Source organism: Somniosus microcephalus, chromosome 31 (genome assembly GCF_052327205.1).
Source record: "Somniosus microcephalus isolate GS21.2 chromosome 31, FLI_Smic_1.0, whole genome shotgun sequence".
Lineage (NCBI taxonomy): Eukaryota > Metazoa > Chordata > Chondrichthyes > Squaliformes > Somniosidae > Somniosus > Somniosus microcephalus.
Genome location: NC_141017.1, coordinates 42,544,562 through 42,614,815, shown reverse-complemented (window position 1 = coordinate 42,614,815; position 70,254 = coordinate 42,544,562). Strand labels below are relative to the sequence as shown.

The window sequence follows — 70,254 nt, the reverse complement described above, 5'->3', positions numbered from 1 at the left end:
CTCTTCCCCCCCCGTCGCCTCTCTCTCTTCCCTCCCTCGCTTCCTCTCCCCCGTCGCTCTCTCTCTTCCCCCCCGTCGCTCTCTCTCTCTTCCCCCCCGTCGCTCTCTCTCTTCCCCCCCGTCGCTCTCTCTCTTCCCCCCCGTCGCTCTCTCTCTTCCCCCCGTCGCTCTCTCTCTTCCCCCCGTCGCTCTCTCTCTTCCCCCCGTCGCTCTCTCTCTTCCCCCCCGTCGCTCTCTCTCTTCCCCCCCGTCGCTCTCTCTCTTCCCCCCCGTCGCTCTCTCTCTTCCCCCCCGTCGCTCTCTCTCTTCCCCCCCGTCGCTCTCTCTCTTCCCCCCCGTCGCTCTCTCTCTTCCCCCCCGTCGCTCTCTCTCTTCCCCCCCGTCGCTCTCTCTCTTCCCCCCCGTCGCTCTCTCTCTTCCCCCCCGTCGCTCTCTCTCTTCCCCCCCGTCGCTCTCTCTCTTCCCCCCCGTCGCTCTCTCTCTTCCCCCCGTCGCTCTCTCTCTTCCCCCCCGTCGCTCTCTCTCTTCCCCCCCGTCGCTCTCTCTCTTCCCCCCCGTCGCTCTCTCTCTTCCCCCCGTCGCTCTCTCTCTTCCCCCCGTCGCTCTCTCTCTTCCCCCCCGTCGCTCTCTCTCTTCCCCCCGTCGCTCTCTCTCTTCCCCCCCGTCGCTCTCTCTCTTCCCCCCCGTCGCTCTCTCTCTTCCCCCCCGTCGCTCTCTCTCTTCCCCCCCGTCGCTCTCTCTCTTCCCCCCCGTCGCTCTCTCTCTTCCCCCCCGTCGCTCTCTCTCTTCCCCCCCGTCGCTCTCTCTCTTCCCCCCCCGTCGCTCTCTCTCTCTTCCCCCCCGTCGCTCTCTCTCTTCCCCCCCGTCGCTCTCTCTCTTCCCCCCCGTCGCTCTCTCTCTTCCCCCCAGTCGCTCTCTCTCTTCCCCCCCAGTCGCTCTCTCTCTTCCCCCCGTCGCTCTCTCTCTTCCCCCCCGTCGCTCTCTCTCTTCCCCCCCGTCGCTCTCTCTCTTCCCCCCAGTCGCTCTCTCTCTTCCCCCCAGTCGCTCTCTCTCTTCCCCCCAGTCGCTCTCTCTCTTCCCCCCAGTCGCTCTCTCTCTTCCCCCCAGTCGCTCTCTCTCTTCCCCCCAGTCGCTCTCTCTCTTCCCCCCAGTCGCTCTCTCTCTTCCCCCCGTCGCTCTCTCTCTTCCCCCCGTCGCTCTCTCTCTTCCCCCCAGTCGCTCTCTCTCTTCCCCCCAGTCGCTCTCTCTCTTCCCCCCAGTCGCTCTCTCTCTTCCCCCCAGTCGCTCTCTCTCTTCCCCCCAGTCGCTCTCTCTCTTCCCCCCAGTCGCTCTCTCTCTTCCCCCCAGTCGCTCTCTCTCTTCCCCCCAGTCGCTCTCTCTCTTCCCCCCAGTCGCTCTCTCTCTTCCCCCCAGTCGCTCTCTCTCTTCCCCCCAGTCGCTCTCTCTCTTCCCCCCAGTCGCTCTCTCTCTTCCCCCCAGTCGCTCTCTCTCTTCCCCCCAGTCGCTCTCTCTCTTCCCCCCAGTCGCTCTCTCTCTTCCCCCCAGTCGCTCTCTCTCTTCCCCCCAGTCGCTCTCTCTCTTCCCCCCAGTCGCTCTCTCTCTTCCCCCCAGTCGCTCTCTCTCTTCCCCCCAGTCGCTCTCTCTCTTCCCCCCAGTCGCTCTCTCTCTTCCCCCCAGTCGCTCTCTCTCTTCCCCCCAGTCGCTCTCTCTCTTCCCCCCAGTCGCTCTCTCTCTTCCCCCCAGTCGCTCTCTCTCTTCCCCCCAGTCGCTCTCTCTCTTCCCCCCAGTCGCTCTCTCTCTTCCCCCAGTCGCTCTCTCTCTTCCCCCCAGTCGCTCTCTCTCTTCCCCCCAGTCGCTCTCTCTCTTCCCCCCAGTCGCTCTCTCTCTTCCCCCCAGTCGCTCTCTCTCTTCCCCCCAGTCGCTCTCTCTCTTCCCCCAGTCGCTCTCTCTCTTCCCCCCAGTCGTCGCTCTCTCTCTTCCCCCCAGTCGCTCTCTCTCTTCCCCCCAGTCGCTCTCTCTCTTCCCCCCAGTCGCTCTCTCTCTTCCCCCCAGTCGCTCTCTCTCTTCCCCCCAGTCGCTCTCTCTCTTCCCCCCAGTCGCTCTCTCTCTTCCCCCAGTCGCTCTCTCTCTTCCCCCCAGTCGCTCTCTCTCTTCCCCCCAGTCGCTCTCATCTTCCCCCCAGTCGCTCTCTCTCTTCCCCCCAGTCGCTCTCTCTCTTCCCCCCAGTCGCTCTCTCTCTTCCCCCCAGTCGCTCTCTCTCTTCCCCCAGTCGCTCTCTCTCTTCCCCCCAGTCGCTCTCTCTCTTCCCCCCAGTCGCTCTCTCTCTTCCCCCCAGTCGCTCTCTCTCTTCCCCCCAGTCGCTCTCTCTCTTCCCCCCAGTCGCTCTCTCTCTTCCCCCCAGTCGCTCTCTCTCTTCCCCCCAGTCGCTCTCTCTCTTCCCCCCAGTCGCTCTCTCTCTTCCCCCCAGTCGCTCTCTCTCTTCCCCCCAGTCGCTCTCTCTCTTCCCCCCAGTCGCTCTCTCTCTTCCCCCCAGTCGCTCTCTCTCTTCCCCCCAGTCGCTCTCTCTCTTCCCCCCAGTCGCTCTCTCTCTCCCCCAGTCGCTCTCTCTCTTCCCCCAGTCGCTCTCTCTCTTCCCCCCAGTCGCTCTCTCTCTTCCCCCCAGTCGCTCTCTCTCTTCCCCCCAGTCGCTCTCTCTCTTCCCCCCAGTCGCTCTCTCTCTTCCCCCCAGTCGCTCTCTCTCTTCCCCCCAGTCGCTCTCTCTCTTCCCCCCAGTCGCTCTCTCTCTTCCCCCCAGTCGCTCTCTCTCTTCCCCCCAGTCGCTCTCTCTCTTCCCCCCAGTCGCTCTCTCTCTTCCCCCCAGTCGCTCTCTCTCTTCCCCCAGTCGCTCTCTCTCTTCCCCCCAGTCGCTCTCTCTCTTCCCCCCAGTCGCTCTCTCTCTTCCCCCCAGTCGCTCTCTCTCTTCCCCCCAGTCGCTCTCTCTCTTCCCCCCAGTCGCTCTCTCTCTTCCCCCCAGTCGCTCTCTCTCTTCCCCCCAGTCGCTCTCTCTCTTCCCCCCAGTCGCTCTCTCTCTTCCCCCCAGTCGCTCTCTCTCTTCCCCCCAGTCGCTCTCTCTCTTCCCCCCAGTCGCTCTCTCTCTTCCCCCCAGTCGCTCTCTCTCTTCCCCCAGTCGCTCTCTCTCTTCCCCCCAGTCGCTCTCTCTCTTCCCCCCAGTCGCTCTCTCTCTTCCCCCCAGTCGCTCTCTCTCTTCCCCCCAGTCGCTCTCTCTCTTCCCCCCAGTCGCTCTCTCTCTTCCCCCCAGTCGCTCTCTCTCTTCCCCCAGTCGCTCTCTCTCTTCCCCCAGTCGCTCTCTCTCTTCCCCCCAGTCGCTCTCTCTCTTCCCCCCAGTCGCTCTCTCTCTTCCCCCCAGTCGCTCTCTCTCTTCCCCCTCAGTCGCTCTCTCTCTTCCCCCCAGTCGCTCTCTCTCTTCCCCCCAGTCGCTCTCTCTCTTCCCCCCAGTCGCTCTCTCTCTTCCCCCCAGTCGCTCTCTCTCTTCCCCCCAGTCGCTCTCTCTCTTCCCCCCAGTCGCTCTCTCTCTTCCCCCCAGTCGCTCTCTCTCTTCCCCCAGTCGCTCTCTCTCTTCCCCCCAGTCGCTCTCCTCTCTTCCCCCCAGTCGCTCTCTCTCTTCCCCCCAGTCGCTCTCTCTCTTCCCCCCAGTCGCTCTCTCTCTTCCCCCCAGTCGCTCTCTCTCTTCCCCCCAGTCGCGCTCTCTCTTCCCCCCAGTCGCGCTCTCTCTTCCCCCCAGTCGCGCGCTCTCTTCCCCCCAGTCGCGCTCTCTCTTCCCCCCAGTCGCGCTCTCTCTTCCCCCAGTCGCGCTCTCTCTTCCCCCCAGTCGCGCTCTCTCTTCCCCCCAGTCGCGCTCTCTCTCTTCCCCCCAGTCGCGCTCTCTCTTCCCCCCAGTCGCGCTCTCTCTTCCCCCAGTCGCGCTCTCTCTTCCCCCCAGTCGCTCTCTCTCTTCCCCCCAGTCGCTCTCTCTCTTCCCCCCCAGTCGCTCTCTCTCTTCCCCCCAGTCGCTCTCTCTCTTCCCCCCAGTCGCTCTCTCTCTTCCCCCCAGTCGCTCTCTCTCTTCCCCCCAGTCGCTCTCTCTCTTCCCCCCAGTCGCTCTCTCTCTTCCCCCCAGTCGCGCTCTCTCTTCCCCCCAGTCGCGCTCTCTCTTCCCCCCAGTCGCTCTCTCTCTTCCCCCCAGTCGCTCTCTCTCTTCCCCCCAGTCGCTCTCTCTCTTCCCCCCAGTCGCTCTGTCTCTTCCCCCCAGTCGCTCTCTCTCTTCCCCCCAGTCGCTCTCTCTCTTCCCCCCAGTCGCTCTCTCTCTTCCCCCCAGTCGCTCTCTCTCTTCCCCCCAGTCGCTCTCTCTCTTCCCCCCCAGTCGCTCTCTCTCTTCCCCCCCAGTCGCTCTCTCTCTTCCCCCCAGTCGCTCTCTCTCTTCCCCCCAGTCGCTCTCTCTCTTCCCCCCAGTCGCTCTCTCTCTTCCCCCCAGTCGCTCTCTCTCTTCCCCCCAGTCGCTCTCTCTCTTCCCCCCAGTCGCTCTCTCTCTTCCCCCCAGTCGCTCTCTCTCTTCCCCCCAGTCGCTCTCTCTCTTCCCCCCAGTCGCTCTCTCTCTTCCCCCCAGTCGCTCTCTCTCTTCCCCCCAGTCGCTCTCTCTCTTCCCCCCAGTCGCTCTCTCTCTTCCCCCCAGTCGCTCTCTCTCTTCCCCCAGTCGCTCTCTCTCTTCCCCCCAGTCGCTCTCTCTCTTCCCCCCAGTCGCTCTCTCTCTTCCCCCCAGTCGCTCTCTCTCTTCCCCCCAGTCGCTCTCTCTCTTCCCCCCCAGTCGCTCTCTCTCTTCCCCCAGTCTCTCGCTCTCTCTCTTCCCCCCAGTCGCTCTCTTCCCCCAGCCGCTCTCTCTTCCCCCCAGTCTCTCGCTCTCTCTCTTCCCCCCGTCTCTCGCTCTCTCTCTTCCCCCCAGTCTCTCGCTCTCTCTCTTCCCCCCAGTCTCTCGCTCTCTCTCTTCCCCCCAGTCTCTCGCTCTCTCTTCTCCCCCAGTCTCTCGCTCTCTCTCTTCCCCAGTCTCTCGCTCTCTCTCTTCCCCCCAGTCGCTCGCTCTCTTTCCCCCAGTCGCTCTCTTTCCCCCAGTCGCTCTCTCTTTCCCCCAGTCGCTCTCTCTTTCCCCCAGTCGCTCTCTCTCTTTCCCCCAGTCGCTCTCTCTCTTTCCCCCAGTCGCTCGCTCTCTCTTTCCCCCAGTCGCTCTCTGTCTTTCCCCCAGTCGCTCTCTGTCTTTCCCCCAGTCGCTCTCTGTCTTTCCCCAGTCGCTCTCTCTCTTTCCCCCAGTCGCTCTCTCTCTTTCCCCCAGTCGCTCTCTCTCTTTCCCCCAGTCGCTCTCTCTCTTTCCCCCAGTCGCGCGCTCTCTTTCCCCCAGTCGCTCTCTCTCTTTCCCCCAGTCGCTCTCTCTTTCCCCCAGTCGCTCTCTCTCTTTCCCCCAGTCGCTCTCTCTCTTTCCCCCAGTCGCTCTCTCTCTTTCCCCCAGTCGCTCTCTCTCTTTCCCCCAGTCGCTCTCTCTCTTTCCCCCAGTCGCTCTCTCTCTTTCCCCCAGTCGCTCTCTCTCTTTCCCCCAGTCGCTCTCTCTCTTTCCCCCAGTCGCTCTCTCTCTTTCCCCCAGTCGCTCTCTCTCTTCCCCCCCAGTCGCTCTCTCTCTTCCCCCCAGTCGCTCTCTCTCTTCCCCCCAGTCGCTCTCTCTCTTCCCCCCAGTCGCTCTCTCTCTTCCCCCAGTCGCTCTCTCTCTTCCCCCCCAGTCGTGCTCTCTCTCTCTTCCAACAACAGCATGCCCTCAAAATCCCTCGGCACCGCCGGGCACTTCAGCTAGTTAATTTATATTGTGAATAGGGTCCTAGCACCGATCCCTGCGGTACCCCACTAGTCACTGCCTGCCACTCGGAAAAAGATCAGTTTATTCCAACTCTTTGCTTCCTGCCTGCCAACCAGTTCTCTATCCAAGTAAGTACCTTGCCCCCAATCCCTTGTGCTTTAACTTTACACTCTAATCTCTTATGCGGGACCTTATCGAAAGCCTTCTGAAGGTCCAAATACACCACTGGTTCTCCCTTATCTATTCTACCAGTTACATCCTCAAAAAATTCCAGTAGATTAGTCAAGCACGATTTACCTTTTGTAAATCCATGTTGACTTTGTCCAATCCTGTCACTGTTTTCCAAGTGCTCTGCTATTACATCTTTTATAATGGACTCTAGCATTTTCCCCACTACTGATGTCAGGCTGGAATTTTTTGAGGATGTAACTGGTAAAATAGATAAGGGTGAACCAGTGGATGTGGTGTGTTTGGACTTTCAGAAGGCTTTCGATAAGGTCCCGCATAAGAGATTAGCGTGTAAAGTTAAGGCACATGGGATTGGGGGCAAGGTATTGACTTGGATAGAGAACTGGTTGGCAGACAGAAAGCAAAGAGTTGGAATAAACGGGTCTTTTTCCGAGTGGCAGGCAGTGACTAGTGGGGTACCGCAGGGATCGGTCCTTGGACCCCAGCTATTCACAATATATATTAATGACCTAGACAAGGGAACTAGATGTAATATCTCCAAATTTGCAGACAACACAAAGCTGGGTGGGCGTGTGTGCTGTGAGGAGGATGCCGAGAAACTCCAGGATGATTTGGACAGGTTGGGTGATTGGGCAAAAGCATGGCAGATGCAATATAGCGTGGATAAATGTGAGGTTATCCACTTTGGTGGCAAAAACAGGAAGGCAGATTATTATCTGAATGGCAATAGATTGGGAGAAGGGGAAGTGCAACGAGACCTGGGTATCCTTGTGCACCAGTCGCTGAAGGTAAGCATGCAGGTGCAGCAGGCGGTTAAGAAGGCAAATGGTATGTTGGCCTTCGTAGCGAGAGGGTTTGAGTACAGGAACAAGGATGTTTTGCTGCAGTTATACAGGGCTTTGGTGAGACCACATCTCGAGTATTGTGTGCCGTTTTGGTCGCCTTATCTGAGGAAGGATGTTTTTGCCATGGAAGGATTTCAGCGAAGATTCACCAGACTGATACCTGGGATGGCAGGAATGACGTATGAGGAGAGATTGGGTCGATTAGGCTTATATTCGCTGGAGTTTAGAAGAATGAGAGGTGATCTCATTGAAACTTATAAAATTCTGACAGGACTGGACAGACTAGATGCAGGAAGGATGTTCCCGATGGTCGGGGAGTCCAGAACCAGGGGTCACAGTCTAAGGATAAGGGGTAGGCCATTTAGGACAGAAATGAGGAGGAATTTCTTCACCCAGAGAGTGGTGAACCTGTGGAATTCTCTACCACAGAAGGCAGTAGAGGCCAATACATTAAATATATTCAAGGAGTTGGATATATTTCTTAAGGCTAAAGGGATCAAGGGGTATGGGGAGAAAGCAGGGACCGGGTACTGAATTTGGATGATCAGCCATGATCGCATTGAATGGCGGAGCAGGCTCGAGGGGCCGAATGGCCTACTCCTATCTTCTATGTTTCTATGCTTACCGGTCTATAATTCCCTGTTTTCTCTCTACCACCTTTTCTGAATAGTGGGGTAACATTAGCTACCCTCCAATCCATGGGAACTGTTCCAGAGTCTATAGAATTTTGGAAGATGACCAGCAATGCATCTACTATTTCTAGGGCCACTTCCTTAAGTACCCTAGGATGTAGCTTATCAGGCCCTGGGGATTTATCGGCCTTCAATCCCATCAATTTCCCTAACACTATTTCCCTACAAATACTGATTTCATTCAGTTCCTCCCTCTCATTAGACCCTATGTTCTCCGACAGCACGGTGGCATAGTGGTTAGCACTGTTGCCTCACAGCGCCAGGGACCCGGGTTCAAATCCGGCCTCGGGTGACTGTCTGTGTGGAGTTTGCACATTCTCCCCGTGTTTGCGTGGGTTTTCTCCGGGTGCTCCGGTTTCCTCCCACAGTCCAAAGATGTGCGGGTTAGGTTGATTGGCCATGATAAAAATTGGCCCTTAGTGTTAGGGGGGATTAAATACATGGGGTTACAGGGCTTGGCTTGGGTGGGATGGCTGTCGGTGTAGGGACCGGGTGCTAGGGTTTGGATGATCAGCCATGATCTCGTTGAATGGCGGAGCAGGCTCGAAGGGCCGAATGGCCTACTCCTGCTCCTATGTTTCTATGACATCTCTGGGAGGTTATTTGTGTCCTCCTTTGTGAAGACAGAACCAAAGTATGTATTTAATTGGTCTGCCATTTCTTTGTTCCCCATTATAAATTCCCCTGATTCTGACTGCAAGGGACCTACGCTTGACTTCACCAATCTTTTTCTCTTCACATATCTATAGAAGGTTTTACGGTCAGTTTTTATGTTCCCTGCAAGCTTACTCTCATACTCTATTTTCCCCCTCGTAATTAATCCCTTTGTCCTCCTTTGCTGAATCCTAAACTGCTCCCAATCCTCAGGTTTGCTGCTTTTTCTGGCCAATTTATATGTCCTCTCCTTGGATCATATGCTATCCCTAATTTCCCTTGTTAGCCACAGTTGAGTCACCTTTTTTGTTTTATTTTTATGCCAAGCAGGGATGAACAAATTCTGTAGTTCACCATGCGATCTTTAAATGTTTGCCATTGCCTATCCACCGTCAACCCTTTAAGTAACGTTCCCCAATCCATCCTACCCAACTCGCGCCTCATACCATCGTAGTTTCCTTTATTTAAATTCAGGACCCTAGTCTCTGAGTCAAATACTTCACTCTCCATCTTAATGAAGAATTCTATCATATTATGATCGCTCCGCCCCAAGGGACCTCGCACAACAAGATTGCTAATTAATCTTATCCCATTACATAATACCCAGTCTAAGATGGCCTGATCTCTAGTTGGTTCCTCGACATATTGGTCCAGGAAACCATCCCATATACACTCCAGGAATTCCTCCTCCACAGTATTGTTACTAATTTGGTTAGCCCAATCTATATGTAGATTAAAGTCACCCATGATAACTGCTGTGCCCTTATTGCACGCATCTCTAATTTCCCGGTTAATGCCATCCCCAACCTTAGCATTACTGTTTGGGGGTTTGCATACAACTCCCACTAACTAGTGGTCAAGCCAGATCTGGAAATTGACCAGACTGGTCACATATTTGAATGGCAATAGATTGGGAGAAGGGGAAGTGCAAAGAGACCTGGGTGTCCTTGTGCACCAGTCGCTGAAGGTAAGCATGCAGGTGCAGCAGGCGGTTAAGAAGGCAAATGGTATGTTGGCCTTCGTAGCAAGAGGGTTCGAGTACAGGAACAAGGATGTCTTGCTACAGTTGTACAGGGCCTTGGTGAGACCGTACCTTGAGTATTGTGTGCAGTTTTGGTCACCAAACCTGAGGAAGGACGTTCTTGCCATGGAGGGAGAGCAGCGAAGATTCACCAGGCTGATACCTGGGATGGCAGGAATGACGTATGAGGAGAGATTGTGTTGATTGGGCTTATACTCACTGGAGTTTAGAAGATTGAGAGGGGATCTCATCGAGACCTATAAAATTCTGTCAGGTCTGGACAGACTAGATGCAGGAAGGATGTTTCTGATGGCCGGGGAGTCCAGAACCAGGGGTCACAGTCTAAGGATAAGGGGTAAGCCATTTAGGACTGAAATGAGGAGGAATTTCTTCACCCAGAGAGTGGTGAACCTGTGGAATTCTCTGCCACAGAGGGCGGTGGAGGCCAGTTCATTAAATATATTCAAGAAAGAGTTGGATATGTTTCTTGAGGCTGAAGGGATCAAGGGGTATGGGGAGAAAGCAGGGACCGGGTACTGAATTTGGATGATCAGCCATGATGACATTGAATGGCGGAGCAGGCTCGAAGGGCCGAATGGCCTACTCCTGCTCCTATCTTCTATGTTTCTATACCACGTGGTTCTCAGATGTGAGGATGCAGAGGTGGGAACTGTACTGGGAGGTGGCAGAGGGTGGGAAACTGTGAGAGGCAGACGGGATGAGCATGTCAAATGCAGAAATAAGGAAGCATTTGAGTAGGTCAACAGCAGCACCAACATCATCATAGCTGGAAGGCAAGATTTGAAGGAATTGAGAGTTAAGACTGCACTATTAAGGGAGCTAGGATGTAGATTATTCCAGAAGAAGTTAAGCGTAGTATGAGAAGTGATGGTCTGGAAGATGTGGTAAAGGAAGGGAGATGAAGTAATGATCAGAGATGTCCTTATCAATGAGCAAAACCATGAAGGTGGCAAAGCCCTGAGTGATGGCAGTTCAGGTGAAGACTGAAATCACCAAGGATGAGAAGTCGCGGAGTATAAAGACTTTGGGGGAGAAATTTGGTATCGCCCCGTTTGGGGCGCTAAAACTTTAAAAGTTGAAAAATTAGCGCCAGGCACTAATCATTCTCACTGCCCACAAAATTCCGTTTTAGCGCTCCAAGAGGGAAGTGGAGCGTTAAATCAAGCGCTAACCACTTCTCTTCGGGCGCTAAAGTGTGTGAGAGGGGCGGGAGCGGCAGAATGCTGAAGAATGTGCAGTGCTGCCGGCATCAGAGGCTCCTTCCCTCGCTTAAAGGGAAGGGCTAATGATGGTTTGCAACATTCTTCTTCTTAGTTCTGTGGGGCCAGGGGACCTGCGCGACTTCCATTCCAGCCCCAGTCACTCTCAGAGAGTGGAGGGCTTAGGCACTGCGCAGCAATGAGGCTTCACGAACTTTCAGCAGGCACCAGACTGGTGCGAAGAATAAAGTTTGGCCTATCTGACCACCACTGCCTTTAATTATCGCTCCCCAAGCTGCCAGCCAAGGTGACAACGCCTCCTGTTGCTGCCGTTGTTGATGCCCAGCGAATCAGCAGGGGGCGGAAGCGAATTTCACATCCGGGGTGGTAATGGGACGCTGCACACTTGATGACGTCACGATCTATGGGGCGCTAGAGACCGAGGCGGTAAGTGTTAGCGCCAGGGAAGTTTGTGGGCGTCGCTGAATTCACCGTGCCCAGTCGGTAACCCCTTAGCGCCCTACAGGCGCTAACGAGAGGTGCAAAACATCCAAATTTCTAGCCCTAAGGATGGAGAGAAGGGTGTTGGGTTTCGGATAATACTTTGATACAGGCACGTGAACTTGAGAAAGAGACATGTCTGATTAATAAACCAGCACATGCAGGACTTAAGAGGTCAATGACGATTATACTCACAAGCAACAAACTCATTGGACACCTGACCGCTTACAGTAGTCTCAATACTTAAGACTTCCTAAAGTTGCTGTACTTTTATATGGTTAATTACGTCAGGTAAGCATGGTGTTAGAACATAAGAAATAGGAGCAGGAGTAGGCCAATCGGCCCCTCGAGCCTGCTCCGTTAGTACACAAGTGTACCCATAGTATGTATAGTTGGTACGTATACAGTAGTTAGTACCTGAGTATGCAGGGTTAACACATAAGCGTTAGTGGTCAAGCAGACCACTTCCCCCTATTTAGCAATACCGTCTGTTAATTATTCTCAGGACATTCCACACGCAGGATTAGTCAAGGCTGGCCTTCAGAATCCTCGCTTCCTTATCTTTCTAGATTTTTATTACACTGAAGCCTTTCTCTATTCATACTCCCAACACCTCCATCAGAGAACAGGGCTCCTGTCCAATAATTAACATTCACTCTCAGGCCATCCTCGGTCTGAAATCTCTGCACGTCCAGAGTGTGATTTAATCCAATTTAGCCCTTACCACTGTCACAGGTCTATCCAATCTATACGCTACGATCTACTCTACCTAGCATACTGATCCTTACAAAGAGAGGAAAGTTCGGTAAGGAAATTTTTATGCACCTTGGCTAGTTGGGTGGACAATGATGACTTTGTCGCCCCCCCCCCCCCCCCACCCCCCAAAACCGGTCTGGCCTCCCCCCTCCCCCAAACCATGTGACTTCACCCCCACCTGTCTGGCTTTGCTCACCTGTCTCCCCGTCAGTTTGGCGGTGTCACAGTGAGTGGATCAGACTCTCAATGGGGAATGTGAGGATGAAGCCCTTTGTGTTCTGTGGAGTTGGCCAAGTGTCCGTGAGGGACAGAAAGCTCGGAGAATGTAGTTGGAGGATCAGAGGCTGGGAGCTCTGTCCCAGGCCGCAAGGAGGCAGACTGGGCAGGAAGGCTCAGTCACATCTACAAACAGGTCAATGTTCCAAATTATATCAAATGTTTAATATTCCTGTCGTCATCGTTCAGTTACAGGGAGGCACTAAACTAAAAAAAAATTAAAACCAGCCTCTTGTGTATTTTCATCAATTTAAAAAGCACAATTTTCCCGGTCACACTGGTTTCTAAATGCTCATTTCTTCAGGATTCCTGCAGCGCAGCTCCAGGCAGTGTGAAGGAATGCTGGGATTGTCCAAATCTCCTCCTTAAATAGGCACATGGCAACGGTTCAAGCAGCTACCATGGGAATCTGAGGTCCGGGCTCCACCCTGGGCCCAATGACAGCAGCTGTGTGAGTATTAGTGACATCACTGGGGAAACTTATACTAAAAAAGGAGCTATTCCCCTCAGCAGAGTCTGTGATTCAGTGACAGTCTGAGATAGCCCAGCAATGGTCAAATATTGGCAAAAATAGGCTGATTTTCACAGAGTGAAACTATCAGAGTGACATCACCATGTACCAGGAGCACATTACACTAGATCATCAAATTATTGATCCCCTCCTTCATACTGTACTATAAACAGCAGCAATTACATCACAATATCTAATCATCATATTCCACATATCCGAGACTGGCTCCCATTCGACGTCGCACACACTGTTCACTGCTAGTCAGACAGCGCTCGCTGCTACAGTCAGACAGCGCTCGCTGCTACAGTCAGACAGCGCTCGCTGCTAGTCAGACAGCGCTCACTGCTACAGTCAGACAGCGCTCACTGCTAGTCGCACACCGCTCACTGCTGTAATCAGACACCGCTCACTGCTACAGTCAGACACAGACCGCTCACTGCTACAGTCAGACACAGACCGCTCACTGCTACAGTCGCACACACCGCTCACTGCTACTGTCAGACATACCGCTCACTGCTAGTCAGACACACACTGCTCCCTGCTAGTCAGGCACACCACTCACTGCTGCAGTGGACACAGACCACTCACTGCTACAGTTGGACACACTCCGCTCACTGCTACAGTCAGACACACCGCTTACTGCTACAGTCACACACACCGCTCACTGCTACAGTCAGACACAGACCGCTCACTGCTAGTCAGAAACACAACGCTCACTGCTACAGTCAGACACCACTCACTGCTAGTCAGACACCGCTCACTGCTAGTCAGACACACTGCTCACCGCTAGTCAGACACATACCGCTCACTGCTACAGTCAGACGCAGACCGCACACTGCTACAGTCAGACACACCGCTCACTGCTACAGTCAGACACCCACTGCTCACTGCTACAGTCAGACACACCGCTCACTGCTAGTCAGATGCACACCACTCACTGCTAGTCAGACACAACGCTCACTGGTACAGTCAGACGCAGACCGCTCACTGCTACAGTCAGACACGCCACTCTCTACTACAGTCAGACACACACCACTCACTGCTACAGTCAGACATACCACTCACTGCTAGTCAGACACACCGCTCACTGCTACAGTCAGACACAACGCTCACCGCTAGTCAGGCGCAGACCGCTCACTGCTAGTCAGACACACCACTCACTACTACAGTCAGACACACACCACTCACTGCTACAGACATACTGCTCAGTGCTAATCAGACACACCGCTCACTGCTAGTTACACACACCGCTCGCTGCTAGTCAGTCGCAGACTGCTCACTGCTAGTCACACACACCGCTCACTGCTAGTCAGACGCACACCGCTCACTGCTACAGTCAGACACACACCACTCACTGCTAGTCAGACATACCACTCACTGCTAGTCAGACACACTGCTCACTGCTAGTCAGACACACTGCTTATTGCTACAGTCAGACGCAGACCACTCACTGCTAGTCAGACGCACACCGCTCACTGCTAGTCAGACGCACACCGCTCACTGCTAGTCAGACACACGACTCACTGCTACAGTCATGCACAGACCACTCACTGCTAGTCAGACACACACCACTCACTGCTAGTCAGACACACACCACTCACTGCTACAGTCAGACACACCGCTCAATGCTAGTCAGACACACCGCTCACTGCTAGTCACACACACCGCTCACTGCTAGTCACACACAGACTGCTCACTGCTAGTCAGACACACACCGCTCACTGCTAGTCACAGACACCACTCACAGCTAGTCAGACGCAGACCACTCACTGCTAGTCAGACGCAGACCGCTCACTGCTACAGTCAGACACACACTGCTCACTGCTACAGTCAGACACACCGCTCACTGCTAGTCTCACACACCGCTCACTGCTAGTCAGACACACACACCGCTCACTGCTAGTCAGACACACACCGCTCACTGCTAGTCAGACACACACCGCTCACAGCTAGTCAGACGCAGACCGCTCACAGCTACAGTCAGACACACCGCTCACTGCTACAATCAGATACACCACTCACTGCTAGTCACACACACCGATCACTGCTAGTCACACACACCGCTCACTGCTACAGTCACACACACCGCTCACTGCTACAGTCACACACAACACTCACTGCTACAGTCACACACACCGCTCACTGCTAGTCACACGCACAGTTCACTGCTACAGTCACACGCAGACCACTCAGTGCTACAGTCAGACACGCCGCTCGCTGCTAGTCAGACATACAGCTCACTGCTACAGTCAGACACACTGCTCACTGCTACAGTCAGACACACTGCTCACTGCTACAGTTGGACACACACCGCTCACTGCTACAGTCAGACACACCGCTCACTGCTACAGTCAGACACACCGCTTACTGCTACAGTCACACACACCGCTCACTGCCAGTCAGACACACCGCTCACTGCGACAATCAGACACACCGCTCACTGCTAGTCAGACATACTGCTCATTGCTAGTCAGATGCACATCGCTCACTGCTAGTCAGACACAACGCTCATTGCTACAGTCAGACACACTCCGCTCACTGCTACAGTCAGACATCGCTCACTGCTAGTCGCACACAACGCTCACTGCTAGTCAGACACATCTAGCTCACTTCTACAGTCAGACATACAGCTCACTGCTACAGTCAGACACATACTTCACTGCTACAGTCAGACGCACACTTCACTGCTACAGTCAGACGCACACTTCACTGCTACAGTCAGACGCACACTTCACTGCTACAGTCAGACACACCTCTCACTGCTAGTCACTCACACCGCTCGCTGCGACAGTCGTGCTCACTGCTACAGTCAGGCACACTGCTCACTGCTACAGTCAGACACACACACCGCTCACTGCTACAGTCAGACACACACACCGCTCACTGCTAATCAGACACACCACTCACAGCTACTGTCAGACACACCACTCACAGCTAGTCACACACCGCTCACTGCTACAGTCAGACACAGACCGCTCACTGCTACAGTCAGACGCACACCGATCACTGCTACAGTCAGACACACCGCTCACTGCTAGTCAGACACACCGCACACTGCTAGTCAGGCGCAGACCGCTCACTGCTGCAGTCAGACACACACCGCTCACCGCCAGTCACACACACCGCTCACTGCTAGTCAGACGCAGACCGCTCACTGCTAGTCACACACACCACTCACTGCTGCAGTCAGACACACCGCTCACTGCTACAGTCAGACACACACCGCTCACTGCTAGTCGTGCACTGCTCACTGCTGCAGTCAGACACTCCGCTCACTGCTAGTCACACACAACGCTCACTGCTACAGTCAGACACCGCTCACTGCTAGTCGTACACACCACTCACTGCTACAGTCAGACACACCGCTCACTGCTAGTTACACACAGTTCACTGCTACAGTCACACACACCGCTCACTGGTAGTCAGATGCAGACCACTCAGTGCTACAGTCAGACACACTGCTCACATCTACAGTCAGACACACCGCTCACTGCTACAGTCAGACACATCCCGCTCACTGCTACAGTCAGACATGCAGCTCACTGCTAGTCAGACACAGACACACCGCTCACTGCCAGTCAGACACACCGCTCACTGCTAGTCACACACACACACCGCTCACTGCTAGTCACACACCGCTCACTGCTAGTCAGACACACCGCTCACTGCTAGTCAGACACACCATTCACTACTACAATCAGACACACCGCTCACTGCTAGTCAAACACACCGCTCACTGCTGCAAACAGTCCGCTCACAGCTAGTCACACACACACTGCTCACTGCTACAGTCACACACACCGCTCACTGCTAGTCACACACATCGCTCACTGCTAGTCAGACACACCGCTCACTGCTACAGTCAGACACACCGCTCACTGCTAGTCAGACACACACACCGCTCACTGCTGCAGTCAGACACATCCCGCTCACTGCTAGTCAGACACATCCCGCTCACTGCTACAGTCAGACACATCCCGCTCACTGCTACAGTCAGACACACACGGCTAATTGCTCCAGTCTGACACACCACTCACTGCTACAGTCAGACACACCGCTCACTGCTACAGTCAGACACACCGCTCACTGCTGCACAGTCCGCTCACAGCTAGTCACACACACACTGCTCACTGCTACAGTCACACACACCGCTCACTGCTAGTCACACACACCGCTCACTGCTAGTTACACACATCGCTCACTGCTAGTCACACACCGCTCACTGCTACAGTTAGACACACACCGCTTACAGCTGCAGTCAGACAGTCCGCTCACAGCTAGTCACACACACTGCTCTCTGCTAGTCAGACACATACTGCTCACTGTTAGTCACACACACTGCTCACTGCTAGTCACACACACCGCTCACAGCTAGTCATGCTCACTGCTAGTCACACACACCGCTCACTACTAGTCAGACACACACCGCTCACTGCTACAATCAGACACACACTGCTCACTGCTAGTCAGACACACCGCTCACTGCTAGTCACACACACCGCTCACTGCTACAGTCAGACACACACCACTCACTGCTACAGTCAGACACACACTGCTGACTGCTAGTCACACACACCGCTCACTGCTACAGTCAGACACACACCGCTCACTGCTACAGTCAGACATTGCTGAAATCTTTCCATACACTGGAACCCATGTGGGTGGCCTGAACCAGCTACTGATAGCACCCAATGTAAAACATCAAAGTGATTGTGCCAACTGAGTGAGTGGGAAAACTGATTTCTGCAAAAGGAAAAAAGTGAAGTTTGTGTCTTCCAGATGCCGGTGTATGTCTGAGCTGTGAGGTGTTCAGAGTGAGAGCTTTAGCAGCTAATGCCTGATGTCCATATAAAGTCTGAAATCTCCTGAACTGTGTGTTTATACAATTGTTGCTGGCAGGAGACGAGAGGGGAGTCTGATCGCTCCCAGATTTGTTCTCTCTAGTCTCCGAACTTCAGCTGTGAGGTGCAAGGACTTATAAGGCTGTGTTGTGTTAATGTAAACTCTGTAAAAGCATTCTGATTTACAGTCTGTACCTCACTTCAGCGCCAGTGCCATTATTTCATCCGACTGTAAACTCCTGTCCACTGAACACACACCCTTACTCCAGCTCATAGTGTGGCTGGGTTAACCCCTGAACGACCAGCTCTCTGACGCAGGGTTTGTTTGCACAGTGGCCTTTTCCCATTGCCAAGAGATGCAATGCAGGGTTGTTTCCTCACTTATTGAGATGAATTGCCACATCTTTCTGAACTAATTAAGTATTCACACAAAAACTCCCACAATCCCTGAGGAAATCGGATTATAAAGAATTTCACTTTAATTGTAAAGCAAGAAAGAACGAACTTGCATTTCTCCAGCACCTTTCACCACCTCAGGACGTCCCAAAGCACTTTATAGCCAATGATGTGCTTTTGAAATGTAGTCACTGTTGTAATGTAGGAAACGTTAGGAGATATGAGAAGAACCATCCAACCTCTGCAACACCTAGTCCAGTCCAATGTTGTCCAATACAATAGCCATTGTCAACATGTGACTCCACTCACTTCCTCCAAATTAATGGTGTTGCTATGGGAACCCGCATGGGTCCTAGCTATGCCTGCCTTTTCATGGGATATGTGGAACATTCTTTGTTCCAGTCCTACTCAGGTCCCCTCCCTCACCTCTTTTTCCGGTACATTGATGACTGTATTGGTGCTGTTTCCTGCTCTCGCCCTGAACTGGAAAATTTCATTCACTTTGCTTCCAATTTCCACCCTTCTCTCACCTTCAAATGGTCCATCTCTGATTCTTCCCTTCCCTTCCTCAACTTCTCTGTCTCCATTTCTGGGGATAGGCTATTGACATTCACTATAAGCCCACTGAATCCCACAGCTACCTGGACTACACTTCCTCCCACCCCACTTCTTGTAAGGACTCTATTCCATTCTCCCAGTTTCTCTGTCTCCATCGCGTCTGTTCTGACGATGCCACCTTCCGCACCAGTGCTTCTGATATGTCTTTCTTTTTCCTCAACCGAGAACTCCCCTCCACCGTGGTTGACAGGGCCCTCGACCATGTCTGTTCCATTTCCCGCACTTCTGCTCTCACCCCTTCCCTTCCCTCCCAGAACCACGATAAGGTTCCCCTTGTCCTCACCTTTCACTCCACCAGCCTCCACATTCAACGGATCATCCTCCGCCATCTCCAGCGTGATCCTACCACCAAACGCATTTTCCCCTCCCCTCCCCTTTCAACATTCCCTCCGCGACACCCTGGTCCACTCCTCAATCACCCCCAACACCCCCTCCCCTTCCCACGGCACCTTCCCATGCAAGTGCAGCAGATGCAACACTTTCCCTTTCACCTCCTCCCTTCCCACTGTCCAGGGCCCCAAACACTCCTTCCAGGTGAAACAGCGATTTACTTGTACTTCTTGCAATTTAGTATACGTATTCGCTGCTCACGATGCGGTCTCCTCTGCACTGGGGAGACTAAATGTAGATTGGGTGATCGCTTTGTGGAACACCTCCATTCAGTCCGTAAGCGTGACCCCGAACTTCCGGTCGCCTGTCACTTTAATTCTCCGCTCTGACTTCTCTGACCTCGGCCTCTTACACTGCTCCAGCGAAGCTCAACGTAAGCTCGAGGAACAGCACCTCATCTTTCAATTAGGCACTTTACAGCCTTCTGGACTCAACATCGAGTTCAACAATTTCAGACCATAACCTCTGCCCCCATTTTTTCACATGGCAGCTGTTGATGTTTCTGCCATTCCCATTTACACTTCTTCTAGATTCATCTTTTGTTTACTTGTCCCATTACCATCTCCTTTTGCTTTGTACAATCATACCTTTTGTCATTTAATCTCTCCTGCCTTCCACCCTATCACAGACCTTCCCTTTTCCTGTCCCTCCCCTTCCCCCTTTTCCTGTCCCTGCACTTGCTTAAAATCTGTTACCTCTCAGACTTTTTCCAGTTCTGACGAAGGGTCATCGACCTGAAACGTTAACTCTGTTTTTCTGTCTACAGATGCTGCCTGACCGGCTGAGTATTTCCAGCATTTTCTGTTTTTATGTCAACATGTGGCTAGTTGCAATGCTGATGAGAAAGATGGTTAGGATACACAGGGTTAATCTGTTCAACAAGGCAAGACGTTTCAAATGCCAGATTTTCAGTGAATAGGAAGCAGACTCTATTAGAGATCAGTTTTCCACTGGGATTTCCATTGAATTCGGAAACATTCCTGGAATACGTGTCGGAGAAACCTCCTGCACCATTGCTAAATCTTACAATGAAACTATTTCTCTGCCTTCTCCTCAAGGATGGTTTCCTGGAGCGGCTGCTTATACGGTTACCCACAACCGCTGTTATTCTGTGAATCTCTTTTTTTATTCGTTCATGGGATGTGGGCATCATTTATTGCCCATCCCTAGTTGCCCTTGAGAAGGTGGTGGTGAGCCGCCCTCTTGAACCGCTGCAGTCTGTGTGGTGAAGGTGCTCCCACAGTGCTGTTAGGGAGGGAGTTCCAGGATTTTGACCCAGCGACGATGATGGATCGGCCAATATACTTCTAAGTCAGGATGGTGTGTGACTTGGAGGGAAACTTGGAGGTGGTGGTGTTCCCATGCGCCTGCTGCCCTTGTCCTTCTAGGTGGAAGAGGTCGTGGGTTTGGGAGGTGCTGCCGAAGGAGCCTTGGCGAGTTGCTGCAGTGCATCTTGTAGATGGTACACACTGCAGCCACAGTGCGCCGGTGGTGGAGGGAGTGAATGTTTAAGGTGGTGGATGGGGTGCCAATCAAACGGGCTGCTTTGTCCTGGATGGTGTCGAGCTTCTTGAGTGTTGTAGGAGCTGCACTCATCCAGGCAAGTGGAGAGTATTCCATCACACTTCTTACTTGTGTCTTGTAGATGGTGGAAAGGCTTTGGGGAGTCAGGAGGTGAGACACTCGCCGCTATTCCACCGGGAACTTGAGCGAAAAAGCCTTGATGGTCTTGAATATTACTAACTGACAGAATTTGGTTCAGGGTTATTCTGTGCCTTAATGCTGACCCCTAGGTGATGTCATCACTACTGAGACCCTATCATTTCCCATATCCTGTATCGGTTTAAACTACTTCAGTAATTGGTTTGAAATTCAGACTGGCTGTGTTATATCAGAATATTAAACACTCAATTCCTATTTTAACTCAAATGACTCGAGATATTTTTGCTGAAGTTTCGGTCTTGGCTTGAAGTGTTTTTAGTTTCTGTGAAAATCGGTATCATTTTGCCAAAGATTTAAGCTTGGCAATGGGGCCGGGCTCACGGCAGGAGCTGCCCGATGGGGCCGGGCTCACGGCAGGAGCTGCCCGATGGGGCCGGGCTCACGGCAGGAGCTGCCCGATGGGGCCGGGCTCACGGCAGGAGCTGCCCGATGGGGCCGGGCTCACGGCAGGAGCTGCCCGATGGGGCCGGGCTCACGGCAGGAGCTGCCCGATGGGGCCGGGCTCACGGCAGGAGCTGCCCGATGGGGCCGGGCTCACGGCAGGAGCTGCCCGATGGGGCCGGGCTCACGGCAGGAGCTGCCCGATGGGGCCGGGCTCACGGCAGGAGCTGCCCGATGGGGCCGGGCTCACGGCAGGAGCTGCCCGATGGGGCCGGGCTCACGGCAGGAGCTGCCCGATGGGGCCGGGCTCACGGCAGGAGCTGCCCGATGGGGCCGGGCTCACGGCAGGAGCTGCCCGATGGGGCCGGGCTCACGGCAGGAGCTGCCCGATGGGGCCGGGCTCACGGCAGGAGCTGCCCGATGGGGCCGGGCTCACGGCAGGAGCTGCCCGATGGGGCCGGGCTCACGGCAGGAGCTGCCCGATGGGGCCGGGCTCACGGCAGGAGCTGCCCGATGGGGCCGGGCTCACGGCAGGAGCTGCCCGATGGGGCCGGGCTCGCTGCAGGAGCTGCCCGATGGGGCCGGGCTCGCTGCAGGAGCTGCCCGATGGAGCCGGGCTCGCTAAAGGAGCTCCCAGTGAGGCCGGGCTCGCTACAGGAGCTCCCAGTGGGGCCAGGTTCACTACAGGAGCTCCCAGTGGGGCCGGGTTCACTACAGGAGCTCCCAGTGGGGCCGGGTTCACTACAGGAGCTCCCAGTGGGGCCGGGCTCACTACAGGAGCTCCCAGTGGGGCCGGGCTCACTGCAGGAGCTCCCAGTGGGGCCGGGCTCACTACAGGAGCTCCCAGTGGGGCCGGGCTCACTACAGGAGCTCCCAGTGGGGCCGGGCTCACTACAGGAGCTGAACTGGCTGCTCCCCAAGGAGCAAAAACTCTCTTGCTGACATCCTGCAAATTTCAGATTTTTTCTATCCAACTCTGAAATGCTGATGTGAAATCAAACCAATCTCTGTTCAGATCCAACACAAACAGACAAGATGGAAAAACTGACGACACTTTCTCAAATTCCAATAGGCTGGTGTCACTGGAATTGTTAGCTAGACTGTCCTGATTGGCTGTCTTCTGAACCAATAGGACAGATTTCTCAGACCCAACTAATTCAAGGGTTTGAAAAGTTTTGGGAATTTTGTGGGACTCCCAGAACTGACGAGAGTGAGAGCAGGTGCTGGCTCGCGGGGATTGTAAGCTTGCAACAAACCTTATTATACAGCTCAGAGATGTCAGTGCATTTCAACAAGGGACCTGCATATGGCCTCTCGGCAGAGGTGAACCGTAAGGTAGGGACTGGCCTTTCCTTTCACGTGTATGGAAATTGTACGGACGCTACCCGAATGTTGCTAGGTAACCACAAGCTCCCCAAAACATTAGATCAACAGGTCTGATCTGATTTTTAATATTGGGCTATGATTAGAGAGGCACAGATAACCACTGGCAGTTTCTGCTCTCCTTACAGGAAGCACTGACATGTGGTAATCTCTACAAACATTCCTTTAAATATTAGCTAGCTCGTCAATGGATCAGATTCCAAAGAGGAGTTGGGAAATTAATGTCCAAAACGGTCAGAGGTCAGCAAAGTGAATATAAATCAAACAGGAGAGGTTTAAACTCAGTGAAGATAAATCAAACAGGAGAGGTTTAACCTCCTGAAGCTTTGGATCCACTGGATATGAAAGGCAGCCATCAGGCAGCAGTTAAAGGCCAGTGGTCGCGTGGCTCCAGTCTGCGCCTGGGGTTCAGGGAAGGGAACCTCTTGTATGATTTGGTCCCATGAAATGTGTGTGTTATTACAGAGTTTACAGAGCTGGGGCACTGTGAGCACTTCAGTCCCTGAAACACACAGCTTTATAAACATTTCCACTTTGGATGTATCCCTGATTTCTGTGTCTCACTGGGACTAATATTAATACAGTTTAACTACAGTCTCACTGACAATAGTGTAACTCCCCTAGTGTACAAAAGGCTGAAGGAGGTTGGAAGTTAATGAAGGAACGATAGCTGTACTAAGCCCAGTCACCACTGAGTGTAGTGCAGAAACAACTTGTGTAACAACTTATTCAAATGAAAAGATTTGGCAGCAATTCTTTCCTGATTTAAATCTTCAGTTGTACTCTGCACTTCATATTTCATTCTATTTAAATCATTTTAGGTGCGAATGAATGGATGTTAGTGCTTGAAAATTAAACACTTTCCTACTTTTGGCCTCGCTGTCAAACACTCCCAGGGCAGGTACAGCATGGGTTAGATACAGAGTAAAGCTCCCTCTACACTGTCCCCAGATACAGAGTAAAGCTCCCTCTGCACTGTCCCATCAAACACTCCCAGGGCAGGTACAGCACGGGTTAAATACAACAACAACAACGCCTTTAATATAGCGAAATATCCCAAGGCATTTCACCAGAGTGTAAAGAAACAGAATTTGACACTGAGCCACATAAGGAAATATTAGGGCAGGTGACCAAAAGCTTGGTCAAAGAGGTAGGTTTTAAGGTGTGTCTTAAAGGAGGAGAGAGAGGTCGAGAGGCGAAGAGGTTTAGGGAGGGAATTCCAGAGTTTGGGGCCTAGACAGCTGAAGGTACGACCACCAATGGTGGGGCGAAGGGAGTTGGGGATGTGCAAGAGCCCAGAATTGGAGGAGCGCAGATATCTCAGAGGGTTGTGGGGTTGGAGGAGGATACAGAGATAGGGTGGGGCGAGGCCATGGAGGGATTTGAAAATCAGGTTGAGAATTTTTAAATCAAGGAGTTGCCGGACCGGGAGCCAACGTAGGTCAGCGAGCACAGGGGTGATGGGTGAAGGGGACTTGGTGCAAGTTAGGATTCGGGCGGCAGGGTTTTAGTGAGCTCAAGTTTACGAAGTGTGGAAGATGGGGGGCCGGCTGTAGAAGCATAGGAATAGTCGAGTCTGGAGGTAACAAAGGCAAGGATGAGGCTTTCAGCAGCAGATGGACTGAGGCAGGGGCAGAGACAGGTGATATTAAATCTTTGGGGGACTTTAGAGGTAACGATACAGGAGTCATTGCAGGAGATTCTCTGGCTATGACTGGGTACGTAAGAGTGGAACCAGGCAAGTGCAGTCCCACCCAGCTAGACGACGATGGAGAGGCGTTGTAGGAGAATGGTGTGGTCAACCACGTCAAAGGCTGCAGACAGGTTGAGAAGGACAAATAGGGATAGTTTACCATGGTCACATAGGATGTTATTTGTGACTTTGATAACAGTTTCTGTGCTGTTGCAGGGTGGAAACCTGATTGTAGGTTGAACATGGACTCTGGGAAAGGTGAGTATGGTTTTGTGAGACAACAACTAATTGAAGGACTTTAGGGAGGAAAGGGAGGTTGGAGGTGGGGCGGTATTTGTAAGGACAGTGGGGTGAAGGGTGGGTTTTTTTGAGGAGCGACTGATAACTTTATACCTAAATACTGGGGGAGGAGAGGTGGGCTGGGATTTCAGACATAGACCCGCTGACAGGAGTCAGTTCTGGTGGAGGAGGGTGGCCTGTATCCAAGAAGTTGACCGGTTATTCGTTCTCTGGAACTAGAAAACAAAATTCTCCCCCACCCACCCATTTTCTTCTCTGTGTCGGTCTGTCGTCTCCCCACACGTGATCCTATCGTCTCCCCGTGTCCTTCCACTGTCTCTGCTATTTGCACATTCTTTGTTTATTTTAATACCTTTATATTGCCTCACTGAAATTAAGATTTTTATATCATCTCATCTCAGTTTCCATTAAACAGTGAGCAGGTCAGTCAACCCATTAACTCCCACTATGATTTGGAATATTTGTTTTGCCCCTCCCCGAACCCTTGTAAAATGCCATCAGTTTTTCACAAAGGCTTACATTCAAAATATGAACCAGTCTGTTCTTTTTATGGATATTGACTGACCTATGCATTTCCAGCATTTCCTGTGTTGGTAATAGAGTAGAATTCTACAGTAAACCCGTCTTTTCTCTTTACCTATTCTGACAGATGCGCTGTGTATTTCCAGTATTTTGTGATATTTTTGAGGTGTTGCAAGGGCTGCGAAAGCAGGATCCAAACCTTGGCTTCACGGATAGTTGAGGCGGGATGTATTTGGCACAAGCGAGCTCCCTGGAGGCAGTTTTAGTGATGGAAGAGATGAGGGGCTCCATTTGAGATCAGAGGAGATAGTGAGGTGAAGAGTGAAGAACTGAGGAAGGAGCTTTTGGTGAGACTTGTGAAAGATGTGAAGAATTGAAAAAAAAACAAGGTTTTCATTGCCCTATTAAAGTGCTTGGAGAACTTCACGATGTAGTGAATTAGTCTGCGCATGGAGCGAGGGTGATTTGAAGGAAACTGATTAATAAATGGAGGGAAATAAACAGCAAGAGTGGATTAGGTTTGGATGGGGGATGGAATGGGATGAGTGGATTGGATTGGGGGATGGGATGAGTGGATTAGATTGGGGATAGGATGAGTGGATTAGATTGGGGATAGGATGAGTGGATTAGATTGGGGATGGGATGAGTGGATTGGATTGGGGGATAGGATGAGTGGATTAGATTGGGGATAGGATGAGTGGATTGGATTGGGGATGGGATGAGTGGATTAGATTGGGGATGGGATGAGTGGATTGGATTGGGGGATAGGATGAGTGGATTAGATTGGGGATAGGATGAGTGAATTGGATTGGGGATGGGATGAGTGAATTAGATTGGGGATAGGATGAGTGGATTGGATTGGGGATAGGATGAGTGGATTGGATTGGGGATGGGATGAGTGAATTAGATTGGGGATGGGATGAGTGGATTGGATTGGGGATGGGATGAGTGGATTGGATTGGGGATGGGATGAGTGGATTAGATTGGGGATGGGATGAGTGGATTGGATTGGGGATGGGATGAGTGAATTAGATTGGGGATAGGATGAGTGGATTGGATTGGGAATAGGATGAGTGGATTGGATTGGGGATGGGATGAGTGAATTAGATTGGGGATAGGATGAGTGGATTGGATTGGGGATGGGATGAGTGGATTGGATTGGGGATGGGATGAGTGGATTGGATTGGGGATGGGATGAGTGGATTAGATTGGGGATAGGATGAGTGGATTGGATTGGGGATAGGATGAGTGGATTGGATTGGGGATAGGATGAGTGGATTAGATTGGGGATAGGATGAATGGATTGGATTGGGGATGGGATGATTGGATTGGGGGATGGGATGAGTGGATTGGATTGGGGGAGGGATGAGTGGATTGGATTGGGGATGGGATGAGTGGATTGGATTGGGGATAGGATGAGTGGATTGGATTGGGGATGGGATGAGTGGATTGGATTGGGGATAGGATGAGTGGATTAGATTGGGGATAGGATGAGTGGATTGGTTTGGGGATAGGATGAGTGGATTGGATTGGGGGATGGGATGAGTGGATTGGAATGGGGATGGGATGAGTGGATTGGATTGGGGGACAGGATGAGTGGATTGGATTGGGGATGGGATGAGTGGATTGGATTGGGGATAGGATGAGTGGATTGGATTGGGATGGGATGAGTGGATTGGATTGGGGATGGGATGAGTGGATTAGATTGGGGGATGGGATGAGTGGATTGGATTGGGGATAGGATGAGTGGATTGGATTGGGGATGGGATGAGTGGATTGGATTGGGGGATAGGATGAGTGGATTGGATTGGGGATGGGATGAGTGGATTAGATTGGGGGATGGGATGAGTGGATTAGATTGGGGGATGGGATGAGTGGATTGGATTGGGGGATGGGATGAGTGGATTGGATTGGGGATAGGATGAGTGGATTGGATTGGGGATGGGATGAGTGGATTGGATTGGGGGATGGGATGAGTGGATTGGATTGGGGGATAGGATGAGTGGATTGGATTGGGGATGGGATGAGTGGATTGGATTGGGGATGGGATGAGTGGATTGGATTGGGGATGGGATGAGTGGATTGGATTGGGGATAGGATGAGTGGATTGGATTGGGGATAGGATGATTGGATTGGGGATGGGATGAGTGGATTGGATTGGGGATGGGATGAGTGGATTGGATTGGGGATGGGATGAGTGGATTGGATTGGGGGATAGGATGAGTGGATTGGATTGGGGGATAGGATGAGTGGATTGGATTGGGGGATAGGATGAGTGGATTGGTTTGGGGATGGGATGAGTGGATTGGGATGGGGGATGGGATGAGTGGAGGGTAGATGAAGGAACAGAATGCATGAGCACAGAGCACTGGGAAGTCTTAGGTCGACCGGGGGGGAGGGGGGCGGAAATCAGAGGGTGAGCCAGAAAATACCTCATAGTGAGAACAATTAAACAGGAAGCTAGTTAAATGCAGGGCTCTACACTGGAGGCCATGCGGGGCTGCGGCCCGGGGCCATGTGGGACTGCAGACTGAGTCCGTCCCTTCTGTTTTTCCATCTTGGCTCACCTGTGTCTCTAGGTCTCTTTCTCTGCCTCTATTTCTCTCCTATCAGTCTCTGTACTAGATTGATCCCTGGAATGAGAGGGCTGTCCTGTGATGAGAGATTGTGTAGAATGGGCCTATATTCTCTGCAGTTTAGAAGACTGAGGGGTGATCTCATTGAAACATATCAGATTCTGAGGGGGATTGACAGGGTAGATGCTGAGAGGTTGTTTCCCCTGGCTGGAGATTGCAAGTTATACATTCCTTTCTGGCGCAAAAACACAAAAGGAAAAGTGGCCCAACCATGGCTAACAAAAGAAATTAAAGATAGTATTAGATCCAAAGGAGTCATATAAAGTTGCCAGAAAAAGTAGCAAGCCTGAGGATTGGGAGCAGTTTAGAATTCAGGACCAAGAGATTGATTAAGAGGGGAAAAATAGAGTATGAGAGTAAACTTGCAAGGAACATAAAAGTGGACTGTAAAAGGTTCTACAAGTATGTAAAAAGAAAAAGATTAGACAAATGTAAGTCCCTTACAGTCAGAAACGGGAGAATTTATAATGGGGAACAGGGAAATGGCAGAGCAATTAAACAAATACATTAGTTCTGTCTTCACAGGAGAGGACACAAATAACTTCCCAGAAATGCTAGGGAACCAAGGGTCTAGTGAGAAGGAGGAATTAAAGGAAATTAGTATTAGTAAAAAAATGGTGCTGGAGAAATTAATGGGACTGAAAGCCGATAAATCCCCAGGGCCTGATAATCCACATCCCAGAGTACTAAAAGAGGTAGCCATGGAAATAGTGGATGCATTGGTTGTCATCTTCCAAAATTCTATAGATTATGGAACAGTTCCTGCAGATTGGAGGGTGGCAAATGTAACCCCACTATTTAAAAAAGGAGGGAGAGAGAAAACAGGGAACTACAGACTGGTTAGCCTAACATCAGTAGTAGGGAAAATGCTAGTCTATTATAAAAGATGTGATAACAGGACACTTAGAAAATATCAACGGGATTAGGCAAAGTCAACATGGATTTATGAAAGGGAAATCGTGTTTGACAAACCTACGAGAGTTTTTTGAGGATGTAACAGGTAGAATAGATAAGGGAGAACCAGTGGATGTGTTGTATTTGGATTTTCAGAAGTCCCACATAAGAGGTTAGTGTGCAAAATTAAAGCACATGGGATTGGGGGTAATATACTGGCATGGATTGAAAATTGGTTAACAGACAGGAAACAGAGAGTAGGAATAATTGGGTCTTTTTCAGGGTGGCAGGCGGTGGCTAGTGGGGTACCGCAGGGATCAGTGCTTGGGCCCCAGCTATTCACAATATATATCAATGATTTGGATGAGGGAAACAAATGTAATATTTCCAAGTTTGCCAACGACACGAAACTAGGAGGGATTGGGAGTTGTGAGGAGGATGCAAAGAGGCATCAAGGCGATTTAGACAAGTTGAGTAAGTGGACAAATGTATGGCAGATGCAGTATAACGTGGATAAATGTGAAGTTATCCACTTCGGTAGGAAAAACAGAAAGGTAGAGTATTATTTAAATGGTGATAGATTGGGAAACGTTAATGTACAAAGGGACCTGGTTGTCCTTGTACACCAGTCACTGAAAGCAAACATGCAGGTGCAGCAAGCAGTTAGGAAGGCAAATGGTATGTTGGCCTTCATTGTAAGAGGATTTGAGTACAGGAGCAAGGATGTCTTACTACAGTTATTCAGGGACTTGGTGAGACCACACCTGGAGTACTGTGCAGTTTTGGTCTCCTTATCTAAGAAAGGATATACTTGTCATAGAGGGAGTGCAGCGAAGGTTCACCAGACTGATTCCTGGGATGGCAGGACTGTTGTATGAGGAGAGTATGGGTCGACTAGGCCTGTATTCAATAAGTTTTGAAGGATGAGAGGGGATCTCATTGAAACGGATAAAATTCTGACAGGGCTAGACAGACTGGATGCAGGGAGGATGTTTCCCCTGGCTGGGGGGTCTAGAACGAGGGGTCACATTCTCAGGATATGGGGTAGGACATTTAGGACTGAGATGAGGAGAAATGTCTTCACTCAGAGGGTGGTGAACCTGTGGAATTCTCTACCACAGAAGGCTGTGGAGGCCAAGTCACGGAATATATTTAAGAAGGAGATAGATAGATTTCTAGACACAAAAGGCATCAAGGGGTATGGGGAGAGAGCGGGAATATGGTATTGAGATAGAGGATCAGCCATGATCATACTGAATGGCAGAGCAGGCTCAAAGGGCCGAACGGCCTACTCCTGCTCCTATTTTTCTATGTTTCTATGAGAGTCTAGAACTAGGGGGCATTGTCTCAGGATAAGGGGTAGGCCATTTAAGACTGAGATGAGGAGGAATTTCTTCACTCAGAGGGTTGTGTATCTTTGGAATTCTCCACCCCAAAGGGCTGTGGATGCTCAGTCATTGAGTATATTCAAGGCTGAGATCGATAGACTTTTGGACTCTAGGGGAATCAAGGGATATGGGGATCGGGCGGGAAAGTGGAGTTGAGGTCAATGATCAGCCATGATCCTATTGAATTGCGGAGCAGGCTTGAAGGGCTGTATGACCTACTCCTGCTCCTAATTCTTATGTCTCTATCATCCCTTTTGCCATTGAATGACTCCTGCCTTCCACCCTATCACAGACCTTCCCTTTTGTTCTTTCCTCTCCTCCCTCCCGCCCCCCTTTCCCTGCCTCTGTATTTGCTTAAAACCTGTCACATCTCCAGTTCTGGCAAAAGGTCACAGACCTGAAATGTTAACTCAGTTTCTCTCTCTACCTGCTGAGTATTTCTAGCATTTTCTGTTCATACTCTCTGCCACTTTCTGTGTTTCTCTCACCTTGCCCGTGTCTCTCGGTCTCTTAGAACAGAAGAAATAGGAGCAGGAGTAGGCCATACAGCCCATCGAGGCTGCTCCGCCATTCAATATCATGGCTGAACTTCTACTTTAGCTCTATTTTCCAACTCTATTCCTTGATTCCCTTAGTGCCCAAAATTCTATCGCACGCAATCTTGAATATACTCAACAACTGAGCATCCACAGCCCTCTGGGGTAGAGAATTCCAAAGATTCACATCCCTTTGAGTGAAGAAGTTTCTCCTCATCTCAGTCCTAAATGGCCAACCCTTTATCCTGAGACTATGCCCTCAGGGGAAAACAGCCTCTCAGCATCTACCCTGTCAAGTCCTCTAAGAATTTTATATGTTTCAGTGAGATCACCTCTCATTCTTCTAAACTCCAGTGAATATAGGTCCATTCTACTCAATCTCTCCTCATAGGAAAACCCCCTCATCCCAAGAATCAATCCAGTGAAACTTCATTTTTTTAATTCATTCACGGGCTGTGGATGTCACTGGCAAGCCCAGCTTTCATTGCTCCCCCTTTAAGACAAGTATATCCTTCCTTAGAACATACATAAGAACAATAAGACGTAGGAGCAGGAGTCGGCCATTCGGCCCCTCGAGCCTGCTCTGCCATTCAATAAGATCATGGCTGATCTGATCTTGGCCTCAACTCCTTGCCCGCTCCCCACACCCCTCGACTCCCTTACCTTTCAAAAATCTGTCTATCTCCACCTTAAATATATTCACTGACCCAGCCTCCACAGCTCTCTGGGGAAGAGAATTCCAAAGATTCACGACCCTCTGAGGGAAGAAATTTCTCCTCACTTCCGATTTAAATGGGTGCCCCCTTATTCTGAAATTATACCCCCTAGTTCTAGATTTCTCCACGAGCGGAAACATCCTCTCTGCGTCTACCCTGTCAAGCCCTTTCAGAATCTTATATGTTTCAATAAGATCCCCTCTCATTCTTCTAAACTCCAATGAGTATAGGCCCAACCTGCTCAACCTTTCTTCATAAGACAACCCCTTCATCTCCGGAATCAACCTCGTGAACCTTCTCTGAAGTGCCCCCAATGCAAGTGTATCCTTCCTTAAGTAAGGAGACCAAAACTGTACGCAGTACTCCAGGTGTGGTCTCACCAACGCCCTGTACAGTTGTAGCAGGACTTCCCTACTTTTATACGCCATTCCCTTTGCAATAAAGGCCAACACTCCATTTGCCTTCCTAATTACTTGCTGTACCTGCATGCTAACTTTCTGTGATTCATGTACAAGGGATGGGCAATAAATGCTAGCCTTGCCAGCGACGCCCAGATCCCATAAGCGAATTTAAAAAAAAAGTTCCCTCTGTATCGCAGCATTTTGTAATCTCTCATTTAAATAATAATTTGTTTTATTTTTCCTACCAATGTGGATAACCTCGCATTTTCCCACATTAAACTCCATCTGCCAGATTTTTGCCCACTCACTTAGCCTGTCTATATCTCTTTGGAGATTCTTTGCGTCCTCCACACAATTTGCTTTCCCACCTATCTTTGTATCATCAGCAAATTTGACTACATTACACTCGGTCCCTTCATCCAAGTCATTAATATAGATTGTAAATAGTTGAGGCCCCAGCACTGATCCCTGTGCACCCCACTAGTTACAGTTTGCCAACCTGAAAATTTATCCCGACTCTCTGTTTTCTGTTAGCCAATCCTCTATCCATGCTAATATATTACCCCCAACCCCATGAGCTCTTATCTTGTGTAATAACCTTTTATGTGGCACCTTATCGAATGCCTTCTGGAAATCCAAATACACGACATCTACTGGTTCCCCTTTATTCACCCTGCTCGTTACATCCTCAAAGAACTCCAGCAAATTTGTCAAACATGATTTCTCTTTCATAAAACCAAGCTGACTCTGCTTGACTGTATTATGAGTTTCTAAATGTCCTGCTACCACTTCCTTAATGATGGACTCCAGCATTTTCCCAATGACAGATGTTAGGCTAACTGGTCGGTAGTTGCCTGCTTTCTGTCTCCCTCCTTTCTTAAATAGAGGTAAGGAGACCAAAACTGTGCCCAGTACCCCAGGTGTGGTCTCACCAAAGCCCTATAGAATTGCAGCAAGACTTCCTTACTCTTGTACTCCAACCCCCTTGCAATAAAGGCTAACATACCATTTGCCTTCCTAATTGCTTGCTGTACAGGCATGTTAACTTTCTGTGATTCGTGTACAAGGACCCCCAAATCTGCTTTTCCATTCTTCCTACCAAAGTGGATAATTTCACACTTCCCCACATTATACACCATCTGCCGGCTTCTTGCCCAATCACTTAACTGGTCTATATCCCTTTGCGTCCTCCTCACAGCTTACTTTCCCACCTAGCTTTGTATTGTCAGCAAACTTGGATATATTACACTCGATCTCCTCATCCAAGTTATTGATATAGATTGTAAATAGCTGAGGGCCAAGCACTGATCCTTGTGACACCCCTGCCATCCCGAAAATAACCTGGTTATTCCTACACTCTCTCTCTTTCTGTCCATTAACCAATCCTCAATCCATGCTAATATATTACCCACACTCCCATGAGCCCTAATTTGTGTAAAGCCCCAATCCTGTGTAATGATAGGATGGGGCGAGGCCATGGAGGGATTTTAGCAGATGGGATGAGGCAAGGGGCGAAAGCATTTACTGGGTTTCTAGTTTCTCTCCCTGCCGTGAAGGGATTTAAACACGAGAATGAGAATTTTGAATTCGAGCTACTACACAAATCTCTGCTAAAGGAGATAATTGAAAAACATCTAGAAACCAAAAATACAATAATGAATAGTCTACATGGATTTCAAAAGGAAAAGTCTTGCTTGACCAACTTCATTGAATTTTTTGAAGGGGTAACAGAGAGTAGACAAGGGTAATGTAGTAGATGCAATATATCTAGATTTTCAAAAGGCTTTCGGTAAGATACCACATAATAGACTAATGAATAAGGTCAGAGCATGTGGAGTCAGGGGACAATAAGCAGAATGGCTAGCTAGCTGGCCACAAGACAGAAAGCAGAGAGTAGGGGTAAAGGGTAGCTATTCAGCGTGGCAGAAGGTAGGAAATGGTGTTCCACAAGGATCAGTGCTGGGACCACTGTAGTTCACAATTTATATTAACGATTTAGACTTTAGATTCAAAAACACAATTTCTATATTTGCAGACAAAACCAAATTGGGTGGGATAGTCAATACTGGGGAGGACTGCAACAAATTACAAGGCATTAATAAACTTGCAGAATGAGCATATAATTGGCAAATTAATTTCAACATAGATAAGTGTGAGGTATGGTTGGTAATTTATGCGCGCACACTGAAGCTGTGATGAGCTTGCTGCAAATTACATTTTGGTAAGAAAAATAATGTCACTTATTACTTTGAAAATAAGAATCTAAATGGGGTAGAGGAGTAAAGGAACTGGAAGTACAAATATACAAAACTAAAAGTAGCGACACAGGTTAACAAGGCCATAAAACAGCAAACCAAGCATTAGGGTTTATTTCTAGGAGGGATAGAATTGAAAAGTAAAGTTATGCTAAACTTGTATCGAACCTTGGAGTACTGTGTGCAGTTCTGGTCACCATATTATAAAACGGATATAGAGGCACTGGAGAGGGTGCAGAGAAGATTTACAAGGATGACACCAGAACTGCAAGGTTATACCCATCAGGAAAGGATGAACAGGCTGGGTCTCTTTTCTATTGAAAAGAGAAGGCTGAGGGGTGACCTAATAGAGGTCTTTAAAATCATGAAAGGCTTTGATAGAGTAAAAACAGAGTGTGCATTTCCACTTGTAGGGAAGAGCAAACCTGGAGGCCATCAATATAAAATAGTTTCCAAGAAATCAAATAGGGAATTCAGAAGAAACTTCTTTACCCAGAGCGTGGGGAGAATGTGGAACTCGCTCCCACAGGGAGTGGTTGAGGCGAATAGTATCGATGCATTTAAGGGGAAGCTAGATAAGTATATGAGGAAGAAGGTATAACATGAATTATACTGAGGATTATTGCTGATAAGAGTGTAGCCAATTGTTTCACCTGCACCTAAATCTGATGTCTGGCCCACAGATTGCCCAGAAATATGACCCACAGAAAGATGAGGATATTCGGAGGTGGATTGAAGATGTTACTGGAGCAACTCTTACAGATAATCTAATGGAGAGCCTGAAAAATGGAGTCATACTGTGCGAGTAAGCAAAACTATCCGAAATATCCGAGCCAAAATTCTAGGAACAGAAGTACCTAAGTGTAGAAATCACAAACCCCAACCTGCATTTGCAGCAAGCTCACCACAGCTTCAGTGTGTGTGCATGAATTGCCAACCACATCTCCACATCAACGCTACATTATCCTTTCCACTGCATACTGTGGTCTGTAACCCCTGCCAGGGTCTGTAACCCCTGCCAGTGCCTCTACCTCGCCCTGTGACCCCTGCCAGTGCCTCTACCTCGCCCTGTGACCCCTGCCAGTGCCTCTACCCCACCCTGTGACCCCTGCCAGTGCCTCTACCCCGCCCTGTGACCCCTGCCAGTGCCTCTATCCCTCCGTGACCCCTGCCAGTGCCTCCTGCCAGTGCCTCTCTACCCTGCCATGTGACCCCTGCCAGTGCTTTTCTACCCCGCCCTGAGACCCCTACCAGTGCGCAAAAGAGCTCTTTTACTGTAAGTATTTCCCCTGTGGTTTTCACTTTTAAAGTACGATTAGTTTTCATTCTGCATTTCCTTCTGTTTAAGGCTCATTAATAAACTGCAACCTGGCTCGGTAAAGAAGATTAATGGCTCCCCACAGAACTGGCATCAGGTAATGAGTTAATGGATTAAAAGTGTCCGTACGGGGGTTGGCGTGGGTCACACTGTCCGTACGGGGATTGGCGTGGGTCACACTGTCCGTACGGGGATTGGCGTGGGTCACACTGTCCGTACGGGGATTGGCGTGGGTCACACTGTCCGTACGGGGGTTGGCGTGGGTCACACTGTCCGTACGGGGATTGGCGTGGGTCACACTGTCCGTACGGGGGTTGGCGTGGGTCACACTGTCCGTACGGGGATTGGCGTGGGTCACACTGTCCGTACGGGGATTGGCGTGGGTCACACTGTCCGTACGGGGATTGGCGTGGGTCACACTGTCCGTACGGGGGTTGGCGTGGGTCACACTGTCCGTACGGGGATTGGCGTGGGTCACACTGTCCGTACGGGGGTTGGCGTGGGTCACACTGTCCGTACGGGGGTTGGCGTGGGTCACACTGTCCGTACGGGGGTTGGCGTGGGTCACACTGTCCGTACGGGGATTGGCGTGGGTCACACTGTCCGTACGGGGATTGGCGTGGGTCACACTGTCCGTACGGGGGTTGGCGTGGGTCACACTGTCCGTACGGGGATTGGCGTGGGTCACACTGTCCGTACGGGGGTTGGCGTGGGTCACACTGTCCGTACGGGGATTGGCGTGGGTCACACTGTCCGTACGGGGATTGGCGTGCGTCACACTGTCCGTACGGGGATTGGCGTGGGTCACACTGTCCGTACGGGGGTTGGCGTGGGTCACACTGTCCGTACGGGGATTGGCGTGGGTCACCCTGTCCGTACGGGGATTGGCGTGGGTCACACTGTCCGTACGGGGGTTGGCGTGGGTCACACTGTCCGTACGGGGATTGGCGTGGGTCACACTGTCCGTACGGGGATTGGCGTGGGTCACACTGTCCGTACGGGGGTTGGCGTGGGTCACACTGTCCGTACGGGGATTGGCGTGGGTCACACTGTCCATACGGGGGTTGGCGTGGGTCACACTGTCCGTACGGGGATTGGCGTGGGTCACACTGTCCGTACGGGGATTGGCGTGGGTCACACTGTCCGTACGGGGGTTGGCGTGGGTCACACTGTCCGTACGGGGATTGGCGTGGGTCACACTGTCCGTACGGGGGTTGGCGTGGGTCACACTGTCCGTACGGGGATTGGCGTGGGTCACACTGTCCGTACGGGGATTGGCGTGGGTCACACTGTCCGTACGGGGATTGGCGTGGGTCACACTGTCCGTACGGGGATTGGCGTGGGTCACACTGTCCGTACGGGGATTGGCGTGGGTCACACTGTCCGTACGGGGATTGGCGTGGGTCACACTGTCCGTACGGGGATTGGCGTGGGTCACACTGTCCGTACGGGGATTGGCGTGGGTCACACTGTCCGTACGGGGATTGGCGTGGGTCACACTGTCCGTACGGGGATTGGCGTGGGTCACACTGTCCGTACGGGGATTGGCGTGGGTCACACTGTCCGTACGGGGATTGGCGTGGGTCACACTGTCCGTACGGGGATTGGCGTGGGTCACACTGTCCGTACGGGGATTGGCGTGGGTCACACTGTCCGTACGGGGATTGGCGTGGGTCACACTGTCCGTACGGGGATTGGCGTGGGTCACACTGTCCGTACGGGGATTGGCGTGGGTCACACTGTCCGTACGGGGATTGGCGTGGGTCACACTGTCCGTACGGGGATTGGCGTGGGTCACACTGTCCGTACGGGGATTGGCGTGGGTCACACTGTCCGTACGGGGGTTGGCGTGGGTCACACTGTCCGTACGGGGGTTGGCGTGGGTCACACTGTCCGTACGGGGATTGGCGTGGGTCACACTGTCCGTACGGGGATTGGCGTGGGTCACACTGTCCGTACGGGGATTGGCGTGGGTCACACTGTCCGTACGGGGATTGGCGTGGGTCACACTGTCCGTACGGGGATTGGCGTGGGTCACACTGTCCGTTCAGTGTAAAATCTCAACGACAAGAAATACAAAAGCAGAGGGCATTACACTCAAAAAAGGGAATCCTTTCCCGAGGGAGGAGCAGCTAAGAATTTTAATATAGATAAGCAGGGAGGATCTCTACAGGTCCTTGGCTATGATGAAATATCACTGGGCACTGGTGAGCAAGCTGACAAGCATATACTAACTATATTTAAAAAGGGCAACAAATCTGTTTCAGACACAAGTACAGGCTCATCAACCCAACATCAAAACAGGTAAATAATGGAAACTATCCCAAGGTGCAAGGCTCAGCAGTATTTGCACAGTAATAAAAGCAGCCAGCAGGGATTTAGAAAGCAAGATGCTGTCTGTCTAATACAACAGCAAAATACTGCAGATGCTGGAAATCTGAAAAAACAAACAGAAAATGCTGGAAACACTCAGCAGGTCAGGCAGCATCGAGGAGAGAGAAACAGAGTCAACGCTGAGTCGGGGACCCTGATGCTGCCTGACCTGCTGAGAGTTTCCAGCATTTTCTGTTGTTATTCCTGTCTGACTAACCTTGCTTCTTTGTTTAAGAATGTTACTAGAATGATATCTGAGCTTAGGCCTCGTTATCATGATAGGCTGCAAAAGTTAACTTCCAGAAAAGCAGGCTTCGAGAGGACAATGGCTCATAGTGCAGGGAAAGGCCATCAAAGCTCACTCCATCCAAAGACAGCACAGCCACACAACCATTGACCTAACCACGCAACCTTCAGGGAGAGCTACTAAACCCTCAGCCAATCAGGAGCCTCTCTGACTCCCAAAGGCAATCAATCAAGGTGTCAGGATACCACTAACCCACAATTCCTCACAGCCCCAGCTAACTAGCAACTAACCCCCATAACTAGCAACTAGCCTCCATAACTAGAGATAACTTCTCCCAGGAGCATGTAACATTCTTCATTAAAGTAGTTTAGTTAATCCATACCCACCGCCTGTCTCAGCACTTCCCGGGAATGATGACACCCTGGGAAAAGAAATACTTCCTGGCTTTTAAATTAACTCTTTGCCCAAGAATTTGATTTGCATGCCCGCTTGTTCTACCATCCTATCTATTCCAAAATAGCCGATCCAACTAGACTGGATCCAAATGCTTAATCATTTTAAAAACATCAATCATATCCTCTCCAAGCCTGCGTTACCACAAGTAGCCCTAACTCTCGTGGCCTAACCTGGTAACTAAGAGCCCTAACTCTCGGCCTAACCTGGTAACTAAGAGCCCTAACTCTCGCGGCCTAACCTGGTAACTAAGAGCCCTAACTCTCGGCCTAACCTGGTAACTAAGAGCCCTAACTCTCGCGGCCTAACCTGGTAACTAAGAGCCCTAACTCTCGTGGTCTAACCTGGTACAGTAACGTGCAGCCATTTCCTAGAGTTGGGGATTGTTTGTGGTCCTCATGTTTGCCCTTTGTCCACAGCTGGAGAACATTGGGAACTTTATCAAAGCAATCACAAAATATGGGGTGAAACTTCACGACAGCTTTGAAGCCAATGATTTATATGAGAATTGTAACTTGACCCAAGTTCAGACAACACTCATGGCCCTGGCTAGCATGGTGAGTGCTTCTGCGGTGACTAACCTAATCTCAATTCACTGCAATTATTTGATAGAATGTCTGACTCACTCATCACTAGAGGCAAAGCTAAGTTCTTAATCCACACAGGCAAAGACAAAAGGCTACCACACAAGATCGGATATTGGTGTGAGATACGCAGAGAAACAGCAACGAGCTTTCAATAGCGAGACACTGAAAGCAGGACAGAATATCATTGGACTGCAGGTACGAATAGACCCAGCCATGGGGAGGGGCCACTGCACACTGGGGGGAGGGGCCACTGCACTGCACGCTGGGGGGAGGGGCCACCGCACTGCACGCTGGGGGGGGAGCCACCGCACTGCACGCTGGGGGGGAGGGGCCACCGCACTGCACGCTGGGGGGGAGGGGCCACCGCACTGCACGCTGGGGGGAGGGGCCACCGCACTGCACGCTGGGGGAGGGGCCACCGCACTGCACGCTGGGGGGAGGGGCCACCGCACTGCACGCTGGGGGGGAGGGGCCACCGCACTGCACGCTGGGGGAGGGGCCAGTGCACTGCACGCTGGGGGGAGGGGCCACCGCACTGCACGCTGGGGGAGGGGCCAGTGCACTGCACGCTGGGGGGAGGGGCCACCGCACTGCACGCTGGGGGGAGGGGCCACCGCACTGCACGTTGGGGGAGGGGCCAGTGCACTGCACGCTGGGGGGAGGGGCCGCTGCACTGCACACTGGGGGGAGGGGCCGCTGCACTGCACACTGGGGGGAAGAGGTCGCTGCACTGCACACTGGAGGGAGGGGCCACTGCACTGCACACTGGGGGAGGGGCCACTGCACTGCACGCTGGGGGGAGGGGCCGCTGCACTGCACACTGGGGGGAGGGGCCGCTGCACTGCACACTGGGGGGAGGGGCCGCTGCACTGCACACTGGGGGGAAGAGGTCGCTGCACTGCACACTGGAGATTCAGGGAGGATAGGAGGGTAGTGAACAAGAGAGCATGATGAGTTGAGATGCAGGTTGAAATCACAGAAGACGAGCAGTCACTCGGAGCAGAGACTGAGGGAGGAAAGCAGTGAAGATATCTCGCTGAGAAACTTGGCATGATACTTGGGTGGGCTGTGGAGAACCAGGATTTTAAATGAGAGGGGAGCGGGGTGGAACAGGTTGAGATGCTCAAAAGGAGGAGAAGGTGCCAGAGGAGTAGGGGGACAGACCAAGGTGTGATTTTGTGATAAGAGCCACACTTCCACTGTGGTGGAAGTTATGGCCAGGCTGGGAGGCTTCATTAAGGGGGAAGGTATCATCACCCCTCAGCCAGGTTTCAGGAGGGGCACTGTTTTGCATACTAGAGGGAGGGGCACTGCACACACTGTTTGGAGTGAGTGCAACAGCAGCCTGATAATCAGGGTAGTGTGGGAATTCCAATACTCCAAACATTTGATTTCCTTAAAAGAGATCATATCCTGAACCAGAGTGAGGAGGCTGCTCTGCTGTCGGAAGAAATGTCCATCCCCTCAGAGTGAGAGAATTTCATCTCCATCGGTGAGATTCCCCTTCCTGAAAGAAAAGCTTCATTCCCCGAGAGAGGAAGTTTCACTTCCTCTTTTGCATCCTGATTTCTATCTGTGTTTCTTCCAGATGGGGACGAATAAGTTTGCCAGCCAGCAGGGGATGACAGCCTACGGTACCAGAAGGCATCTATACGACCCAAAAACTGGAGCCGAGAAGCCTCTTGACCAGACCACCATTAGCCTCCAAATGGGAACCAACAAGGGGGCAACACAGGTATGGGGCAGACTGTGAGTAATGGGGACAGGAGGAGCGATGTTGACACGTTAGAAAACACTGAAGCCTGCCTGAAAATGGGGCTGTATGAAAACACAATCATAGCAAATTTCTTTGTCCGCTATTCAATGGAAGTGTTAACCCTTTCAGGGGTGTGGGAGAATAAAGTAAATGTTACAGGGGTGCAGTGCTGCTGTTAACAGGATAGACGCTATGGGGAAGATGACATGATGGGCAGCAGGGGTGTCGAGGGTATGGGGAGGGGTGGGGAGGGGTTGCGGAGGGGGTTGGGGATGCGCAGAGGGGGTGGGGAGGGGAACTGAGGGGGTGGGGAGGGGAACTGAGGGGGTGGGGAGGGGAACTGAGGGGGTGGGGAGGGTGTGGGGAGGGGGTGCGGAGAATTCAGGTGGCTGGCGGGGTATACTGGTCACTCGGTACAGGTGGTGGGAGGGGAACACTGGTCACTCGGTACAGGTGGCGGGCAGGGTACTCTGGTCACTCGGTACAGGTGGTGGGCGGGGTACACTGGTCATTCTGAGGGTACAGGAGGCGGGCGGGGTACAGTGGTCACTCAGGGTACAGGTGGTGGGCGGGGTACACTGGTCTCAGGGTACAGGTGGCGGGCAGGGTACCCTGGTCACTGAGGGTTCAGGTGGCGGGCAGGGTACACTGGTCACTCGGTACAGGTGGTGGGCGGGGTACACTAGTCACTGAGGGTACAGGTGGTTGGCGGGGTACTCTGGTCCATCAGGGTACAGGTGGTGGGCGGGGTACATTGGTCACTCAGGGTACAGGTGGCGGGCGGGGTACACTGGTCACTCGGTACAGGTGGCGGGCGGGGTACACTGGTCACTCGGTACAGGTGGCGGGCGGAGTACACTGGTCACTCGGTACAGGTGGCGGGCGGGGTACACTGGCCACTCGGTACAGGTGGCGGGCGGGGTACACTGGTCACTCGGTACAGGTGGCGGGCGGAGTACACTGGTCACTCGGTACAGGTGGCGGGCGGGGTACACTGGCCACTCGGTACAGGTGGCGGGCGGGGTACACTGGTCACTCAGGGTACAGGTGGTGGGCGGGGTACACTGGTCACTCGGTACAGGTGGCGGGCGGAGTACACTGGTCACTCGGTACAGGTGGCGGGCGGGGTACACTGGTCACTCGGTACAGGTGGCGGGCGGGGTACACTGGTCACTCGGTACAGGTGGCGGGCGGGGTACACTGGCCACTCGGTACAGGTGGCGGGCGGGGTACACTGGTCACTCAGGGTACAGGTGGCGGGCGGGGTACACTGGTCACTCGGTACAGGTGGTGGGCGGGGTACCTTGGTCACTGAGGGTACAGGTGGCGGGCGGGGTACACTGGTCACTCGGTACAGGTGGCGGGCGGAGTACACTGGTCACTCTCTGACTGATCCTGTTGCTGGTTTCAGGCTGGAATGACCGCTCCAGGGACACGGAGACTCATCTTCAATAACAAACTGGGCACTGAGAAATGTGACTCCACCATCGTGTCCCTGCAGATGGGAACAAACCAAGGGGCTTCGCAGAAAGGGATGACTGTGTATGGGCTGAGCCGGCAGGTATATGACCCCAAGTACTGCTCCACTCCCAACTTCCCCATCGACGAGAACCAGCTGGCCAGCGGCTCTGAATGCAGTGAGAGCGAGTACCCAGCAGAGTACAAGTACAATCTGCAAACAGACCCCAATCGCAATAAGCAAATGTATCAGGACTTTGAGTGAGGAGAACACAGTGACACTGCTCAACAGACTGGCTTGTACAAGTGTGCATCGCAGCCTTACACACCTCTCCGCTACAAACCCTGAATACACAGGCTCACCCCAGTATTACAGCCTGAAACCCTCCCCACAACTACACAGAACGCTTCACTGCCAGTGCACACTGCGGCTGAAAGCCATGTCTGGCTCTGCTGGTTGAATGAAGTGATGGACACCAGAGCGAAGCGAATCGTTTCTCTGAACCAGTGTTGGGATGGATCACTAACTCCAAAAGCACTCAAACAAACCAGGCTAATGTAGTCTGGTTTTTCCTTTTTCCTCAACCGAGGATTCCCCTCTACCGTGGTTGATACGGCCCTTGACCGTGTCCGTTCTATCTCCCGTGCTTCTGCCCTCACCCCTGCCCCTCCCTCCCGGAACCACGATAGGGTTCCCCTTGTCCTCACCTTTCACCCCACCAGACTCCACATTCAACGGATCATCCTCCGCCATCTCCAAAGTGATCCCACCACCAAATGCATCTTCCCCTCCCCTCCCAGCATTCCGTAGGGACCGCTCCCTCCGAGGCACCCTAGTCCACTCCTCTATCACCCCCAACAGCCCTTACCCTTCGCCTGGCACCTTCCCGTGCAAGCGCAGGAGATGCAACACATGCCCTTATACCTCCCCCTTTCCCACTGTCCAGAGCCCCAAACACCCCTTCCAGGTGAAACAGCGATTTACTTGTACTTCTTGCAATCTAGTATACTGTATTCGCTGCTCACGATGTGGTCTCCTCTACATTGGGGAGACCAAACGCAGATTGGGTGACCGCTTTGCGGAACACCTCCGTTCAGTCCGTAAGGATGACCCTGAGCTTCCGGTCGCCTATCATTTTAATTCACCGCTCCATTCCCACTCGGACCTCACCGTCCTCGGCCTTTTTAATTGTTCCACGGAAGCTCATCCTCCGATTAGGCACTTTACAGCCTTCCGGACTCAATATCGAGTTCAACAATTTCAGATCATAACCTCGGCCCCTATTACATTTTTACTTATATTTTTTATCCACACCTTTGTTTTGGTTTTCCCCCCCCCACCCCCCTTCCTTTTTTTCTCTCTCCCACATGGCAGCTGTCTCCCATTCTGCCAGCGCATTTCACACCTAATCTAGAGCCGTCTTTTGTCTCCACTAGTCCTATCACCATCTCGTCTCGTTTTGAATACCTCTTAATGTCTCTTCTCTTTTGTTCTCTCCCAGCCTGGCCTCTTAATCTATTTCATTCCCTGTGCCTCTTTAGTCTTGATAAAGGGTTTTCACCCGAAACGTTGACTCTATTTTCTCTCCACGGATGTTGCCTGGCCTGCTGAGTTTTTCCAGCATTTTCTTTTGTTATTTCAGGCTAATGTAATAATTGGCAAAGGCCCCGGAAGGTATTACACCAGATCTAGTTTAAGGAGTTTTGACAAATCAAGTCTTCTACAGGAATCCAAACCATATTTGACCTCAGTCGCTTATCTAGATTGTGCCTCGCGACTGATATTGTCAAATGCTGAATATTTTCTACAATACTGGGACTATTGTTCATCAAATCATTCACACACAAGCAGTGACAAATACAACCAGTACTCCTCACCATCTCAACAGACTTTGCTGATAACACTCAAAAGTCTGACTGGGGGCACACCTCCTCCCTGTCCACCCCGCCACCCTCTCCCGTCCTCCCCCCGTCTGACACGCAGTCCATATCCTTCCATTAAGCGTTAAGGAGTCTAAACTCTACCAGTTCTGCTATAATTTCATTAAAATACAATTTACAAGGTTTAATTTTAAATTGTATCTTTTCTACTCACCAACGTGTCAGCACCAGCTCATTGTTTACAAATCGTACAGTCTGCCATTGAAACCCACCCTCTCCGACCACAACACACCGAGACATACTGCACTGACCCACCATCCATTCCCATATTGCTTTGCTGTAAGTTTAACAATGATGAGCACTGTCGAATTTAAAAGGTACAAGTACTGAACAAGGTGGATTTGTGTAACCTGCAGTGTCACTGGGGGCTGGGTGTTTCTGGAACACTAGTTTTGAAACTCGATCCCAAAATTTCCATTACTGTAAAGTCTATGCTGTGAAGTGAGTATTGAGACAGAACCATTACAAAGTGTGAAATCAGGTTAACCTCCAACTCAGCACGAGTACAGAAACGGCAGCAGAGGAAAGCCTGTGATGGTGGATATGCTTTAGCAGCAGTTAGTTAGGTTCGTTTCTAGATTTAGAAGTGCTTTTTGTGCAGTGCGTCCAATATGTATAAGCTTTATAACCAGCAGCTGTGTAGTGGCAGAGAATCCCTACTCACAGCAACACTCACCTTTTCAAACTTAACAAACCCCCAGTTGCAGGCACACAATTAGACTCAAACTCTGCAAGAACAGCACAGGGTCACGGCAGGCCTCGTGCGTCCAGTCACCTGGCTCATTGCTGTTTATTCAGAAATACCACTTCCAACAAAACGTGTAGCATTTTTAAAAATCAGATAAACAGACGGTAATATTTATTATTCAATAAAGCTGTGACAAGGTCAGCACCAGGGCTACGACTTAGGCTAATATTTTGCTATTTCTCTCTGTCTGGTTCATTGTGAAGGTACAAAACTGCAACCAACCTGGGCCTCAGCTGGCGGGCAAGACTCCCGTAACAGAGCTCAATCAGCTAGAAACTGGCCACATCAAGCCCCCTCTGGCTGAGCTTCAGCTGTGCCCAGTCTCCCTGCACAGGCCCAGCGGTGAGTGGGGTCCAGTGTCCCTACTGTTCAATAACTGGTGTTAAACTCTATCCCCTGGGGCTAATTAAAGGGCCTCTCACTGCAATGAGTTTAATTTAATGTGAATTGTGTATTGCTGTCCTACTGCAGAGCACATGATGCCGCTCAACATTAGTTAATAAAACCAGACCAAATCAAGCTGCCGAGTTATTGAATGAATGGTTTAACTGCTCACACGGTTCCTGTTCTTGTGAGTCAGCGCACTTACATCGGAACAGCATCGCACCAGACACTCTCAATCGGAACAGTGTCGGCTGAATATTTAACCATGGTCCAAGCTAAGTCTGACCCTTCACCTGATAGGTGAATGTTCCTTATGAAACATTCACCTAAGATTAGTTTTCTCCCTCTCTAACTCTGGGCAACTGTTTCCAATCGGAGTCTCTAGCTGAGACCAGGGATCTCTGCACTGACCAGAGATGGAATTTGGGACCTTCCCTGGTCCGCCTGAGTCAGTGGCACATCAACAGGGGCAGTTACTACTGGGTTATGCTAAACTCAGCTGTACAACATTCCAACTGCATTCACCATGTCTCAAGTTAAAGATGTTTATATCTTCTCACTGCACAGAGTTCTCTGGCGCCAGTATTTCATGTATTCTCCACAAATATCAGGATAATGGTGCTTGCTACCAACTATTCCTCACCTACTCTCAACATTTGAATGAGAATGGTTTCCAGGGTAGTTAGTAGTGTTAAAAAACAGAATGATTCCAAAAGCAGCTAGATGCTGAGATGTGGAGGGCGAGGGGAGTGGGGAGGCAGGGAATTAAAGGTTTCTTTGAAAGGTTGCGCTAGATGGCCCGAATGGTCTTCCTCATCTCTAGTTATCTCTGGGGTTTCAATCCTTGTGAATGCTCTCTCCCCTCTTATTTTGATTCATTTCCAACTTTTTAATAATCTGATCTGAATGGCCATCTATTTAGATATACAGCACCAGTCTTGATTCCCAAATGCCATCCCAATTACCCACTAACTTCATTTCTCCAACCAATATAGACGGTTGCGTGCAGGCAATTCCCAGGCAGCCTGACTCCACTGCAAAAGACTGTAATGCGCCACCTATAGTACAAGTAGATTTCTAATTCCTGCAAAACAACATCAACTTGCATTTATATAGCGCCTTTAACAGAGTAAAACGTCCCAAGGCGCTTCACAGGAGCGTTATCAAACAAAATGTAATACCGAGCCACATATGGAGATATTAAGGCAGATGACTAAAAGCTTGGTCAAAGAGGTAAAGAAAGAAAAGACTTGCATTTATATGGTGCCTTTCACGACCACTGGACGTCCCAAAGCACTTTATAGCCAATTAAATACTTTTTGAAGTGCAATCACTGTTGTAATTTAAGTAGATTTTAAGGAGTGTCTTAAAGGACGAAAGAGAGGTAGAGAGGAGGAGAGGTTTACGGAAGAAATTCTAGAGCTTCGGGCCTCGGCAGCTGAAGGCACGGCCACTAATGGTGGAGCGATCAAAATCGGAGATGCTCCAGAGGCCGGGAGAGACACAGACTGGGGGTGGGGGACCCTGACTGGGGGTGGGGCGGGGGGGGACCGACTGCAGGGTGGGGCGGGAGAGACTAAGGGCGGGAGAGACTAAGGGCGGGGCAGGAGAGACAGAGACAGAGACCGGGGGGGCAGGGCAGGGCAGGGGAGGCTGACCGGGGAGCGGGACGTGAGAGGCCGACCGGGGGAGGGGGGTGGCGGGAGAGGACGACGGAGGGGGCGGGGCGGGAGAGAACGACCGGGGGGGGGGGGGGGGGGGGGGGGGCGGGAGAGGACGACCGGGGGGCGGGGCGGGACGGGAGACGACGACCGGGGGGCGGGAGATGAGGGGCGGGAGGGGCCGACCGGGGGGGCGGGGCCGACCCGGGGGGGGCGGGGCGGGAGGGGCCGACCCGTGGGGCGGGGCGGGAGGGGCCGACCGGGGGGGCGGGGCGGGAGGGGCCGACCCGGGGGGGGCGGGGCAGGGCGGGAGGGGCCGACCCGGGGGGGGGGGGCGGGGCGGGGCGGGAGGGGCCGACCCGGGGGGCGGGGCGGGAGGGGCCGACCTGGGGGGGGGGGGGCGGGAGAGAACGACCGGGGGGGCGGGGCGGGGCGGGAGAGAACGACCGGGGGGCGGGGCGGGAGACACTCAAGCCTTCATTCAACACTTTGGCCAATGGAGACCTCACTCAAGCATGTTTTTGGAGAATGTGAAGGAAGCGAAGCGAAGCCTAGGGTCTTGATTGCAAGGGCTTTAAAAGGATGTACAAGATGAAGCAACAAATAGAAATCTTGGATAGCTGTCGCAGGAAGAGAAAGAGAAGCATTCAGATGGATTAGATGCGAGAAGGTGAGGATCACTTGGTTACGGGGTCAATAAATTCCAAGTCAGGTAACACAGTACAAGAGGATAAGAGAAAGGCTCTAGCAGCAATGCAGTGTATGCTGTACATGGATACAGAGGCAACCTGGCATCAGTTACCGGTACAACATAAAATGCTTGGCACACCAGCCATCATCAATTTGCGGACGACACCAAATTGGGTGGGACTGAGGAGGACTGCAACAAATTACAAGATGCCATTAATAAACTTGCACAATGGGCATATAATTGACAAATGAATTTCAACATAGATAAGTGTGAGGATGTTACATTTTGGTAAGAAAGATAAGGAAACCACATAATCCTTGGAAAGTAAAAGTCTAAATGGGGTCGAGGAGCAAAGGGATCTGAGGGCACATTCATTTCATTAAAAGTAGCCACAGCAGTTAACAAGGCTATAAAACAGCAAACAAAGCAGTGGGGTTCATTTCTAGAGGGATAGAATTGAAAAGTAGAGAAATTATGCTAAACTTGTATCGAACATTGGTTAGACCACACTTGTGTGTACAGTTCTGGTCACCATATTATAAAAAGGATATAAAGCAACTGGAGAGGGTTCAAAAAAGATTTACAAGGATAATACCAGAACTGCAACGGGTCCCTTCAGGAAAGAATGAACAGGCTCGGTTTCTTTTCTCTTGAAAAGAGAAGGCTGAAGGGTGACCTAATAGAGGTCTTTAAAATTATGAAAGGTTTTCATAGAGTAGACACAGAATGTTTCCACTTATGGGGAAGAGCAAAACTAAGGGCCATTAACAGAAGATAGTCACCAAGAAATCCAATAGGGAATTCAGAAGAAACTTCTTTACCCAGAGAGTGGCAAGAATGTGGAACTCGCTACCACAGGGAGTGGTTGAGGCGAATACGTAGTATAGATGCATTTAAGGGGAATCTAGATACGCACGAGGGGGAAGGGAATAGAGGGTTATGCTGATAGGCGAGGAAAGACGGGAGGAGGCTCGAGTGGAGCATAAACGCTGGCATAGATTGGTTGGGTCGAATGGCCTGTTTTGATGCTGCATATTCTATGTAATTCTATCCTCCAAAAGTGAGGCTTTGAGTGAGTGTGTTTTCATGATATGGACAAAATGTGAATCAAGTCCAATAATTGTGCTTGAAATATAGAATACTTAAATCATCCTACAGCACCATCAACAGACCAGACAAGTTAGAAACTGCAACACTTCACCATCTTTCAACCACTCCAAGGGTGTTCCATAACTCAAAGCCCCCAATACAAATAGCTCAGGAGCTGAATGAACTTGGCAGTATACACGCACAATAGGGTGAGCACGTGGTATTCTGAGATGGCAAGCACAAAACAGTGCGTCAGTGTTCATCTCCTGCTGTACAGGGGCGTCAGTGTTCGTCTCCCGCTGTACAGGTGAGTCAGTGCTCGTCTCCGGCTGTACAGGTGCATCAGTGCTCGTCTCCGGCTGTACAGGTGCGTCAGTGCTAGTCTCCCGCTGTACAGGTGCGTCAGTGTTCGTCTCCCGCTGTACAGGTGCGTCAGTGTTCGTCTCCCGCTGTACAGGTGCGTCAGTGTTCATCTCCCACTGTACAGGGGCGTCAGTGTTCTTCTCCTGCTGTACAGGGGCGTCAGTGCTCGTCTCCCGCTGTACAGGTGCGTCAGTGCTCATCTCCGGCTGTACAGGTGCGTCAGTGCTAGTCTCCCGCTGTACAGGTGCGTCAGTGCTCATCTCCGGCTGTACAGGTGCGTCAGTGTTCATCTCCGGCTGTACAAGGGCGTCAGTGCTCATCTCCCGCTGTACAGGTGCGTCACTGCTAGTCTCCCGCTGTACAGGGCATCAGTGCTAGTCTCCCGCTGTACAGGGGCATCAGTGCTAGTCTCCCGCTGTACAGGGGCGTCAGTGTTCATCTCCCGCTGTACAGGTGCGTCAGTGTTCATCTCCCACTGTACAGGTGCGTCAGTGTTCATCGCCCGCTGTACAGGTGCGTCAGTGCTCATCTCCCGCTGTACAGGTGCGTCAGTGTTCATCTCCGGCTGTACAGGTGCGTCAGTGCTCGTCTCCCGCTATACAGGTGCGTCAGTGCTAGTCTCCCGCTGTACAGAGCGTCAGTGCTCATCTCCCGCTGTACAGGGGCGTCAGTGCTCGTCTCCCGCTGTACAGGGGCGTCAGTGCTCGTCTCCCGCTGCACAGGGGCATCAGCGCTCATCTCCCGCTGTACAGGGGCGTCAGTGCTAGTCTCCCGCTGTACAGGTGCGTCAGTGTTCATCTCCAGCTGTACAGGTGCGTCAGTGTTCGTCTCCGGCTGTACAGGTGCGTCAGTGCTCGTCTCCGGCTGTACAGGTGCGTCAGTGCTCGTCTCCGGCTGTACAGGTGCGTCAGTGCTCATCTCCCGCTGTACAGGTGCGTCAGTGCTAGTCTCCCGCTGTACAGGTGCGTCAGTGTTCATCTCCAGCTGTACAGGTGCGTCAGTGCTCGTCTCCGGCTATACAGGGGCGTCAGTGCTCATCTCCCGCTGTACAGGTGCGTCAGTGCTCGTCTCCCGCTGTACAGGGGCGTCAGTGCTCGTCTCCGGCTATACAGGGGCGTCAGTGCTCATCTCCCGCTGTACAGGTGCGTCAGTGCTCGTCTCCCGCTGTACAGGTGCGTCAGTGCTCGTCTCCCGCTGTACAGGTGCGTCAGTGCTCATCTCCCGCTGTACAGGTGCATCACTGCTAGTCTCCCGCTGCACAGGGGCGTCAGTGCTCATCTCCCGCTGTACAGGTGCGTCAGTGCTCATCTCCCGCTGTACAGGGGCGTCAGTGCTCGTCTCCCGCTGTACAGGGGCGTCAGTGCTCGTCTCCCGCTGTACAGGGGCGTCAGTGCTCATCTCCCGCTGTACGGGTGCGTCAGTGCTAGTCTCCCGCTGTACAGGTGCGTCAGTGCTCATCTCCCGCTGTACAGGTGCGTCAGTGCTAGTCTCCCGCTGCACAGGGGCGTCAGTGCTCGTCTCCCGCTGTACAGGTGCGTCAGTGCTCGTCTCCCGCTGCACAGGTGCGTCAGTGCTCATCTCCCACTGTACAGGTGCGTCAGTGCTCATCTCCCGCTGTACAGAGCGTCAGTGCTAGTCTCCCGCTGTACAGGTGCGTCAGTGCTCATCTCCCGCTGTACAGGTGCGTCAGTGCTAGTCTCCCGCTGCACAGGGGCGTCAGTGCTCGTCTCCCGCTGTACAGGTGCGTCAGTGCTCGTCTCCCGCTGCACAGGTGCGTCAGTGCTCGTCTCCCGCTGCACAGGTGCGTCAGTGCTCGTCTCCCGCTGTACAGGTGCGTCAGTGCTCGTCTCCCGCTGTACAGGTGCGTCAGTGCTCGTCTCCCGCTGTACAGGTGCGTCAGTGTTCATCTCCCGCTGTACAGGTGCGTCAGTGCTCATCTCCCGCTGTACAGGTGCGTCAGTGCTCGTCTCCCGCTGTACAGGGGCGTCAGTGCTCATCTCCCGCTGTACAGGGGCGTCAGTGCTCGTCTCCCGCTGTACAGGGGCGTCAGTGCTCGTCTCCCGCTGTACAGGGGCATCAGTGCTCATCTCCCACTGTACAGGTGCGTCAGTGCTAGTCTCCCGCTGCACAGGGGCATCAGTGCTCGTCTCCCGCTGTACAGGACCAAATCACTACATCTTCATCTCATCATGCCCTTCAATGGTGCAACAAAAGCCATATTTCTTTCAATTCTTCTCATCTCAAGTCTCACCAACAGGTTCAGCTTCTGACCGTTGATGGCTTCACCCTCAGTCCTTCATTATTGCCATACTTGAAGTCACCATCTCCTTTGATTTCAGGTGGAACACCCAGATCTCCTTTATTTCCAAAGCTGCCTCCAAGGAGCTCACTTTCCTTTTTTGTGCCAAACACCTCACCCCTCAACAACTCAATTCTCTACTTAACATTCAAGTCTGAGGATTGGGATTTTTTTAGAAATCAGCCAAGGGGGATAAAGGGAAAATGGAATATGAGCACAAACTAGCAAAAAATATAAAAACGGATTGTAAAAGCTTCTATAGGTATGTGAAAAGGAAAAGTCTGGCGAAGGTAAATGTAGGTCCTTTACAGTCAGAGACAGGAGAATTTATAACGGGGAATGAGGAAATGGCAGAGAAATTAAATACTTTGTTTCTGTCTTCACGGAGGAAGACAAAAAACCTCCCAGAAATACGAGAAAACCAAGGGTGTGACGAGAATGAGGAACTTAAAGAAATTATTATTAGTAAAAAAAACAGTACTAACAAACTTAATGGGGCTAAAAAGCAATCAATCCCAAGGGCCGGATGACCTACATCCTAGGGTTTTTGAAAGAGGTGGCCATTGGAATAGTGGATGCATTGGTTGTCATCTTCCAAAATTCTAGATTCTGGAACGGTTCCTGCAGATTGGAGGATAGCAAATGTAACCCCGCTATTTAAGAAAGGAGGGAGAGAGAAACCAGGGAACTACAGACCTGTTAGCCTCACATCAGTAGTTGGGAAAATGCTGGAATCTATTATAAAGGATGCAATAACTGGGCACTTAGAAACTAATAGTAAGATTGGGCAGAGTCAACATGGATTTATGAAAGGGAAATCTTGTTTAACAAACCTATTGGAGTTTTTTGAGGATGTAACTAGTGGAGTAGACAAAGGGGAACCAGTAGATGTGGTGTATTTGGATTTTCAGAAGGGCTTCGATAAGGTCCCACACAAGAGGTTGGTGAACAAAATTAGGGCACATGGAACTGGGGGTAATATACGAGCATGAATTGAGAATTGGTTAACAGACAGAAAACAAAGAGTAGAGATAAACGGGTCTTTTTCAGGATGGCAGGCTGTGACTAGTGGGGTACCGCAAGGATCGGTGCTTGGGCCCCAGCTATTCACAATCTATATCAATGATTTGGATGAGGGGACTAAATGTAACATTTCCAAATTTGCTGATGATACAAAGCTAGGTGGCAGTGTCAGTTGTGAAGAGGATGTGAAAAGGCTTCAAGGGGATCTCGACAGGCTCAGTGAGTGGGCGAGAACATGGCAGATGGAATATAATGTGGATAAATGTGAAGTTATCCACTTTGGTAGAAAAAACAGAAATGCAGAGTATTTCCTAAATGGTGAAAGATTGGGGAATGCAGATGCTCAAAGGGACCTGGGTGTCCTTGTACATGAATCACAAAGTGAATGTGCAAGTGCAGCAAGCCATTAGGAAGGCAAATGGTATGCTGGCCTTCATTACAAGAGGATTTGAGTACAGGAGTAAAGAAGTCTTACTCCAATTATATAGGGCCTTGGTGAGACCACACTTGGAGTACTGTGTACAGTTTTGGTCTCCTTACCCAAGGAAGGATATACTTGCCATAGAGGGAGTGCAATGAAGGTTCACGAGATTGATTCCTGGGATGGCGGGAATGTCGTATGAGAAGAGATTGAGTAAACTAGGCCTGTATTCTCTTGAATTCAGAAGAATGAGAGGGGATCTCATTGAAGCATACAAAATTATTACAGGGCTTGATAGGATGGATGCTGGGAGAATGTTTCCCTTAGCTGGGGAGTCTAGAACCAGGGGCCACAACCTCAAGATAAAGGGTAGGCCATTCAAAACTGAGAAGAAATTTCTTCACAGAGGGTGGTGAATCTTTGGAATTCTCTACCCCAGAGGGCTGTGGAGGCTCAGTCATTAGGTATATTCAAAACAGAAGTCGATAGATTTCTGACAAGGGCATCAAGGGATATGGCAATAGGGCCGGTGAATGGAGTTGAGGCAGATGATCAGCCATGATCTCATTGAATAGCGGAGCAGGCTCGAAGGGCTGAATGGCCTACTCCTGCTCCTATTTCTTATGTTCTTAAGTCAGTTCAAACCCTCAATACTGATCCCATCTCTTATAAGGGTCTTTAGCACATTTCTTTCATACCTGGACATGATACAAGAAAAAGTTATTGTCTACTAGGTAATCCCTCTTCACCTCAGCTTCCACCCTTTCCTTTTATCAATACCACTATGGTCAATGCTCCTCTCTGTTCCAGCCTACATACTAACTGTGTCGAAATTAAGGCTCATAGCACCGTCTCCTACTTTAACATTCTTTCCCAGGACCTGAAAACTGTGAAACTTCTTAGCTTTCACAGTCTTCCCTTCCTCATACAATCTACAGGACTCAATCTTGGTATCTTACCTGCTCACTACCTCAACTGTCACACTCGGTGGTGACCTGCACTAGCAATCTTAGCCCGGTGATTGGGTTTCTTGGTTTAAAAAAAGATACAAATAAACATGCCCATATGCAGACTGATTGGTGAATGGATAATGCACTCCCTTCTACTGAAAGGCACGAAGTTATCCGTTAAAACTTCAACATTAAAAAGTGAAAGCACACACGGTGAATGGAAGAATTCTAACCTTTTAATAACAGCCCGAAAACAGTCCAAAGGATTACAGAAGACTCCGCATGAACTCAAATTATTTACAGTCAGCAAAAAAGAAACCTGAAAAACATCTTGAAGTAAAAATGAAAGTGACTTCAGCCGAAACTACTGGTTTGCTGCTTCACAGGCATCAATCCAATCGCTGTAAACATCCACCGGCTCTGACAGGTCTGAGTAGCAACAGTTAAAGAAAAGCCAGCAGCAATGAAATGAACACTGGTAAAGTCAAACATAATTGGGGTAACACACAGCAAATAGTATGTGCACGACCCCAGGGAGAGAGAGAAAGCAAGTGGTATGTGCACGACCCCAGGGAGAGAGACAGCAAGTGGTATGTGCACGACCCCAGGGAGAGAGACAGCAAGTGGTATGTGCACGACCCCAGGGAGAGAGACAGCAAGTGGTATGTGCACGACCCCAGGGAGAGAGACAGCAAGTGGTATGTGCACGACCCCAGGGTGAGAGACAGCAAGTGGTATGTGCACGACCCCAGGGAGAGAGAGACAGCAAGTGGTATGTGCACTGCCCCAGGGTGAGAGACAGCAAGTGGTATGTGCACGACCCCAGGGAGAGAGAGACAGCAAGTGGTATGTGCACGACCCCAGGGTGAGAGACAGCAAGTGGTATGTGCACTGCCCCAGGGAGAGAGAGACAGCAAGTGGTATGTGCACTGCCCCAGGGTGAGAGACAGCAAGTGGTATGTGCACTGCCCCAGGGAGAGAGAGACAGCAAGTGGTATGTGCACGACCCCAGGGTGAGAGACAGCAAGTGGTATGTGCACTGCCCCAGGGAGAGAGCAAGCAGTATGTGCATGTCCCCAGGGAGAGAGAGACAGCAAATAGTATGTGCACGGCCCCAGGGAGAGAGAGAAAGCAAGTGGTATGTGCACGACCCCAGGGAGAGAGACAGCAAGTGGTATGTGCACGGCCCCAGGGAGAGAGACAGCAAATAGTATGTGCACGACCCCAGGGAGAGAGACAGCAAGTGGTATGTGCACGACCCCAGGGTGAGAGAGAAAGCAAGTGGTATGTGCACGACCCCAGGGTGAGAGACAGCAAGTGGTATGTGCACGACCCCAGGGTGAGAGACAGCAAGTGGTATGTGCACGACCCCAGGGAGAGAGAGACAGCAAGTGGTATGTGCACTGCCCCAGGGTGAGAGACAGCAAGTGGTATGTGCACGACCCCAGGGAGAGAGAGACAGCAAGTGGTATGTGCACGACCCCAGGGTGAGAGACAGCAAGTGGTATGTGCACTGCCCCAGGGAGAGAGCAAGCAGTATGTGCATGTCCCCAGGGAGAGAGAGACAGCAAATAGTATGTGCACGGCCCCAGGGAGAGAGAGAAAGCAAGTGGTATGTGCACGACCCCAGGGTGAGAGACAGCAAGTGGTATGTGCACGACCCCAGGGTGAGAGACAGCAAGTGGTATGTGCACTGCCCCAGGGAGAGAGCAAGCAGTATGTGCATGTCCCCAGGGAGAGAGAGACAGCAAATAGTATGTGCACGACCCCAGGGAGAGAGAGACAGCAAGTGGTATGTGCACGACCCCAGGGAGAGAGAGAAAGCAAGTAGTATGTGCACGACCCCAGGGAGAGAGAGCAAGCAGTATGTGCATGTCCCCAGGGAGAGAGAGACAGCAAGTAGTATGTGCACGACCCCAGGGAGAGAGAGCAAGCAGTATGTGCATGTCCCCAGGGAGAGAGAGACAGCAAGTAGTATGTGCACTGCCCCAGGGATAGAGAGACAGCAAGTAGTATGTGCATGGCCCCAGGGAGAGAGAGACAGCAAGTAGTATGTGCACGGCCCCAGGGAGAGAGAGACAGCAAGTAGTATGTGCACTGCCCCAGGGAGAGAGAGACAGCAAGCAGTATGTGCACGGCCCCAGGGAGAGAGAGACAGCAAGTAGTATGTGCACTGCCCCAGGGAGAGAGAGACAGCAAGCAGTATGTGCACGACCCCAGGGAGAGAGAGACAGCAAGCAGTATGTGCACGGCCCCAGGGAGAGAGAGACAGCAAGCAGTATGTGCACGGCCCCAGGGAGAGAGAGACAGCAAGTAGTATGTGCACGACCCCAGGGAGAGAGAGCAAGCAGTATGTGCATGTCCCCAGGGAGAGAGAGACAGCAAGTAGTATGTGCACTGCCCCAGGGATAGAGAGACAGCAAGTAGTATGTGCATGGCCCCAGGGAGAGAGAGACAGCAAGTAGTATGTGCACGGCCCCAGGGAGAGAGAGACAGCAAGTAGTATGTGCACTGCCCCAGGGAGAGAGAGACAGCAAGCAGTATGTGCACGGCCCCAGGGAGAGAGAGACAGCAAGTAGTATGTGCACTGCCCCAGGGAGAGAGAGACAGCAAGCAGTATGTGCACGACCCCAGGGAGAGAGAGACAGCAAGCAGTATGTGCACGGCCCCAGGGAGAGAGAGACAGCAAGTAGTATGTGCACGGCCCCAGGGAGAGAGAGACAGCAAGTAGTATGTGTACGACCCCAGGGAGAGAGAGACAGCAAGTAGCATGTGCACTGCCCCAGGGAGAGAGAGAGAGATACAGCAATTAGTATGTGCACGGCCCCAGGGAGAGAGAGAGAGAGCAAGTAGTATGTGCACTGCCCCAGGGAGAGAGAGAGAGAGAGATACAGCAAGTAGTATGTGCACTGCCCCAGGGAGAGAGATAGCAAGCAGTACGTGCACGGCCCCAGGGAGAGAGACAGCAAGCAGTATGTGCACGGCCCCAGGGAGAGAGACAGCAAGTAGTATGTGCACTGCCCCAGGGAGAGACAGCAAGTAGTATGTGCACTGCCCCAGGGAGAGAGACAGCAAGTAGTATGTGCACGACCCCAGGGAGAGATAGCAAGTAGTATGTGCACTGCCCCAGGGAGAGAGAGACAGCAAGTAGTATGTGCACTGCCCCAGGGAGAGAGAGAGACAGCAAGTAGTATGCGCACTGCCCCAGGGAGAGAGACAGCAAGTAGTATGTGCACGGCCCCAGGGAGAGAGAGACAGCAAGTAGTATGTGTACTGCCCCAGGGAGAGAGAGAGATACAGCAAGTAGTATGTGCATTGCCCCAGGGAGAGAGACAGCAAGCAGTATGTGCACTGCCCCAGGGAGAGAGACAGCAAGTAGTATGTGCACTGCCCCAGGGAGAGAGAGAAAGCAAGTAGTATGTGCATTGCCCCAGGGAGAGAGAGAGATAGCAAGTAGTATGTGCACGGCCCCAGGGAGAGAGAGACAGCAAGCAGTATGTGCACTGCCCCAGGGAGAGAGACAGCAAGTAGTATGTGCACTGCCCCAGGGAGAGAGAGAGACAGCAAGCAGTATGTGCACGGCCCCAGGGAGAGAGAGACAGCAAGTAGTATGTGCATGGCCCCAGGGAGAGAGAGACAGCAAGTAGTATGTGCACGACCCCAGGGAGAGAGACAGCAAGTAGTATGTGCACTGCCCCAGGGAGAGAGAGACAGCAAGTGGCATGTGCACGACCCCAGGGAGAGAGAGACAGCAAGTAGTATGTGCACTGCCCCAGGGAGAGATAGCAAGTAGTATGTGCACTGCCCCAGGGAGAGAGAGACAGCAAGTAGTATGTGCACTGCCCCAGGGAGAGAGAGAGACAGCAAGTAGTATGCGCACTGCCCCAGGGAGAGAGACAGCAAGTAGTATGTGCACGGCCCCAGGGAGAGAGAGACAGCAAGTAGTATGTGTACTGCCCCAGGGAGAGAGACAGCAAGTAGTATGTGCACTGCCCCAGGGAGAGACAGCAAGTAGTATGTGCACTGCCCCAGGGAGAGAGACAGCAAGTAGTATGTGCACGACCCCAGGGAGAGATAGCAAGTAGTATGTGCACTGCCCCAGGGAGAGAGAGACAGCAAGTAGTATGTGCACGACCCCAGGGAGAGATAGCAAGTAGTATGTGCACTGCCCCAGGGAGAGAGAGACAGCAAGTAGTATGTGCACTGCCCCAGGGAGAGAGAGAGACAGCAAGTAGTATGCGCACTGCCCCAGGGAGAGAGACAGCAAGTAGTATGTGCACGGCCCCAGGGAGAGAGAGACAGCAAGTAGTATGTGTACTGCCCCAGGGAGAGAGAGAGATACAGCAAGTAGTATGTGCATTGCCCCAGGGAGAGAGACAGCAAGCAGTATGTGCACTGCCCCAGGGAGAGAGACAGCAAGTAGTATGTGCACTGCCCCAGGGAGAGAGAGAAAGCAAGTAGTATGTGCATTGCCCCAGGGAGAGAGAGAGATAGCAAGTAGTATGTGCACGGCCCCAGGGAGAGAGAGACAGCAAGCAGTATGTGCACTGCCCCAGGGAGAGAGACAGCAAGTAGTATGTGCACTGCCCCAGGGAGAGAGAGAGACAGCAAGCAGTATGTGCACGGCCCCAGGGAGAGAGAGACAGCAAGTAGTATGTGCATGGCCCCAGGGAGAGAGAGACAGCAAGTAGTATGTGCACGACCCCAGGGAGAGAGACAGCAAGTAGTATGTGCACTGCCCCAGGGAGAGAGAGACAGCAAGTGGCATGTGCACGACCCCAGGGAGAGAGAGACAGCAAGTAGTATGTGCACTGCCCCAGGGAGAGAGAGAGACAGCAAGTAGTATGTGCACTGCCCCAGGGAGAGAGAGACAGCAAGCAGTATGTGCACTGCCCCAGGGAGAGAGACAGCAAGTAGTATGTGCACTGCCCCAGGGAGAGAGACAGCAAGTAGCATGTGCACGACCCCAGGGAGAGAGAGACAGCAAGTAGCATGTGCACGACCCAGGGAGAGACAGCAAGCAGTACGTGCACGACCCCAGGGAGAGAGAGACAGCAAGTAGTATGTGCACTGCCCCAGGGAGAGAGGGACAGCAAGTAGTATGTGCACGACCCCAGGGAGAGAGACAGCAAGTAGTATGTGCACTGCCCCAGGGAGAGAGACAGCAAGTAGTATGTGCACTGCCCCAGCGAGAGAGAGACAGCAAGTAGCATGTGCACTGCCCCAGGGAGAGAGGGACAGCAAGTAGTATGTGCACTGCCCCAGGGAGAGACAGCAAGCAGTACGTGCACTGCCCCAGGGAGAGAGACAGCAAGCAGTACGTGCACTGCCCCAGCGAGAGAGAGAGACAGCAAGTAGTATGTGCACTGCCCCAGCGAGAGACAGCAAGTAGTATGTGCACTGCCCCAGGGAGAGAGACAGCAAGCAGTACGTGCACTGCCCCAGGGAGAGAGACAGCAAGCAGTACGTGCACTGCCCCAGGGAGAGAGAGACAGCAAGTAGCCTGTGCACTCGACGCCACCTCTTTGAAAGGGAAGTAACCCCAACTGTCCCTTTTTTCTCTCTCTCTCCAACCTTCCCACACAGCGAGAGCTATTCTCACCCTTTGTCCCCCTCCAAAAAAACTTGTATTTATATAGCGCCTTTAATGTAGTAAAACATCCCAGGAACATTATCAAACAAAATTTGACACAGCCACATAAGGAGATATTAGGACAGATAGGAGGTAGGTTTTAAGGATCGTCTTAAAGGAGGAAAGAGAGGTAGCGAGGCGGAGAGATTTAGGGAAAGAATTCCAGAGCTTTTGCCTTGCCAGCTGAAGGCACGACTGCCAATGATGGAGCGATTAAAATCAGGGATGCTCAAGAGACCAGAATTAGAGGAGCGCAGATATCTCGGAGGGTTGTAGGGCTGGAGATTACGGAGATAGGGAGTGGCGAGGCCTCGGAGGGATTTGAAACAAGGATGAGAATTTTAAGATCGTGGTGTTGCCGGACTGGGAGCCAATGTAGGTCAGATTGAATGTGCAAGCAAAAAGTCCCAGAATCTCTCCAACCACCTTATTTTGTTTTTAAAGGAAGGATACATGTTATTGGAGTCTGGAATTCTTCTAAACACACAGTGCAGGATATGATCCCCGTATTCCGTGCGCGGTCCCTGGAAAAGGGGGGGGGGGGGTGGAAAAAGAGGAAAACATTAAAAACTCAAACTTAACATGAAACTCCACATTATCCTTTCAGAAACTAGAAACGTGGTTTCAATCAGTTCCCTCATCCCGTCCCCCTCCAGGAGAATGAACCCCTGCAGCATATGCTGCTATTTGTAAAAACACTGACAAAAAATGGATTTTTGTCTGTGTTGAACTTTTAGCTTGTAATCTTTGGAAGAAACAGAAAAATCTCAATCACACCAAGTATTCCTCACAGGAAAAGCCACGAGCTCCGAGGCCAGCTGCACCAGGTTTCAGAAGGTGCAACTTGTAAAGGAAAACACATAAAAGGTCTACGGTGTGAAATGGATTAAATGGCCCCAGCTTTCACACTGCACAGCAAACATCATATTCCGTTTTCAAAGTTTGACTATATATTTAATACTTAAATAAGGGAAATGTAGCCTTGTTTCACTGTAACTTCAAAGGATATTGAATGATATTTTTGTGTATGCAGAACAATGAGGAACTGAATGATTCGTTATTCATCATTTAAATAAACCATCTCTTGATTTAGAGCCAGAGTCTCCATCTGGTGGAGTTATGTTCGATGCACTTTTTGAAGAGGGGACTCACAGGACAGCATGATACATTCCAGTCGTGTAGAGAAATGTCACTGTTGTAATCAGAGTCTCGCAATCATTTACCCAGCTATTCAGCACGAAAAAATACACTCCAGCTCATAGGGAACGGCAGGTTCGCTTACTCGACTGGCCAGTAACACTGAACCCAAGAAATTATCTAGTGTTAATACCCCAAAACCTGACACACTGCAAGAGCCTTAAAGGAACAACTCTGCTGAATGCACCAAATCCAACAGTTACATGCGACGTTCAACTGTACTGGCCAGGCACACAAACCTCAAACTCTAACAAACATGCTGACGGAGGTGTCGCACACTTACATCTTAACATCACACGACTTTTCGTGGTTACAGAATGGACACGTGAACTGTGTTTCTAGTGTCCCAAGCACTTTCTTCTTGGTGGGAGGCTTTCTCTTCGATTTCCTGCGCCCCATAGCAACTTCTGTGAAATACAGGCAAGTGGGAAAATACTTCAAATATCTGTTAATCTTGTAATCATACTTTGTTAATAAGAAAGCTGCCATGGCTTGCTTGTCCCACTGCAAACAAAATTTTACACAAAGCCACATAAGGAGATAGCTAAGGGCCTTGGCAGCTGAAGGCACGGTCACCAATGGCCAATCGATGAAAATCGGGAAGTCAGTATTGGAGGAGCACAGAGATGTCGGAGGGTTGTAGGGCTGGAGGAGATTACAGAGATAGGGAGGGGCGAGGCCATGGTGGGATTGGAAAATCAGGTTGAGAATTTTAAAATCGAGATCGGGAGCCAATGTAGGTCAGTAAGCACAGGGGTGATGGGTGAACGGGACTTGGTGCGAGTTAGGAAATGGGCAGCAGAGTTATCGATCAGCTCAAGTTTACGGAGGGTGCAGAGAAATGTCTCTTGCAATCTCAGTCTCTTCAGAGAGATTAGATCAACTGGGCTGGAAGATCTTCATCCATTCTGTAACCCTTAGTTTGTACTTCCCATTAACTCACAATTTACTAAAGGTTGAATTGGTGGTTGAAGGAATGGTGAATAAAGGGATGTGGGAACAGAACAGACACAAGGGATTAGGACTACTCCTCAGGTGAAGGATAATAGCCCATCTCCGTGCTGTCATTTCTATGTAGGTGAGGATAATAAATGGACGAGTGTTCTGCTCGCCCTGCACCACATCTCTGCTCTGCCATATGACCATTTTTTAATGCCAGTCTGGTATTTGACCAGTGTCCAAACTGCCCACATTGGTAGAATTTCTGTGCAGCTGATATAGAGCACACTCTCCCCTTAGGTACACAGCCATTAAATACAGAGCTTAGGTACAGGTTAACAAGAAACAAAGCTTAAGGCCTCCCCACATGGGTACGGCTGGAATTTAATCAGCTAAAATGTACAGCTTAGCAGCACAGAACATTAGTAAGCTTCCCATTGCTCAAACTAGGACCAGCCCCCTAATCAGAACATTTGCATTCAAAATTATCCAGAGTTGAGTAGAAATTATCCTGGCCCCCTGCGACAGGTTTAGCTCACACCCCCCAAGCTGGATGGTCAGTCATCAGGAGATATACAAGAACATAAGAATTAGGAGCAGGGGTCGGCCATACGGCCCTTCGAGCCTGCTCCACCATTCAATAAGATTATAGCTGATCTTCAACCTCAACTCCACTTTCCCGCCCAATCCCCATATCCTCAATTCCACTAGAATCCAAAAATCTATCTATCTCAGCCTTGAATATACTCAATGACGCAGCATCAACAGCTCTTTGGAGCAGAGAATTCACAAAGATTCACAACCCTCTGAGTGAAGAAATTCCTCCTCATCTCAGTCTTAAAAGGCCGACCCCTTATTCTGAGACTATGCCCCCTAGTTCTAGACTCTCCAGCCATGGGAAACAACCTCTCAGCATCTATCCTGTCAATTCCCCCCCAGAATCTTACATGTTTCAATAAGACCACCTCTCATTCTTCTAAACTCCAGAGAGTCTAGGCCCAATCTACTCAATCTCTCCTCATAGAACAACCCTCTCATCCCAGGAATCAATCTAATGAATCTTCATTGCACCGCCTTTAAGGCAAGTATATCCTTCCTTAGTAAGGAGACCAGAACTGTGCAGAGAACAATCTCTCCACACCCAAGTACGGTTTTTCAATTGACTGAATTTACCAGACCCAATGACAAAATACACGGTGGTGTTAAGCACCAGAAACCTGGGTCACTTGTCAAAAATCACAAATGAGAGAAATTGAATCTCATTCATCTTGTAACTTCGCTGTACCACATGGTGGGGTTCTACTGTCCAGCATTTCCTCATCATTGTGCGAATACAACGCGATTGCTTTCAGTGGAATAATCCACACCAGCCATCCATGTGACCTCCCAGACTCAGGCCACCATTAGGTGAGAGTTTAGTGCAGTGGACTAGCAGCTGGAGTCAGGCTGTCCAAACAGCATTCTAATGTAACCACCTAGAGTCAGTGGCAGCACTGACCCATACATCACTGCACCAAAGACACAACAAAATACAACACCTCAAGGATTCTCCAAGTCCTTCCAAGTTACTTTTGATGTAAAAGGTCAGCTCCAGATCCAAGTATCAGCAGCGTGCAGCTGTCAAGTTTCCACGAGAATCTCCCAGTAGCATTTCACTCCCTGTGGAGAGAGGGTCTTCAGTAACTAACACATGGTGTGACCTGCCATACAACACAACAGTACCTAAACTGAGTTAGGATGCAGGATTTCATCCAGAGTTTGGAGGACGGTCAGGACCAGATTGCCTCATTCCCCAGATGATATTGTACAAGTTCCGCAAGTTCAATATGCCACGTTACCTGTAACTCGAGGGTTATGCACTTGTCTGAAGTCACCATTTATGTAATGTTAGACACATAGAAGCCTGTGCTGGCTTTGCTACTAGCCCAACCAAATAGCATGTCATCTTCTGTGATTGCAGGTTAATTAGTTCTTTGTAACATCCTCTCACAGGTAATATACATCACATATTGGATATTTAAATGAGATTACCTAGTCCAACAGTACTCCCCATAGAAAATAAATTGTACACATAATTTTCACTAAAGGTTCATGCATGTTATAAACAAAGATGGCACACAATTATCAACAGCTTGTCACCTTTGCTTTGTGTTTGTGTGGTGGATCATACATTCTGTAGAGAATTCCCTCTGATGTGCCATCGTGAATGGAGACAGTGGGCACTCAGATATGTCACAGACCAGAACACTGGGAAACATCAAATTGTTCCTTTAAAATAGATTTCCATTACAGAGAAGGTCATTGTGGAGATCAAATTGCTGCCTCTGATTCAGAAGGTTGAGGGTTCAAGTCTCACACCAGAGACTTCAGCAAATATAGGCTGACACTCCAGTACAGTACTGAGGGAGCGCCACACTGTCGGAGGGGCAGTACTGAGGGAGCGCCGCACTGTCGGAGGGGCAGTACTGAGGGAGCGCCGCACTGTCGGAGGGGCAGTACTGAGGGAGCGCTGCACTGTCGGAGGGGCAGTACTGAGGGAGCGCCGCACTGTCAGAGGGGCAGTACTGAGGGAGCGCCGTACTGTCGGAGGGGCAGTACTGAGGGAGCGCCGCACTGTCGGAGGGGCAGTACAGAGGGAGCGCTGCACTGTCGGAGGGGCAGTACTGAGGGAGCGCTGCACTGTCGGAGGGGCAGTACTGAGGGAGCGCTGTACTGCCATCCTGCGGATGATCTAATTGAGGTGTTTCAGATATTAGAGGATTTGATAGGGTATATATAGAGAGAAACTATTTCCTCTGGTGGGAGTCCAAAACAGAGGGGCATAACCTTAAAATTAGAGCTCGGCTGTTCAGGGGCGATATCAGGAACCACTTCTTCACACAAAGGGTCATGGAAATCTGGAACTCTCTCCCGCAAAAAGCTTAAAAATTGAAAATTTCAAAACTGAGATTCAAAACTAAGATTCTGACGAAAGGTCATCGACCTGAAACGTTAACTCTGTTTCTCTCTCCACAGGTGCTGCCTGACCTGCTGAGTACTTCCAGCATTTTCTGTTTTTATTTCAGAATTCTAGCATCCGCAGTACTTTTCTTTTGATATATTTTTGTTAGGCAAGTGTTTTGAGGGTTATGGAACCGAGGTGGGTAGCTGAAGTTAAGATACAGATCAGCCATGATCTAACTGAATGGTGGAACAGGCTCGAGGGACTGAATTGCCTCCTCCTGTGCTATGAAACTGAGGCCCCGTCTGCCCTCTCAGGTGGATGCAAAAGAACCCATGGCACCAATGTTCCTTATAATTTTTTTTCCGTGTGCGGTCCCTTTAACTGGCTGCGCAGCCCATTCAAATTTTCGAGCATGCGTGATTATTCCCACTGAAAAGCCGGTGAGCGGCCTGCGGGAACCTCCAGACCACTGTGTGGCCACACAGCTTAGTGGGAACATTGCATGGCACTATTCGAAGAGCTGGGGAGTTCACCCAGGTGTCCTGGCCAATATTTATCCCTCAACCAGCATCACTATACAGATTGAGCCAGAGTTTACTGTAGCCTGTCATTCATTCGACTTGCTCTTGCCTGTTTATTTCCCATGAGACTTTGCACCAAAAGTTGCTGTAAGTGGGAGAGGTAAACGGTGGAGCCCCTCTCGAGGGCATCCAGAATCTGTGAACAGTGCAACCAACTGTACATCTCCTTAACCAATCAGATTGAAGGATTGTGAAATGAACACAGTCTGAACCAGGAAGTGCAAGTTCAATAGTGAATTCAATATCATATCTGGTACAGAAAGTGAAATAGAGATGGGAAAGATTGCATTGAGAGGGGGAAAAAGTAAAAAAAACATTTACAATGCTTAAACAAAAATCCAACAGTTAAATGAAGGACTGAGACACCACACTTGTAATAGTTAATTTTCAGTGCCAGAGAGGTTGTTTGGCAGTAATAAAGATTTATCTGTGGCAATTTTAGCTCGTATCTACCCGCAAGTGCAGGAACTTCATGTTGCTCACTGCATTTGAATGGTGAGTCAGACAACAAGATGCCATTTTCGCAAAGCTAACAACGGAGCAATGCATCTCGGACAATGAAGTCTGGATTTTTGCGTTTAAACATGCATCTGCAAGGTGATACATTTTGGTAGGAAGAACGAGGAGAGGCAATATAAACTAAATGGTACAATTCTAAAGGGGGTGCATAAACAGAAACCTGGGGTATATGTGCACAAATCGTTGGAAGGGCAGGTTGAGAAAGCGGTTAAAAAAGCATACTGGATCCGAGGCTTTATCAAAACAGGTATAGAATAGAAAAGCAAGGATGTTGTGATGAACCTTTATAAAACACTGGTTAGGTCTCAACTGGAATAGAGTGTCCAATTTCAGGCACCGCCTTTTAGGAAGGATGTGAAGGCCTTAGAGAGGGTGCAGAAAAGAGGGGGTGGCAGCGGGGCGGAGAGAGAGGGCGGGGCGGGGAGAGAGAGGGGGCGGGGGGGAGAGAGAGAGGGCGGGGGGGGGAGAGAGAGAGGGCGGGGGGGGGGAGAGAGAGAGGGCGGGGGGGAGAGAGAGAGGGCGGGGGGGAGAGAGAGAGGGCGGGGGGGAGAGAGAGAGGGCGGGGGGGGAGAGAGAGAGGGCGGGGGGGGAGAGAGAGAGGGCGGGGGGGGAGAGAGAGAGGGCGGGGGGGAGAGAGAGAGGGCGGGGGGGAGAGAGAGAGGGCGGGGGGGAGAGAGAGAGGGCGGGGGGGAGAGAGAGAGGGCGGGGGGGAGAGAGAGAGGGCGGGGGGGAGAGAGAGAGGGCGGGGGGGAGAGAGAGAGGGCGGGGGGAGAGAGAGAGGGCGGGGGGGAGAGAGAGAGGGCGGGGGGAGAGAGAGAGGGCGGGGGGGAGAGAGAGAGGGCGGGGGGGAGAGAGAGAGGGCGGGGGGGAGAGAGAGAGGGCGGGGGGGAGAGAGAGAGGGCGGGGGGGAGAGAGAGAGGGCGGGGGGGAGAGAGAGAGGGCGGGGGGGAGAGAGAGAGGGCGGGGGGGAGAGAGAGGGGGCGGGGGGGAGAGAGAGGGGGCGGGGGGGAGAGAGAGGGGGCGGGGGGGGAGAGAGAGGGGGCGGGGGGGGAGAGAGGGGGGCGGGGGGAGAGAGGGGGGCGGGGGGAGAGAGGGGGGGCGGGGGGGGAGAGAGGGGGGGCGGGGGGGGAGAGAGGGGGGGCGGGGGGGGAGAGAGGGGGGGCGGGGGGGGAGAGAGGGGGGGCGGGGGGGGAGAGAGGGGGGGCGGGGGGGGAGAGAGGGGGGGCGGGGGGGGGAGAGAGGGGGGGCGGGGGGGGAGAGGGGGGGCGGGGGGGGAGAGAGGGGGGCGGGGGGGGAGAGAGGGGGGGCGGGGGGGGAGAGAGGGGGGCGGGGGGGGAGAGAGAGGGGGCGGGGGGGGAGGGAGAGGGGGCGGGGGGGGAGAGAGAGGGGGCGGGGGGGGAGGGAGAGGGGGCGGGGGGGGAGGAGAGGGGGCGGGGGGGGAGAGAGAGGGGCGGGGGGGGAGAGAGAGGGGGCGGGGGGGGAGAGAGAGGGGGCGGGGGGGGAGAGAGAGGGGGCGGGGGGGGAGAGAGAGGGGGCGGGGGGGGAGAGAGAGGGGGCGGGGGGGAGAGAGAGGGGGCGGGGGGGGAGAGAGAGGGGGCGGGGGGGGAGAGAGAGGGGGCGGGGGGGGAGAGAGAGGGGGCGGGGGGGGAGAGAGAGGGGGCGGGGGGGGAGAGAGAGGGGGCGGGGGGAGAGAGAGGGGGCGGGGGGGGAGAGAGAGGGGGCGGGGGGGAGAGAGAGGGGGCGGGGGGGGAGAGAGAGGGGGCGGGGGGGGAGAGAGAGGGGGCGGGGGGGGAGAGAGAGGGGGCGGGGGGGGAGAGAGAGGGGGCGGGGGGGGAGAGAGAGGGGGCGGGGGGGGAGAGAGAGGGGGCGGGGGGGGAGAGAGAGGGGGCGGGGGGGGAGAGAGAGGGGGCGGGGGGGGAGAGAGAGGGGGCGGGGGGGAGAGAGAGGGGGCGGGGGGGGAGAGAGAGGGGGCGGGGGGGAGAGAGAGGGGGCGGGGGGGAGAGAGAGGGGGCGGGGGGGGAGAGAGAGGGGGCGGGGGGGAGAGAGAGGGGGCGGGGGGGAGAGAGAGGGGGCGGGGGGGAGAGAGAGGGGGCGGGGGGGAGAGAGAGGGGGCGGGGGGGAGAGAGAGGGGGCGGGGGGGAGAGAGAGGGGGCGGGGGGGAGAGAGAGGGGGCGGGGGGGAGAGAGAGGGGCGGGGGGAGAGAGAGGGGGCGGGGGGGAGAGAGAGGGGGCGGGGGGGAGAGAGAGGGGGCGGGGGGGAGAGAGAGGGGGCGGGGGGGGAGAGAGAGGGGGCGGGGGGGAGAGAGAGGGGGCGGGGGGGAGAGAGAGGGGGCGGGGGGGAGAGAGAGGGGGCGGGGGGGAGAGAGAGGGGGCGGGGGGGGAGAGAGAGGGGGCGGGGGGGGAGAGAGAGGGGGCGGGGGGGAGAGAGAGGGGGCGGGGGGGAGAGAGAGGGGGCGGGGGGGAGAGAGAGGGGGCGGGGGGGAGAGAGAGGGGGCGGGGGGGAGAGAGAGGGGGCGGGGGGGAGAGAGAGGGGGCGGGGGGAGAGAGAGGGGGCGGGGGGGAGAGAGAGGGGGGCGGGGGGGAGAGAGAGGGGGCGGGGGGGGAGAGAGAGGGGGCGGGGGGGAGAGAGAGGGGGCGGGGGGGGAGAGAGAGGGGGCGGGGGGGGAGAGAGAGGGGGCGGGGGGGGAGAGAGAGGGGGCGGGGGGGGAGAGAGAGGGGGCGGGGGGGGAGAGAGAGGGGCGGGGGGGGAGAGAGGGGGCGGGGGGGAGAGAGAGGGGGCGGGGGGGGAGAGAGAGGGGGCGGGGGGGGAGAGAGAGGGGGCGGGGGGGGAGAGAGAGGGGGCGGGGGGGGAGAGAGAGGGGGCGGGGGGGGAGAGAGAGGGGGCGGGGGGGGGAGAGAGAGGGGGCGGGGGGGGAGAGAGAGGGGGCGGGGGGGGAGAGAGAGGGGGCGGGGGGGGAGAGAGAGGGGGCGGGGGGGAGAGAGAGGGGGCGGGGGGGGAGAGAGAGGGGGCGGGGGGGGAGAGAGAGGGGGCGGGGGGGGAGAGAGAGGGGGCGGGGGGGGAGAGAGAGGGGGCGGGGGGGAGAGAGAGGGGGCGGGGGGGAGAGAGAGGGGGCGGGGGGGGAGAGAGAGGGGGCGGGGGGGGAGAGAGAGGGGGCGGGGGGGGAGAGAGAGGGGGCGGGGGGGGAGAGAGAGGGGGCGGGGGGGGAGAGAGAGGGGGCGGGGGGGGAGAGAGAGGGGGCGGGGGGGGAGAGAGAGGGGGCGGGGGGGGAGAGAGAGGGGGCGGGGGGGGAGAGAGAGGGGGCGGGGGGGGAGAGAGAGGGGGCGGGGGGGAGAGAGAGGGGGCGGGGGGGGAGAGAGAGGGGGCGGGGGGGGAGAGAGAGGGGGCGGGGGGGGGAGAGAGAGGGGGGCGGGGGGGGAGAGAGAGGGGCGGGGGGGGAGAGAGAGGGGGCGGGGGGGGAGAGAGAGGGGGCGGGGGGGGAGAGAGAGGGGGCGGGGGGGGAGAGAGAGGGGGCGGGGGGGGAGAGAGAGGGGGCGGGGGGGAGAGAGAGGGGGCGGGGGGGAGAGAGAGGGGGCGGGGGGGGAGAGAGAGGGGGCGGGGGGGAGAGAGAGGGGGCGGGGGGGGAGAGAGAGGGGGCGGGGGGGGAGAGAGAGGGGGCGGGGGGGGAGAGAGAGGGGGCGGGGGGGAGAGAGAGGGGGCGGGGGGGGAGAGAGAGGGGGCGGGGGGGGAGAGAGAGGGGGCGGGGGGGGAGAGAGAGGGGGCGGGGGGGGAGAGAGAGGGGGCGGGGGGGAGAGAGAGGGGGCGGGGGGGGAGAGAGAGGGGGCGGGGGGGGAGAGAGAGGGGGCGGGGGGGAGAGAGAGGGGGCGGGGGGGGAGAGAGAGGGGCGGGGGGGGAGAGAGAGGGGGCGGGGGGGAGAGAGAGGGGGCGGGGGGGAGAGAGAGGGGGCGGGGGGAGAGAGAGGGGGCGGGGGGGAGAGAGAGGGGGGCGGGGGGGGAGAGAGAGGGGGCGGGGGGGGAGAGAGAGGGGGCGGGGGGGGAGAGAGAGGGGCGGGGGGAGAGAGAGGGGCGGGGGGAGAGAGAGGGGGCGGGGGGGAGAGAGAGGGGGCGGGGGGGAGAGAGAGGGGGCGGGGGGGAGAGAGAGGGGCGGGGGGAGAGAGAGGGCGGGGGGAGAGAGAGGGCGGGGGGGAGAGAGAGGGCGGGGGGGAGAGAGAGGGCGGGGGGGAGAGAGAGGGGCGGGGGGGAGAGAGAGGGCGGGGGGGAGAGAGGGCGGGGGGAGAGAGAGGGCGGGGGGAGAGAGAGGGCGGGGGGGAGAGAGAGGGCGGGGGGGGAGAGAGAGGGCGGGGGGGAGAGAGAGGGCGGGGGGGAGAGAGAGGGCGGGGGGAGAGAGAGGGCGGGGGGGAGAGAGAGGGCGGGGGGAGAGAGAGGGCGGGGGGGAGAGAGAGGGCGGGGGGGAGAGAGAGGGCGGGGGGAGAGAGAGGCGGGGGGGAGAGAGAGGGCGGGGGGGGAGAGAGGGCGGGGGGGGAGAGAGGGCGGGGGGGGAGAGAGGGCGGGGGGGGGAGAGAGGGCGGGGGGGAGAGAGAGGGCGGGGGGGAGAGAGAGGGCGGGGGGAGAGAGAGGGCGGGGGGGGGAGAGAGAGGGCGGGGGGGAGAGAGAGGGCGGGGGGGAGAGAGAGGGCGGGGGGGAGAGAGAGGGCGGGGGGAGAGAGAGGGCGGGGGGAGAGAGAGGGCGGGGGGAGAGAGAGGGCGGGGGGGAGAGAGAGGGCGGGGGGGAGAGAGAGGGCGGGGGGGGAGAGAGAGGCGGGGGGGGGGAGAGAGGGCGGGGGGGGAGAGAGAGGGCGGGGGGGAGAGAGAGGGCGGGGGGGAGAGAGAGGGCGGGGGGGAGAGAGAGGGCGGGGGGGAGAGAGAGGGCGGGGGGGAGAGAGAGGGCGGGGGGGAGAGAGAGGGGGCGGGGGGGAGAGAGAGGGCGGGGGGGAGAGAGAGGGCGGGGGGGGGAGAGAGAGAGGGCGGGGGGGGAGAGAGAGGGCGGGGGGGGAGAGAGAGGGCGGGGGGGAGAGAGAGGGCGGGGGGGAGAGAGAG

The 70,254-nt window shown here is 53.0% G+C and overlaps 2 protein-coding genes across 6 annotated transcripts in view; one reads left to right on the top strand and one right to left on the bottom strand.

Annotated features, from left to right (window-relative positions):
• Nucleotides 1-22,064: 22,064 nt before the first annotated feature.
• cnn1b (calponin 1, basic, smooth muscle, b) lies at nucleotides 22,065-45,009 on the top strand. Of its 2 annotated transcripts, none has more exons than XM_085971973.1 (7): nucleotides 22,065-22,220; nucleotides 34,293-34,414; nucleotides 34,958-35,024; nucleotides 38,420-38,557; nucleotides 38,666-38,782; nucleotides 40,176-40,322; nucleotides 41,755-45,009. In XM_085971973.1, the coding sequence occupies exons 1-7, from the start codon at nucleotides 22,161-22,163 to the stop codon at nucleotides 42,064-42,066; spliced, it is 963 nt and encodes a 320-aa protein (XP_085828099.1). In that variant the 5' UTR covers nucleotides 22,065-22,160; the 3' UTR covers nucleotides 42,067-45,009. The 2 variants fall into 2 exon arrangements, with proteins under 2 accessions (XP_085828099.1, XP_085828100.1); XM_085971974.1 differs by lacking the exon at nucleotides 22,065-22,220 and adding an exon at nucleotides 24,197-24,219.
• Nucleotides 45,010-53,589: 8,580 nt separating this feature from the next.
• The window catches only part of elof1 (elongation factor 1), a 17,746-nt gene continuing 1,081 nt past the window's right edge, over nucleotides 53,590-70,254 (bottom strand). For 3 of the 4 annotated variants that reach the window (XM_085971970.1, XM_085971969.1, XM_085971971.1), the window contains exons 2-5: nucleotides 62,678-62,798; nucleotides 60,484-60,607; nucleotides 59,457-59,527; nucleotides 53,590-53,800 (exon numbers count right to left, since the gene is read on the bottom strand). In XM_085971970.1, coding sequence (XP_085828096.1) covers nucleotides 53,736-53,800; nucleotides 59,457-59,527; nucleotides 60,484-60,599 — 252 coding nt within the window. In that variant the 5' untranslated portion in view covers nucleotides 60,600-60,607; nucleotides 62,678-62,798 and the 3' untranslated portion in view covers nucleotides 53,590-53,735. The remainder of the gene's footprint in view (nucleotides 53,801-59,456; nucleotides 59,528-60,483; nucleotides 60,608-62,677; nucleotides 62,799-70,254) is intronic. The other variant, XM_085971972.1, reaches the window with a different exon arrangement.

What these genes read in the sequence shown, in the direction of transcription:
- cnn1b (XM_085971973.1), top strand. Translation starts at nt 22,161, where the DNA reads ATGTCAGTGCATTTCAACAAGGGACCTGCATATGGCCTCTCGGCAGAG. An exon ending in AATGGAGTCATACTGTGCGA is followed by an intron (nt 34,415 to 34,957) that starts GTAAGCAAAACT and finishes CTTCTGTTTAAG; the next exon opens with GCTCATTAATAAACTGCAAC. An exon ending in TCATGGCCCTGGCTAGCATG is followed by an intron (nt 38,558 to 38,665) that starts GTGAGTGCTTCT and finishes TAATCCACACAG; the next exon opens with GCAAAGACAAAAGGCTACCA.